Below are 72,089 nucleotides of genomic sequence, written 5' to 3'. Positions count from 1 at the left end.
TACACCCATGTAACCATTTTCTGAGCATCCTGCAGAGCCTGTTTAGGCTATTGCTAAACAAGAAACAAGAACACCATAATGAAGTAACAAACAGGAGTTTCATGACAATTTTTCCATACTATGAAATAGGTTATTATAAGAAACTTACTTATAAATCCCTCAGAATTATCTTGATAGGTGCCAGAAGAAAGGACAGGATATGATTTTAGATTTGGATTTTGATGCTTTGAGGCAATTAGCTTATACAGTCTGCTTGGGAGTCTCCAGAGTACAGATTTGGTGGGATATTGGAAGTTTCTGAGCCGTTATATTCATTTTCTTCTTCCTTATTACTGAAAGCATACGCTGGTATGTGCCTATGCTTGCCTACTTGTTTCAGAAGCCGTTCTTTTGTGCCTGCTTACCTTGGTCCCAGGGCACAGTAAAGAGGAACCTGAGTTGAACGACGAAATTAGAACAGTAAGATCAGGTCTGAAGTAAACATTGTAGACGTAACCCACAATAACAAAAGTTCTTTGAAGTCCTTCGTAGTTTTTAAGAGGGTAAAAGAGTTTTGAAACCAGAAATATGAGATTTGCTACTTTTTAAATTTTATTTTTATTTATTTATTTATTTTTCATTTATTTATTTTTTTTTTGAGAAGTCTCACTTTGTCACCCACACACAGTGGTACAATCTCAGCTCACTGCAACCCCTGCCTCATAGGCTCAAGCAATCCTCCCACCTCAGTCTCCCGAGTAACTGGGACTACAGGCACCACCATTATGCCTGGCTATTTTTTTTTTATTTTTGGCAGAGACAAGGTTTCACCATGTTGGCCAGGCTGGTCTGGAACTCATGGCCTCAAGAGATCTGCCTGCTTCGGCCTCCCAAAGTGTTGAGAATAGAGGTGTGAGCCACCATGCCCAACCCGGAAAACATTTCTATACACTCTCTTTCTCCACAGCAGTGCATAGCTGGTTTCTGGCCTATATCTTAAATGCCTCAAATTATATTCTTTTGTCTATTCCCTGTGCAAGAATGTCTCCTTGAACTAGTATACTCTCATTATAGAAAACTCAGAAAACATTAAGGCATAAAGAAAATAAGAATCACTTCAAACCAAGAAAAATGTATCCCTCCATCAACTTTTTTCATAGTACTTTTTCCATATTGCCATGACAGAAATTATCACTTTTCATAAAACAGTTTAAAATGGTCTCTTTCCTCAACTAGATTCTAACCCTCTAATAAGGACAGGAAGTTCCTCTTCTTGGTATCTCTAGACATTGCCTGCTCAGATTTGTTGAACAATTATCACCAATGTAAATGTAACCCCGCTTTTCAGAGCAAATAATGGCCATGTAATGTACAACAACTGGGCCAAAAATAAATAAATAAATGTTGTCAGTTGAATTGTGTTCTTTTCACCCCCAAAAATATGTTTTAGGTTCTAACTTGCAGTATCTATGGTTATGTTTTTAAGAAATAAGGTCATTGCAAATGTAACTAGCTAAGCTTAGATGAGTTCATACTGCAGTAGGGTGGCCTTCTAATCCAATGTGATCATTGTCCTTATAAGAAGATGGCCATGTGAAGACAATACAGGGAGAATGCCATGTGGTCTCAAAGTTAGAGACTGGAGTTATGCAGTTGTAAGTCAAGGACCACCAAAAGTTGTCAGCAAACCACTGGAAGTTAGGGGAGTTAAGAAAGGATTTATTACAGGTTTCAGAGGGAATGTGGTCCTACTGAGAACTTGATTTCAGACTTGTAACCATCAGAACTGTGAGACAATAAAATTCAGTTATTTCAAGCTTCCCAATTTATGGCAGTTTATTAGTGCAGCCCTAGCAAACTAACATAATAGGCTATTATTATTAATCACTCTTTCTTACAGCTTATGGCCAACATCGGGATTTCCCTCATTTTATCAGCTTACCAGCATCAGAATAAGGAAAGAAACCTATCAGATTTTTTTTTTCTTGTTTCCTTCTTTCTATCCTTCTGTGGTTGATTGAGCTCTAGAAACATGTGTTATTAATGGCAGGTGCACAGAATTTGAAGCTTGCACGTCTCATGTCTGAGTTAGACAAAATTTTATCTTAATATCCACAAGATAGTACTTTCATGAGACTGAGAGAAGGAAACTGGCCAATGGCTTTTACATGCTCATTCATTTCCTAGTACATATTTATAAATACAATGCTCTATGAATAGTATATTTTATCCACATTGCTTCCAACTTCTTTTCAAAGGCAGAAAATTTAAGTGCCTGAAAAGTCCTAGGTGAATCTTTAAAAAGAGGTACAAGTTATTCCCTAAACACCTTGCAAAGAGTTAGAATGAGTTAGAATGGTCCCTAAGCAAAGGAACTCTAATTGAGAGAATCTACAAATATATGTATTCTTTCTTAACGTCTATATGCAAATATCTTATAATAAAAGATAATAAAACCTTTGGCATAATGTACGTAAGAGTTGAGCACAAAAATGTATCAATATTCCCTCTTCCCATAAGAAGGAAAAATATTAGATGGCTAATAAGTAGAGGACTTGAGCTCTCCTCTTCCACACACCTAATTCCAAAGAACACTTAATTTTTGACCTTCTATTTAGGTTTCTGACGTATTAATGATGACTTTGCATCTTTACAGACACACTCCAAACAAGGCAGGATTTAATTTGAGATCTATCCACAGGATGCCACAACATTTCTAATTTTAATAAAACCAAACACAGCAAAAACCTGCTTGGGGGCCAGGTGTGGTGGCTCACGCCTGTAATCCCAGCACTTTGGGAGGCCAAGGGGGTGGACTGCTTGAGCCTGGGAGTTGGAGACCAGTCTGGTTATTATAATTAGTATGGAAAAACCCCATCTCTAAAAAAAAAAAATACAAAAATTAGCTGGGTGTGGTGATGCAACACGTGTGGTCCTAGCTACTTGGGAAGCTGTGACGGAAGAATCACCTGAGTCTGCATGGCAGAGGTTGCAGTGAGCCAAGACAGCGCCACTGCACTCCAACTTTGGTGACAAAGAGAGATCCCGTCTCAAAAAGAAAATCCTAAAAAACAAAACAAAACAAAAAAAGAAAAGAAAACCTGTTGGACTTCTGCAGAAATTATTTTTTAATGTGTAGATATTTTCAAAATCAAGAGCTAATGTTTTATTGATTTTATATTGATGTTGTATATTTAAGTAATATTATTTCCAAGATACTGTAATTAATTAACCTTGAGTACATGATATCTTTTAAAGGTACAAAGTTACCCAGGGTCACAGAAAAAATTTCCCTTTGCTTTCCATGCACTCAAGACACAAGATATTTTTTAACTATTTCTAATGAGAGACTGAAAGAACTGATTTTCATATCCAACAAAAGACATGATATAAAAAGTACATCAATTAATTATTGGAATTTACAAAATAAAACTAAATGGCATGACAAGAATAAGTTTTTAAAAAACTTGTATACAGAACCTTTAAATATTTTTTCTTTTTATTTGTGGACAGTTTTTACTGACTGCATAAGACATCAATATGGATGCAATCTACCTGCTAAAACCGTGGAACTAAAAATATTAGCTGACTTACAAAATAGTGAAATCTTTATTTGCGAAACATTTAAAAAGCAAATGACTTGGAGATAGGGGGATAAAAGTAATGCCACCTAATACATAACCTTTTCTCCCAATTTAATGATTTACTTTTGTAAATCATAAGTTACTACATCATACATTACACTATAGGGCATAACCCAGGTACAAAGTTAGCTTTGAATAGTAATTAACTTCCTTTATTTACAGTTTAAAAATATTTACTTCTGATCCAACTTGTTTATAATTTAAGATCAATTCAAGTGTATTTCTTTAAGAAGCATTCTTCAATGGTTTATTGGGAAACTCAGAAAATAGGGAACAGGGAAACTGGGGACTCAGAACAAAGATATGCAAATGGCTCAGGAACTAAGTTTTCAGTAAATGTTGCTGCTGCTCACTCTTGGGGTTTGCACCGCCTTTGTGAGCTGTAACACTCACCGCGAAGGTCTGCACCTTCACTCCTGAAGTCAGCGAGACCACGAACCTACCAGAAGGAAGAAACTCCAGACAGAAGAAACTCCAGACACGTCTGAACATCTGAAGGAACAAACTCCAGACCCACCATCTTTTTAAGAACTGTAACTCTCAACACGAGGGTCCATGGCTTCGTTCTTGAAATCAGCGAGACCAAGAACCCACCAATTCCCGACACATTACTACTGGTTATAACTCAGTGTTTCCATCACATGAGAGAACCCCATAACAGCTACACTTTTGATTCAGAACAGCACCTAATTACAGCTGAATGCTACTAACTGAAAGGCCCAGAACTGTCTCTACAGTCACTTAGGTCATCCCAAGACCTTTGCAGTTTGCAAGGTCATCCCATAAAAATGTATTTTTGAAAAAGGTTCATAACAAGTGCCAGGATATTGTTTCTCACAGCAGGAATCATGGAAAAATGTCCAGTCTTCTATATCAAGGAAGCTTCTTGCTGGTCAGATTTAGCAATGGGTACATTGATTTCACCTCAAGGTAATTAGTGTCACTTTTTGGATCCCTAAACCTTAGACAAAAAATACATTTATCCACTGGCTAAGTAATTTTTCAAGAGAGTGATTAATGAAGAAATTATGCAAAACACCTGACCAGTATTCCTCAAAAGTGTCCAGGACATAAAAAACAAGGGAAATTTTACATGTTATCACAGCTAAGAGGAGTCTAAATGTGACAACTAAATGTATTACCTTGGATGGGATCTTGGAATAGAAAAAGGACATTAAGTAAAAACTAAGGAAATGTGAATAACATATGAACTTCATTAATAATAGTGGGTGAATACTGGTACAATAATTATAACAAATATATCATACTAATTATAACAAATAAGATGTTAATAGCAGGAAACTGAGTGCCAAGTATGTGGAAACTCTGTTATCATAATCTTTCTGTAAAAAATCTAACACTATTTTTAAAAATTACATTTATTTTTAAAATTGTTCAACTGTTTACATACATATAAAACACTTAGCAAATTATGCACCTGAGATCTTACTTATATGAAGTTTTGTGTCCGTAGTTGGTTCTTTCTGGTGGGTTTGTGGTCTTGCTAATTTCAAGAATGGAGCCGCAGACCTTCGCGGTGAGTTTTACAGCTCTTAAAGATGGCACAGATCCAAAGAGTGAGCAGCAGCAAGATTTATTGTGAAAACCAAAAGAACAAAGCTTCCACAGTGTGGAAGGGGACCCAAGGGGGTTGCCCCTGCTGGCTGGGTTGGCCAACTTTTGTTCCCTTATTTGTACCTGCCCACGTCCTGCTGGTTGGTCCATTTTATAGACTGATGATTGGTCCATTTTACAGAGTGCTGATTGGTGCATTTTACAATCCTCTTGTAAGACAGAAAAGTTCTCCAAGTACCCACTCGACCCAGGAAGTCCAGCTGGCTTCCATTCTCAGTTTCATTAATATCATATACCTGAACACATGCACACACATGCACACATACACACACGAACACAGTCACCCCCATACACACAGGGTTGCTGAGATGCTTGGGTTAAAGCACATCTACTTGTTTTCTGGTGTATGAGATAGGTTGCTTTGAATCCAATACATTTTAGTTAGTGAGTGGCCTGTTATTTCCCTTGAACATACAGTTCTTTGAGACTAGAATTGCTGTTTGTTTTGTAATCACATGAACAGCTGCTACAAGGGCTCACTCTGTCTATCTGTGCTTCATAAAGCTAATATTTCCCATCTAAGAGACACCAAAAAATGCCCCCAGGTCTGGGATGAAATATAATTGAAATATAATAAGACTCTTGCTATAGATATGTCAATGAGAACTAAGGTCATCACAAGTCTTCCTCAATGGTGCAGTTTAGAAAATTTATTTATTTCATGCTCTTTGCATAAAATTTTTGTGCAGGTGCTCAATTCATATGTTTTGGACATAATTCAAAAGAGAAACATGTGTTTTCCCAAAGTAGGCCAATATAATTTTATAGTATCATTCATCCGAAAATGTTGTAAGTTTTGCTTTTCATATATATTTAAGGATTAAAAAAAAAACAATACTAAAGCAAGGCTTTTCATGATTAATGTATGCACTGTGGAATAGCAGATGTTACAATGTACCCTGAGGACAAAAGAGGCTGCCAAATTTGAACACATCAGTTTTAACAACGCTGAAACTCATTTTTGCCAAATGTTTTAAGTACAGGAAATAAGTTGAGACACACTGTGTTTTCTTTTTTCTTTAAAACATGACTAAAGATTGAGTCTTTCAGAAGAGCTGAGGCAAATAGCCAATTAAAGCTATGTCCATGATTTGCAAACTTCTTTGTGAGATTATTATGCACAATAACCCAACTTCAGCTACCTAAAGTAACAGGTTGATGATAAGACCCCTCATGTTTTCTAAATTATTTGTAATGATCCATACTATTGGTCTAATTAGAAGGCGTAAATAAGGAACTATAGACATAAATGTTTGGCAACACTCTGGATATGTTTTAAAAAGGAAATAAATGTGTTCTAAAATACCTCAGTGTGATATTGGGTTTTACATCTTTAATTTCTGCATTATCAGTCCAGTACTTATGCTTTCATCCAACAAATATTGAGTGTTTTCATCCAATTTGCATTCACAATTACAGATACCCAAAATATACTTGGGAGTATAGAAATGTAAAAAACAAAACTTCAAACTATCTATAATCATTTTAAAGTACAAATTGTATCAGAATAAAAATTTACTTAAAGGAAAAATCCAGCAATATTTGTTGAGATATATTGTGTATATATGTGTATATATTCATGTTTGAATAGCAATCTTTAAATCATTTTGGGAGTTTATTCTGACATAAAACTTAAAGTCTTATAGTTAGGTCCAGCATGTAACTACAGATGACTTTCTTTTATAGGCTCTGACAATGCTCTTAATTCCACCCATATTGGTCACAAACCTGTCATCACTGAGAGAAAAACAAGTCAAAGTACAAGCAGATTGGGTCAATAACATCATCATTTGCATATGCAGTGCAAGATTTTTACATTGTATTCCCTTAGTTCTATTTGTCATGTGCCCAGAACATATAGCCAATATATTCACAAAAATGCTGCAATTACTTTTGCACAAACCTAATAATACTAGAACATCAAGACATATTAAAAGGGTTATATTTATGAAATGCATTTAGTGTAAATCGCCCCTGGAAATGTCAAAATACAGAAATTAGAGGATGACACCTCTGTTCTGGCAAAACCATATCTATCTCTCAGAATCCAACTTAGAAATCATTTCATCTGGGAAGGTTAACCAAGAAAAACCACCATTTGCCCCCATCTATAGATAGTTTTCTACTATCTCTTTCTCTATTTTTGTTTTTTTTTTGAAACTGAGTCTTGCTTTGTCATTCAGGCTAGAGTTCAGTGGCGTGATCTCGGCTCACTGCAACCTTGGGCACCTGGGTTCAAGCGATTATTCTGCCTCAACCTCCTCAGTAGCTGGGATTACAGGTACGTGTCACCAAGCCCAGCTAATTTTTGTATTTTTAGTAGAGACAGGTTTCAGCATCTTAGCCAGGCTGATCTTGAACTCCTGACCTCATGATCCACCTGTCTCAGCCTCCCAAAGTGCTGGGATTACAGGCATGAGACATGGTGCCTGGCCTACTATCTCTTTATGTTTTTATTAAGACTCCTATACTTACTTCACTCTGAGAGGTGAAGCCTGCTGGACTTCCTGGGTCAAGTGGGGACTTGGAGAATTTTCTGTCTTACAAGAGGATTGTAAAATGCACCAATCAGTGCTCTGTACGTAGCTAGAGGTTTGTAAAATACACCAATCATTGCTCTGTAAAAATGCACCAATCAGCCCTCTGTGGCTAGCTAGAGGTTTATAAAATGGACCAATCAGCACCCTGTAAAGGGACCAATCAGCACCCTGTAAAGTGGACCAATCAGTGCTCTGTAAAATGGACCAATCAGCAGGACATGGATGGGGACAAATGAGGGAATATAAGCTAGTCACCCCAGCCAGCAGGGTCAACCCGCTCAGTTTCCCTTCCACACTGTGGAAGCTTTGTTCTTTCACTTTTCACAATAAATCTGGCTGCTGCTCACTCTTTGGGTCTGTGCCACCTTTAAGAGCTGTAACACTGTGAAGGTCCGCGGCTTCATTCTTGAAGTGAGCAAGACCACAAACCCACTGGAAGGAACAAACTCTGGACACAACTCTATTGTAATTTATTTTTTTATTTACATATCTGCCAGCCCTATTAAATTACGGACTCCTTAAAGGGGTGAATTCTTATTTCTCCAACTTCTAGCTCACTGCTCTGTACATTTTAAGCGTTCATTAAGTGTTGATACATATGACTAAGTGAAAGAAACCAGTCAAAAAGGCTATATAGTATTTGACTGTTCTGCATTGAGCAGGTCTATGCAAACCTACCCGCAAAGGCCAAGGAAGCTGAGAGGCTGAAGAAATAGGCTGATAAATCCAGTTTCTCAGAAAGAAACATTTAATAGGGACTTAAGAACAGAAGTCATGTCTCAAGCAGCCACAAGATGAGATGGTGGATCGCCACACTGCCCAGGGCTTATATAATATGCCACAGGGAAAGGGTATGTGTGTTACAGAAGGGATGTGTCTGATGATTGCTTAAGAGCAGGATTTGTGGTAAATACGATAACATCAAGCTTGTTTTGACCTAAGGGAGGATTTACAGTAAGTACATGCTCTTACACAAGGAACGGTAGGTAAAATGGAAATCTTAGAGGCATTCCGGAACTGGTGTTATTCAGAAGTCAACACGGCAGATTAGCATCCAAGATGGAGTTGCTTTAGTCTCCACAATGACAGTCTGGAAAAGGCAAAACTATAGGTAGTAAAATAATAATAATTAATAATTAATAAATCAGTGATTCCTAGGATTTGGGCAAAGAGAGGGAGGGATAAATGGGTGGAGCACAGGATATTTTTAAAGCAGTGTTTTAGTCTGTTCTCATGCTGCTAATAAAGACATATCTAAGACTGGGTAATTTATAAAGAAAAAGACGTTTAATGGGCTCCCATTTCCATGTGGCTGGGGAGGTCTCACAGTCAGGCAGAAGGCAAAAGTCACGTCTTACATGGTGGCAGACAAGAGAAAATGAGAGCCAAGCCAAAGGGGTTTCCCCTTATAACACCATCAGATTTCGTGAGGTTTATTTACTACCAATAGAACAATATGGGGGAAACCGACTCAATGATTCAATTACATCCCACCAGGTCCCTCCCACAACACTTGGGAATTATGGGAGCTATAATTTGTAGGGGTTCAGTCAGGATGGTGGGATAAATTGTAAAATAAATACAAACTGTCTTAGAAAGCTGGAAGGTTTCTGAAAAAACCTCAGGATAGAGTTATGACTGAAGGCAGCCCAATCCTCTTTGACTATAGCAAGGGTAATTAACGTAGGAATGTAGAGGAGTCTATCTAAATAGCTTATTTACTCATGTGGTCCTAAAACTAACCTTTGACCATCCACAGTTGCATGATTGCTCTCTACTTGGGGTTTGGCAATGGTAATTACCTTCTAGTGGTGTTTACTTGAGAATTTTATCATTTAATATGTGCTGAATAAATGCCGGGAGGGCTAGCTAGTCGATGCCCAGTTGCAACGCTTTACAGCACTCTCGTTGGAGTATGTAAGCGGCCCAAACCATCAGTCAAACAGATAAGCATAATATCTGTGTCAGTGTACATTATTCATTTGTCATTGGGTCAGGTTCTGTAGGATGGACCCCTGCAACAATTTGAGATGAGATTTTGGGTGGGGACAGAGCCAAATCATATCAAGCAGCGAGACTATTTTGTATGATACTATAATGGTAGATAGACGACATTATGCATTTGTCAAAACTTATAGACCGTGCAACACAATGAATGGGTTCTAGTGTAAACTATGATCCTCAGTTAATAATAGTGTACTAATTTTGGATCATCAACTGTAAAGAATGTGCCATACTGATGTAAGATATTAATAAGGGCAGGAGGAGAGAGAGTAGAAGAGGAGAGGGCCAAAATAACTTTTTGTACTTTCTGCTCAATTTTTCCATAAAACTAAAACTCCTCTAAAAAACTTATTAATTTCAAAAAATGTGTTCAAAAATAAATTATATTTAAGGGCTGTGAGTCTATTTCAAGTTACTGAGCAATGTTAAATTCTTTCACAACCTTTGCAACTGCCATTAGAGTATTAAAAAATTCTGAACATCAGCAGGTTGAGATTAATTTGGCCAAGCTGTAGTTGGAATTTCTTATACTGTTTACATTTCTGACACATTGCCAATATCATTACTTGGCAAGACAAGTATCTTCCTAGGGTATCTTCTCTACTTTCAAACATAGTTTTCTGGTTATCTGCAGCCATACCTCATCTCTGCTAATGTTTAAAGTGTATGCACACAAAGAAAAGGTTTCATATTTACTCATACTACTAGTATTAATTTGATGATTATATGTAAATCTTTACCACATGCATTTATTAATAGATTGTACTCAAGTTAGATTTTTTGACTCATGTATATTATCTAGTCTATTTCCTCAATCAAGGTAAAACTTAGAATATTACCCCAATATATAATTTTAGCCACTGTGTACTCAACACTATTAAACTCAAAAATATTGAAATTATTACATTACTCAAAATTATAATTTATCTCAAATGTCTCACTCAATAAATTGTTTTATTACACACTAACTTCCAAGAAATGTTTGAGGAGCTTGGAATACAAAGACTATCACATACTTTCTACCATTAAGGAGTTTGTACTTTTTTAAGCGAAAGGGACAAATGAACAGATAATTATCATACAGTACTACTATTTCTACTATAATGGGTAAGTTTAAGGTTACTTGTTAGTAGAAACTGTCCATAAAACTATTGGTTTTATTGTCAGTCTGAAAATACTGCAGAGTCAGAATAGACTTGATAAGAAGAATCATCAGGAAGAAAAAGAAAAGATGAAGGAAGAGTGAGAATATCACCATGGTCTCTGACTTGGGAAAGTGGGGATATAGTGCCACAACTCACAGAGATATGGAATACAGGAGTAAGACCTGATTCCATGGACAGCTAGAGATGGGTAGTTAGAGGCCAAAAAGGCAAAGTGATAACTATAGATGGAATGTAGGCATAAGAACTGATGCCATGGGAGTAAATATACTTATTGAGGGAGTGTACATGATGTAGACTGTGAACATAAGAGAGCCTGTGTTAAAGTCCTAAGAGGAATTGACAGAAGTCAACACCAATAGGTTAACAGAAGAGGACCTTGCAAAGAACCCTAAAATGGCTAAAAACTGGGGCAGCAAGAAACAGAATGCAGAAGCATGAAATTCAAGGCAGGAAAATGGTTCAAGAAGAGATAAAGAAGGTCAAATGCTAAAGAGAGTAGAAATGACAAAGGCCACAACGTGTACGTGTATACTTGGACACTGCATGATGAATATTGCTCTTATCTTAAGAGAAAAGCTAAGGTGGTACCATTTCCTCTCCTTCCCTTCAGTGCCTATCATTCATCATCCTTTGATATTCATCATCCATTTATTTATTCAAAAAATTTAAAGGGCCCATAATGTCCTAAGAAGTGGAATGCTTTAGAAATAGAAAGTAAATTCTTTCTAGTGCTTGGGATATATCAAAAAGAAGTGGGGAAAGCAGACAATGAAAAACAAGTGAAGGGAAAAGAAATTTTAATGTATTGAAGAATGAGTAGTGTGTGTATTCATTCTTATTCTGCTAATAAAGACATACCCAAGACTGGGTAACTGATAAAGAAAAAGAGGTTTAATGGTCTCACAGTTCCACATGCTGGAGAGGTCTCAAAATCATGGCAGAAGGCAAAGGAGAGGCAAAAGCATGTCTTACATGGTGGCAAGCAAGAAAAGAGCTTGTGCAGGGGCACTCTCATTTATAAAATCATCAGCTCTCCTAAGAAGTCACTCACTATCATGAGAACCCTATGGGGGAAACTGCCCCCATGATCCAATTATCTCCACCTGGTCCTGCCCTTGACAAATGGGGATTATCACAATTTTAGGTCAGATTTGGATGGACACACAGATCCAAACCACATCCTTCTGACTCTGGCCCCTCCCAAATCACATGTCCTCACATTTCAAAACCAATCATGCCTTCCAAACAGCCCCCAAAGTCTTAACTCATTTCAGCATTAACACAAAAGTCCACAGTCCATAGTTGCATCTGAGACAGGGCAAGTTCCTTCCACCCACGAGCCTGTAAAATCAAAAGCAGGTTAGTTACTTCCCAGATACAATGGGGGTACAAGCATTGGGTAAATACAGCCATTCCAAATGGGAGAAATTGGCCAAAACAAAGGGGCTACTGGCCCCATGCAAGTCCAAAAATCCAGTAAGGCAGTCAAATATTAAAGCTCTTAAATGATCACCTTTAGCTCCATGTCTCAGATCCAGGTCACATGGATGCAAAAGGTGGACTCCCATGGCCTTGGGCAGCTCTGCCCGTGTGGCTTTGCAAGGTACAGTGCCTCCCCTCTTCCCCCAGCTGCTTTCATAGTCTGATGTTGCATCTCTGTGGCTTTTCCAGGCACACAGTGCAAACTGTTGGTGGATCTATCATTCCAGAGTCTGGAAGATGGTGGCTGTCTTCTCACAGCTCCACTAGGCTGTGCCCCATTGGGGACACTGTGTGGGTGCTCCAATCCCATATTTCTCTTTCACTCTCTCCTAGCAGAGGTTCTCCATCAGGGCTTCACCTCTGCAGCAGACTTCTGCCTGAACATCCAGGCCTTTCCCTACATCCTTTGACACCTAGGCAGAGGTTCCCAAACATCAATTATTGATTTATGCACACCAGCAAGCCCAACATCACATGTTAGCTACCAAGGATTGGGGCTTGCACCGTCTGAAGAAATGGCTCTGACCTGTACCTTCAACCCTTATAGTCACAGCTAGAGATGTTGGGATGCAGGACACCAAGTCCTGAGGTGGCAAGCAGCAGGGGGGCTCTGGACAAGGCCCAGGAAACCACTTTTCCCTCATAGGCCTCCAGACCTGTGATGGGAGGGGCTTGCTGTGAAGTTCTCTGGCATGCCCTGGAGACATTTTCCCCATTATCTGGGTAATTAAAATTGGGTTCCTAATTATTTATGCAAATATCTGCTGCCAGCTTGAATTTCTCCCCAGACAATTGACTTTTCTTTTCTACTGCATTATCAGGGTGCAAATTTTTCAAACTTTTATGCTCTGCTTCCTCTTGAACACTTTGCCACTTGAAATTTTGTCTGCCAGATATCCTAAATTATCTCTCTCAAGTTCAAAGTTCCACATATCTCTAGGTCAGAGCCAAATGTCATCAGTCTCTTTGCAAAGAGTGACCTTTGCTTCAGTTCCCAACAAGTTTCTCACCTCCATCTGAAAATACCTCAGCCTGGATTTTATTGTCCATATCACTGTCAGCATTTTTGTCAAAGCCATTCAACAAAGTTCCAAACTTTCCCACATATTCCTTTCTTCTGAGTGTTCTAAACTGTTCCAAACTCTGCCTATTACCCAGTTCCAAAGTCACTTCCACATTTTTTGGGTATCATTACAGGAGTGCCCCATACCCAGCACCAATTTACCATATTAGTCTGTTCTTATGCTGCTAAAAAAGACATACCCAAGACTGGGTAATTGATAAAGTAAAAGAAGTTTGATAGACTCACAGTTCCACATGGCTGAAGAGGCCTCACAATCATGGTGGAAGGCAAAGGATGAGGAAAGGCACATTTTACATGGTGGAAGGCAAGAGAAGTGACAGTCAAGTGAGGGAGGAAGCCCCTTAAGAAACCATTAGATCTCATGAGAACTCACTCACTATCATGAGGATAGTATGGGGGAAACCACCTCCATGATTCAATTATCTCTACTTGGTCCCATCCTTGACATGTGGGGATTATCAAAATTCAAGATGAGACTTGTGTTGGCACACAGAGCCAACCCATGTGATGAATTCGAGATAACAAATATACACCAACATCAAAATGAAATGCCTAATATAAGAACAAGGAATTTCTTTCTTTCATTTTCATTTTTTTTAATTCAAGAGAAAAGAGAATTCAGATATTTACCTGCCTCATATCATTTGACTTTGGGTCTCCACCCAAATCTCATCTCAAATTGCAATTCCCAAGTATCAAGGGAGAGATCTGGTGGGAAGTTGAATCATGGTGAAGATTCCCCCATTTCCCCCATGCTGTTCTCCTGATAGTGGGTGAGTTCTCACAAAATCTGATGGTTTTATAAGTGGTCTTCCTACTTCGCTTGCCCCAATCTCTCACCTTCTGCCAAGTAAGATATACCTCTTCTTCTTCTGACATGATTGTAAGTTTCTTGAGGCCTCCCCAGCCATATAGAACTGTGAGTCAATTAAACCTCTATCCTTTATCAATTAACCAGTCTCGAGTATTTATAGGAGTGTGAGAACAGACTAATACAATGCTATTAGATTGATGCTATTATAGAAAAGGAAAAGATACTGAAAATAATGTAAAAATCAAGCAGATACATTGTGAAGTAGTACTCCAATGAAGAGGAAAAGAACTAGATTTTGAAGTAAAAATAGAAAGATTTATGGTTACAGCAAAGAAGTGACATTGTTAGCATGATCTGGAAGCAAGGAAAAAGGAAATAGTCATAAGTGTGTTAACATTAATTAAAGGAATTTACACTTTATACTTTTCAGTAAAGTAAAAGGTCTCCTACTCACAGTGAAGAAGATAGTTTAGGGACGGGGAGGTTAGAAGAGAGTGGAAATGCTTGAATTTGCTACAGTAGGTCATGACAGTAAATAGAGGGCCACATTTATTTTTGTAGTTTATTATTTGCTCTCATAACTCCCTAATAGCATGAACTTGAAAATACACAAGTTTTATAGAGTTATCCTTGTGGATACAACAATAACATCATCACATTGACATTATTGAGAAGAAAGTGATGCAAATAAAGGGCTGTGAAATCTGGAAAAGAATGAATAGAGAAAAGTCAAGAGAGAGCTGACAGGGAAGAAGTAGAATTGCCAAAGATCTACAGATCTAAAGTTTAAGAGCCTCAAAAAATTACAATAATGTATGTCCAACTAAAGGTAAAAGTTAAAAAATACTAATATCTGAAAATTTATTGAAAAACTAGTTTTAAAACAGAATGCTTTAGACAAATATTGATTTAACTGTTTGGCATCATCTCTTAAATAATTACCAACTGTTTTATCAGGTATACTTAATTAACCAAGAAATTCAATTATGTACAAAGAAGACAGTGGACTTATTTGAAATTAACAGAATATGACAAAGATTTGGAAGTAGACTTTTGATTCATTGCTTAGGGTGAAATCTTACAGAAAAAGCTGGAAGATGACTGGAGGTACAGGTGGCATAGCTTCTCTGTTGTTCATCTGTTAGGGAAAAGAACAGAACTTTGGGAACAAAATCAATAGAACTACAGATACATTCTAGGGTGCTAGGGAGGTATTCACCAGTAAAACTCAGGGAGATAAAACAAGTTGAGGAAATGAGCCTGTTTTAGTTGCTATTTTTTTTAACAGACTATTTTTTGGAGCATAGGTTCACAGCAAAAATAAGACAGAGAGAGAGAGAGAGATTGAGAGATTGAGAGCAGAAGGTACAGATATTTTCTATATACTCACTGCCCTCACACATGCACGGCTTCCCCAACTATCACCATCCCTCACCATTTGTTAAAACTGATTAATCAATATGGCCATGTCATTATTAACCAAAGTCCATAGTTTCTATTAGGGTTTCCTCTTGTTGTACAACATGAGGAAATATATCAAAGCCAATATTTGTGACTTTGAACAAATGTATAATAACAGGTATTCATCGTTATAGTTTTAAGCAAAATAGTTTCACCACCCTAAACATCTCAAGTGCAATTAAAGATCTTTGTTCTGTCTCTACACTTTTATCATTTCCAGAATGCCATATAGTTGGAACCAAGGCACCCTTTTCAGATTGGCTTATTTCACTTAGAAGTACATTTAAGGTTCCCCCCGTCTTTAAATGGCTTCACAGCTCCTTCCTTCCTTCCTTCCTTCCTTCCTTCCTTCCTTCCTTCCTTCCTTCTTTCCTTCCTTCCTTCCTTCCTTCCTTCTTTTTTTAGACGGAATCTTTCTGTCACCAGGCTGGTGTGATCTTGGCTCACTGCAACCCCCAACTCCCTGATTCAAGTGATTCTCCTGCCTCAGCCTCCTCAGTAGTTGGGATTACAGGCACGTGCCACCACGCCCAGCTAATTTTCGTATTTTTAGTAGAGATGGGTTTCCCCATGTTGGCCAAGATGGTCTCAATCTCCTGACCTCCACCAGCCTCAGCCTCCCAAAGTGCTGGGATTACAGGCATGAGCCACTGCACCCAGCCACAGCTCATTTCTTTTTAGCACTGATTAATATTCCATTGTCTGCTGTATCACAGTTTATTCATTCACTGACCTACTGAAAGACATCTTGGTTGTTCCAGGTTTTAGCATTTACATAAAGCTGCTATAAACATCTATATGCAGGCTTTTGTGTGGGCATAAGTTTTCATATTCTTTGGATAAATACCAAAGAGCAAATTGCTAGATGAAATTTCCAATAGAGATTTAGAAGTAATTTGAGTCCACTTTCAAATAACACTATGCCACTTCATGGGTAGTGTAAGTACCTTATAATAAAAAAAAATTCTAATTCCTCTTTCTTATCCATATCATTGCTGGCATTCATTACACTTATACATAACCATACATAAACATATATATATGTATATTCAAATACATTGTCGCTATTGTTTTGAACAAACTGTTACCTGTTACATGAATTAGGAATCAAAAATAGAAGTTTTTATTCTATCTTTATTTTTTTTCATTCTCTTTCTATCTTTATGTAGATTCAACTTTCTGACCTATATAATTGTACTTTTCTCTACAGAGTTTCTTTAACACATCTTGCAAAGCAGGTCTACTAGCAACAAATTCCATTAATTTTTGATTGTCTGAGAAAGTCTTTCTTTCTGCTTCACTTTTAAAGGATAATTTTGTAGGGTACAGAATTCTAGTTTGGTGGGGTTTTTTCCTCAACATTTTAAATACTTCACTCTCTTCTTACTTGCATGGTTTCTGAGAAAAAGTAGTATGTAATTCTTTGCTCCTCTATAGGTAAGAAGTTTTTTCCTCTAGCTCCTTTCCAAATTTTTTCTTTATTTTTGATGTTCTGCAATTTGAATATAATATGCCCACATGTACTTTTTGTTGTGTTATTTTTTTTTGTTTTGTTTTGTTTTTCTTTTTCTTTTTTCTCTATCTTTCTTTGTTTTTTTGCAACTACCTGAGCTTCCTAGATTTGTAGTCTGGTATCTGTCATTAGTCTGGAAAAGATTCTTAGTCACTATTGTTATTGCTTCAAATATTTCTTATCTCCTTTCTCTCTTCTCCTTCTGGTATTCCCATTATGTGTAGTTAAATCTTTGTTGTTGTCTCACAGTTCTTGGGTACTCTGTTTTTGTAGTCTAGTCTTTTATTTTTTTCCTCCGCTTTTCAGTTTTGGAAATTTTTTTTTTATTGAAATATCTCTAAGCTCAGAGATTCTTTCCTCAGCAATGTCTGAGGGAACATTTACAGAGGGCCAGGCACTGGGCACCATGTGCCATGCTAGGCACCAGATCAGCGCTTTCCAGTCCATTTTATTAACTGGATCAGAAATACGTGAAGATCTCTTGATAAGTGTGCAGATGTCCAAGGACTACCATATGTCCATGGGGAAAACAGAGTACAGGTATTTGTATTTTCTCAATTTTAATAATCTTGGATTTATTTTCAATATTTCTTTCTACCCCATAGTAATCCTCACCAACATCAAGACACCATACTCATTTAAAAAATATTTTTGAGTCCTTTATCTAATCATATATATTCCTCATATCTATCTACTTCCTTCCATCATCATTTTTACTATAGTTTAGTGTATGTTTCTGCTAGGCAATTAGAATAACTTTTTAACTGGTATTCCTTTGTCCACTCTTGCCATTTACACCTGTCCTTCCACGGCAGCCAGAGTGATTATTTCAAAACCTAAGGCATATCATGCCATTTCCTTGCTTAGTAACCTCCCAGCATAAAATCCCCATGCTAGTTAATTGATAACCTATTTTAGGAACCATGTCTTCTTATCCCTTGTAAGTCTCTTTCTTTTATTATCATGGGTATGAATTTTCAAACTTAAAAATAAACTTGATTTTCAAAAGGGATAAAATTGTGGTCAATGTGTAATTTGTACTGCAATACTCTCAAACGTTTTTTAAAAATGGAAATAAAGAGAATTTAAGACTATGATCGCATCCAAAGTGTTGTCCAAAAGCACTTATTCAACACTCCTAATAAACCAGAGTACAAAGGCCAGTTCAGGATCCTTAACTGACAATCAGCTTATGTAATTTTTTCTCTAAAAGATTTCCATTTTACCATTGTACTTTTTTTATCTTTTATGGTACATGTGAGCTAGATTTCTTTCAAAGTGAAAGACGATTTAAAACTTTAAAATTTGTTTTTATTTCTTTAGTTTTTATGTTTCTTTAAACACCACCATGTGGTCATGGCTGACTAGGTTAGGCTGAATGAAATAGTGTAGTGAAATATCATGAATTTTGCAGTCAGAAGACAGGTTCAAACCCAAAATACATTTATTAATTTTAGGAACTTAGGCAATTTAATTAAGCTTTGTGAGCCTCAGTTTCCACATTAACATATTATATGGGCATAGTAATAATAATGATGACTGCAAATAATTGTTGTGAGGATTTAATAATATAATACATGTAAATACAGAAAGCCCTACATGTTAAATGCCTTCTTCTTAGGTGAATCAGAATTAAAAACAATTACTCTTTAAATTAAGGAAACTGTAGTATTTACCTTCTAGTTTTTCAGTTCCTTGATCGTCTTTCCAATTTTTATTGTTGTTAAAAACAAGCACACAAGGTATGTAAAGTGGCTTTATTGAAATAAGCTATTCTTTCATTTTCATATCTTTGACAGGTCTACAAACTTGGAGTCCTTACTAGGATTTCTCTACACCTCTAATTTGGGAATTGAAAAAAAAAAATCACTAAAATGTACACATTTTATACACATACTTCAGGTGGCCTCAAGTGTGGTATTATAAAATTTAAGAATTGGAATGGCCTTCAGAAACAATCTCTTTTACTAATAATTCTGCAAGCAACTAATATTTATTGGATGCTTAATGTGTCAAACATCATGCTAACGGCTTTACATGTAGTCCTTCATGTATTAATTACTCCAGTACTCTTGTATACATTATTTTTTATCTTCCTTGTATACATGAGGGAACTGACACTCTGAAAGGTGAAATAACTTGCTTAAATTCACATAGTAAGTAGCAGTGCCAGACTCTGAAACCAAGTTGAGCATCAACTTGGTTTCCACTTCCGGAGAGCCAGGGGAGACGATTCATCCAGAAGGCTCATCATTCATCCAGAAGGCTCATCCCTGTGAGAAGTGTGTTCTGGTCATAAGGGACATTCTGTACCTGGCTGATCACCAAGGAACGCTATCTGGGCAGAAATGGTACACTTGTGAGGTATGTGGGAAACAATTCTGGTTTAGTTAGTGCAAACGTGCACCAGCACTAGAAGGAACACAATGGAATAGAGATGTGGACAATGCTTTCTCTGTAGCTTTCTCTATAGCTTCAAAGCCCATAGATTTACCCACCACATTCTTATAAATCATTAATGAAAACACTCATTAGAAAATGGGCAGGAGATGGTCATATTCACTGGACACCGAGTCTGGCTCAAGGTGATGAGTGTGGCAAGGTGTGTGGGGAGGCTTTCTTCCTACTGCAAAGAAGCGAGTCTGAGGGCTGGCACCAACCAGCAATGACTCCGCTTCCACTTCCGGAGAGCCAGGGGAGACGATTCCGGTTCTCGGATCCCCCTTCTTGGTCACCTGCAAGTCCCGGCTCGCTCCACCTACAGAAAGAGAAGCCATCTCAGTATGATCTTTGTGAACATAGTCGACCTTTAATGACTTCTGAAAGGAATAGAGTTTCCTTGATGAGCCTCAGAGAGAGTTGTGCCACGTGATGCAGAGAACTTTGCGTGTATAACCGTACCAGGTTGTTGGTGTGGAGCAAAGGGAGAGCAGACATCCTCCATGGAGTGTTTCAGTAGAAAGTGTCACAGCTAGGTCTATTCATCCAGAAGGCTCATCCCTGTGAGAAGTGTGTTCTGGTGATAAGGGACATTCTGTACCTGGCTGATCACCAAGGAACGCTATCTGGGCAGAAATGGTACACTTGTGAGGCATGTGGGAAACAATTCTGGTTTAGTGCAAACGTGCACCAGCACTAGAAGGAACACAATGGAATGGAGATGTGGACAACGCTTTCTCTGAGAAAGGCTGCAGATTTTAAGTGTCAGGAAGGCACTTCACCTGTGGGAAAGTTGGGAAGGATTTTCTTGGCAACTGTGCCTTCTCCAACACAGGCTACTCACAACTGGATTGAAGTCACACAGCAGCACCAAATGTAGGGAGGCCTTTCACAGCAGAAAAAGTCATTACAAGTGCAGTGAACCAGGAAAGCTTTCAGGTACAAATACAAACTAGCTCAACATCAGGGAATTCACAATGGAGAAAAGGCCTTAGGAGTGTGGCAAATGTGGGAAATTATTTAGCCAAAACTCCACTCTCATTTGTCACTGGATAATCATGCTGGAGAAAGACTTATGAGTATGTTGAATGTGGAGAATTTCTTTAGCCAAAGCTCTGGCTTCACTGAACACTAGAGAATTCACACTAGAGTTAGGTCTCATGTGTATGGTGAATATAGGATATCCTTTAGCCAGAGCTCCATGCTTAGTTAATCACAGAGAGTTCACACTGGAGCAAAGCCCTATGAATGTGTAAATATGGGAAATCCCTTCAACAAAGTCCTGGACTTATTCAACACTGGATAATTCATACTGGAGAAAGGCTTCCATATTCAGTATAACAACTCAGGGGGAAAACCTCTGTGAATATGAAGGAGGCATCAAATCCCATACATCTGAACATCCACAGCGGAGAAGTTCCCCAAAAATTCCAGGTAAGTGGGAAGCTTTAAGGAGCTACATTGTACTTTCTAACCTGTGCAGGACAGGACTCTTGCCAGATTTAGGTCACTGCCAGTTTCTGTGGCATAAACCATGTCACCTCTACCACCTGACAGGTTCCCCGTAGTGTATATTAGTCACCTCAGTGTAACAAAGGAAAGCAGATGTTTCTGTTCTCTCATTCCCTGGAGAAAATCACGAATAGTCTGTGCCCTTAGGGGAATGTCATTCCTTCCTTTCTGACTAGTTAAGGCATGATCCTGACACAATCTTGTCTAAGAAGATTGATCTAGCCTAAGTATTACCAGCAATTTGCAAATCGTTTTTCCTTCTTCCAATTTTGGTCTAATTTGCTTTGCTGCCAAAGCCCACCCAGGAAAGAGTATTTCACTTTGTGATCCTAATTTGTGGCCTGAATGCCAGCATTTCTTTGTAGGCTCAGAGTTCACCCTGAGGATGGGGAAGTTGTTGTGACATCCTGTAGGACTCTGGGGAGAAGGATGAATCCCTTTTTCTCGGGGATGTCACATAACTCCTAGCACCCCTAAGAAGACTTCAGGCACTGCAGAGGAACCATGTGCCTAGATGTCCAAAACTCAAGTTTGTGGTGTCACTTGTAAGAGGCCAGGCTGAAACCATAACTGGTGCAGAAACACTGAGTGTGATTAATGAGGTCTGGAGGAGACTGCATCAAGGTTGAGAATGGCATCACCTCTGCAGTGTCTCCATAGGTGTTTCAATGGCTGTGGCTATGAGCATGAGTGGGTGCACTCCATGCTGGTGTTTTTCCTGGAACTGACATCACTGTCAGAGCAAATAAGGTTTTGTTTACTCCTGTCATGACCTCAAGGCCATTGCTGCACAGTCAAGAAAATGAAAATAGAGAAATGAGAGATCTCATAGTCCAGCGATGTGGTTTTTGTCACCCTTCTAACATTTCTGTTGACTCATATAGAAATGATGTTTATTGCTCACCAATATTTCCTCCCACTGATGCGGGCTGACTTTCCAAAGGCATGGTGGAGTCCCTATAGGGTTGCAAAACCTTATGTTTTCCTTTAAAAAGTAGATCCAGACTTACAAGTCATTTTTAACTTCTATTGAAACATAATTGGCTTGCTATAAACTACACATATTTAAGGTGTATAGTTGAGTTGATTATCAGCCCGGGTGATATACCAAGACCTTCATCTCTATAAAAATATTTAAGAATATTAGCTCCACTTGGTGGAGCTTGCCCTTAGTCCCAGCTTCAGAGACTTGGATGGAGAATCCCTTGAGCCCAGGAGTTCAACACTGTAGTGAGCTATGATCACAGCCTTGCACTACAGCCTAGGCAACAGAGTGAGACACTGTCTCTTAAAAAAAAAAAACAGAAAAGTGTACAATTTAGGTACTTTCCATGTACCGATAAACTCAGGAAACTGTCAAAATCATGCTAATGAACACATCCAAATATCCATTACTCCTGTACACCTTTCTAAAAATCATTCCCTGCTCTCATTTGCCCTCCAGACAACCCTTGATTTACCTTTTTTCAAAATAAATTAGTTAATGTTTTCTAGAATTTTATATTATTTTAATTGCAAAGTGTTTTTTTATTATTCTTGTTTTCTTCATGTGGCATAACTATTTTAATATTCATTAATGTTGCTTATGTGAATAGTTCATTCTTTTCTTGTGGAGTCACATTCTGTTCTATGGATGTTGTCACTCCATTTATCTGTTAATGGACATTTAGGCTGTTTCTGGTTTTGGATTATTACAAATAAAATGGCATAGTTGAAGTATACAATTTGACATCTGAAACTCTTGAAACTGAAAGTTTCTTCCTACACTTGCAACATATAAAATTACTTTTACAAGGACATAGTCTACCTTTTGTAATGGACATTTTGTATGTAGACAAAATGGAGAGGGATGTATTATGAAACTCTAGAATCCCTTCCCCAATCTTCCATCATTATACCATTTCATAGTCATTCTTGTTTCATCAGCCTCTGCCACATTGCTAGGTGATTTTACTTACAATTCCAGACATCATGTCATTTAATGCATAATTTTTTCAGGATGCACTTCTATAATGTAAGTGTTCTTCCATAGCTCTAATAACTCTCATACAAAATAAAAATATTTTAAAATATTAAAAATGGATAAGCAAATGATTTGATAACCAAATAAAAATACTGTAAGTGAGCACTAAGTATATGAAAAATATTCAACCTTACTAACAATAAAGATACATGCATTTAAATAAGAACAACTATTTAATTTTTTTCTTACCCACATTTGGCAAAGATGTGAGTGACAGTATTTGATAGTTAGAAGGGATATGGTCACCTTCAAATTAATTGGTGGGAGTATACATTGGAATCTCGTTTCTACTTTTTTCTTTTTGATTTTGGAGTCAGGGTCTCACTCTGTTGCCCTGGCTGGAGTGCAGAGGTGTGATCACAGCTCACTGCAGCCGCAAACTCCTGGGCTCAAGCAGATATCCTGTCTCAGCTTCCCAAGTAGCTGGAACTAGAGGTGCACAGTAACATACCCAGTTAATTTTTAAATTTATTTTGTAGAGACAGAGTCTCACTATGTTGCCCGTGGCTGGTCTCTAACTCTAAGCCTCAGAACCATCCTCTCACCTCAGCTTCCCAAAGCACTGAGATTACAAGCATGAGCCAGTGCATCCAGTGATTATCACATTTTTGGAAGGTAATTTGGCATATCCTCATAACTCAGAAATTTTACTTTTAGGAATTTAACCTAAGGACATAACTAGAAAACTTCAAAAAAGTGTAACAAATGCAAATAATCTACATGTCCAAAAACAGATATTGATAAATTAACTTATGAAATTTTGTCATATTGGAATAGATATGGGATACAGTTTTGTCATTTAAAATAATACTATTAATAGGATAACAAATACATTTTAATTTATGTGCTAAATTTTATAATAATAATAACTTCACTTGTCATGGACAGAAATAATAAAATTAGCAAAATATGTATGGTTTATTATGGATCACAATAATTATATAAATACAACTAAGATCAACTTATTTATGTATTTAAATGTGAGCCTTTTTTTCATATGATTAGCAAAGTCATGAATATTTTGGCAGTATCCTGTGAATCCCAATAAACATTTAGTCATTTATGTTTTCTGTGTAGACTACATAATTATATTGTTTTCTATTTTTTAATCGACACATGGATACAATTTGATGTTTTGATACATGTAGATGTTGTATAATAATCAAATTAGGGTAGTTAGCATATTCATCGCCTCATGCATTTTTCATTTCTTTGTAGTGAGAACATTCCAAAACCTCTCTTCAAGGTATTTTATAATATACAATACCTTACTGTTAACTATCTTCACCCTATTATTCAAAAGCACACCAGAACCTTTTCTATCTTCTTGTAACTCTGTACCTGTTGACCAACTTCTCCCCATCCTCTCCAATCTCTCATTTTCTCCCCAGTGTTGGTAACCACTGCTCTACTCTCTACTTCTATAAGATCAACTTTTTGTTTGTTTATATTCCATTTCAAAATGTTAACTTTAAAAAGCAAGTTATTCCACCAGATAGTTTCTTCATATGGCTTACTCAAATCTAGAATTGTTTTGTCTACTTGACTTTAAAGTCTGGAAATAATATCAAAAAAGAGGTTAGTTTAGCATGAGAAATTCTTATTGAACCCATGCTGGCTCCTAGTGGTAACCACCTTGCCTTACTAAGAGCTCAAAAATAATTGGTTCAATATTTAAGCATAGAATTGTGCTGCAGATGGATATCAACGTCACCTCAGTACAATTTCTGGAATTTATATATGATAACCTCTTCCCTAGCCCCACTCCCCCTAACCATCTTGACCTGTCTTTTGAAAACATAGCCATTTGTAAATTTCTGGTCTCTGGTACCCATCACATTCTCCTCCAAGTTTGTTCACAGCAGCTCTTTAATCACAAAAGAAAATGCTTAGACACTGAAGAATGTCATTTGTTGGGATTAATAATTATTACTCATTCTAAAAGTATCCAGATTATCTGTTTCATTCTTCTGAACCCCTTGTGATTTCAGACCACTCTTGCTTTGTTCTTTCTAGTTCAAATAGTGTTCTCCTGGATAAAGAAGATTATAAACAAAATAGCACTGAGAAACAGAGGGTTCATCTGATTAGGTCTGCCAAGTTTAGCATGCCCTGCTTGCTTTTGGTTATCTGCTTTTTTTCTTCTTTTTCTTTTTTCTTTTTTTTTTTCATGAAACTGAAGGCCACAGTAAGTGAAGGCTGCACCACTAAACACTGAAACTTAACCTTCATTAGCTGCATAATAAATTGAACATTTATAAATCGCCATGGTAATGGTCACTTCAGTTATTTTTCAGGAATGTGGGGCAGCTCCTGACCAGTTCAAACTGGTTGACTCTTCAGCTGGGCCTGTGTAAATGCCGGAGAGCATTTTGACATCAGAGGACCAAAAATTCCACCCTCAGATCATAATACCATCATTTTCTGCAAATATGTCCTATGAAATGCCATAAATCCCAACTATGTTTGCATAGATCACTGATTGCTTCATTTTTCCCCCACTTGTATAACCCATAAATATCCCTAAGCCTTATCTTCAGGGAGGTGGAGTTGAGACCTGTTCTTCCACCTCCTCACTGGCTACCTCATGAATAGTCCTTCTCTTTTTCAAAACTCATTATCTCAATGATTGACTTGCTGCTATAGGGCAGAAAGAACCTGGTTGATGGTCATTGTAGAAGCTGTAGATACTCGATTATTCACTCTCATCTGTTGCATCAGCTATTCTGTCTCCTCTCCACCTTCATGTAGACATAGATATAGATATCTTGTTTAACATATTTAAAGAGAATTTTTATTACCCTCCCCATGACGTAGAAATATCAGTTCATGGAAGCCTTCACCTTCATAAACTCTTCTTCAACTCTTATTCATTTCTTTTCATTCTTCTACCAATCTCCAGGTAGCTGGGTCTTTCTTATTCCCTTCTCAACTCCAGTGTTGCTTCCTTAGAAGCCTCCTTTCACAGCTCATCTCATGGAATCCTTCCTTCTCCCCCATTCATATCACTCTACCCCAATCATGTGTTGTTAGTTTTGTTTCACTTATCACTACCTGCAATAATTACTTTTTCTACCTCCTTCAACTGGAAAGTGAGCACGATGAAGATGAAAATAGTACTGTTCCCTTAGGGCCTGTTACTGACCCAGTCACATACTAGATATCAAATAGATATCTGTTGAACACAGCGCTGATATTCCAAGCATTAACTGGTACAGCACAGGCAATAAATAATCAGAAGAGATGCCAGCTGTCAACAATAGGAGCTGCCCTACTGGTGTGGGTAGACTGCATAGTAGCCTTAGTCAAATAATAAGTAAATTTAAGCATATCTCATCTACCACCTGACCAGGCATTATTCCTGTTTTCCCTGTTTGCTTCTTTAGAACATCTTTCAAATTCCTGTTTATAATATTGAACATTTTATTTGGGAAGTAGAACTTTATTGTAAGTCTCACAAATATTTTCATAGATATTTATATTGATCTGTAGTCATGATACAGCTCTCCTACTTTCTGTGAACTTTCCATAATCTCAGGTTGGAAAGGCTAATAATAATCCCAGCATTTCCCTCTTTATTCAATAGGCATACTGAGATGTCAAAATTATTTTACAAATCAGTTCTTCTTTTTGGATTAAAATTCAACACAGAGTCATACCTTTGTTGCCTCATCTATCTTCAGACACTCAAAATCGACAATGTAAATCAGATATTTTTCACATGTTTTGTTCTTTCAGTAGAAAATAGAAAAAATATACCACCCTTATCAGATAAAGCTTTCACTCTGTGCCACATGTCACTCACTCGCTCTACTCACATTCACCAGATAATAAATTGTTTAAAGTCAGGACTTATTTCTCCTTATGTTTCTTTTAATTCCTGCCACCCAGCACCAGACCTTGACTATAAGTGGGATCATTACTTTTAAGTTGAACTAAATTGAGTGTACTGATTTATCCAAGCTAGACTTTTATAGGTACTACAGATAAATAATAATTTCACATTTCTCTTGATCCTTTTGTGTTGACCCACTTTCTCCTTTAGATTTTTGTCTTTCATTTGTGCATATGCTTTCAACTTCCTTGTGCCCACGTTCAGCTACGTTTATTTAATATAATGGATAGACTTACCCTGCCATATTCCAGTTCTGACTGCCATCTCACTAACTCATTAAACATAATGTTGAGATCATGTTTATCTACTTATGGTTCGATCTACATTTCATTTTACTCGTCACTGACACTCATATTGTGTAATCAGTTTTCTTTTGCTTTCATTTAAGAGTTACAAGAAAACCCTTCCAAAGTATCTGGGTTTAAATTTTATCTAGTTATTTCCCCTTTCCTCTAAACATTTTGCTGAAGTCAAGTCTCTCAAAATGAGTCCTATTTTTGCAGGAACTCACTGAGATCAACTAAGATTTGATGATCTTTCTAATACTGTGCTATAAACTTCACATACATCTTAACATTTAACTGTCATGAGAACATTCTATAAAAAACATTATTGCTTATTCTTAAGTTGTATACAACTGATTTGAAAAAGATCAAGAAATTCACTGCTGGTTACAAGTGGTAAGCTGATATCCGTGTTTCCTGCTTTATTTAGGAAGAGCTTTCCTTCCCATTCTTCATTTTAAAACTCAGGGCAGAAAGTCTTGTTACTTAGCACCACCTAAACATATAGTTACATTAAATCCAAGATCTTATTCCTAGTATAAAAATTATAAAATTTGCTTAAATATTGCAAATATTTCTTCTAGAAATATTATTCATTCCACCACAAATCAGAAAATGATAGCAATGGATAATGAGCCTAAGAAAATTTGGCAGATTCTCAAATGTATAGCAGAATAATACTGTGACAAGGCATAGGGTGGCATCAGGTTGGTCAGATCTGACATATACTTACAGAATGAAGTCGGAACAATTTACCAAATGTCTGTAAGCTTCAGTTTCTTCTTCTGTACATTAGAAGAAATAACCTCATTGCAACATTTTAGGAAATAAATGAGATAATGCGTATAAACCTCTAGGTATAATGCCTGTTGCAGAGTAAGCCTTTAAAAAATGCTAACTATCATCATTGTCATCATCACCATTATCATTATTTTGAAGACTCTAGACTAATAATATACATCTGTTTAATTATATCAAGCCACAGTAACCCTGAACATCATAATACATACTTCTTCCTAGACTAATGTGAGATTTCTGGGTAACTTTCAGTACCTATAAATCTTGTTATTTTTCTCTTCACAAAGACAGCTATGTTCAGTACAAAATGTACTCCCTGGGAATACTTGATCTAGCCCCTAAGTATAACCCAATCAATAACAACTGTGTGACATAGGAGAGACACTTAATTGTTTTAATCTACTTATCTATAAAATAAAGGGATCGAAACAGACCACAAAAAGCAAATCCTTTATCCAAACTAAAGTTCTGAGATTTCTTCTTGCGCAGCTCTGTCTTGTGGTAAATAATTAACATCTATGGTAGCAAAGAATAAATTATTCTCTAGTTCTAGTTCGCTAAGTTGATGTCTAGCTCTCTGAGAATATTACACCATTTTAACTCCAAAAATCACAAGACATAGCAGCTCTACTGTCTAGTGGAAATTAATAAGCTAATGACCTGAAACAAAATCAATGTAATGCCAAATAGACATACTATAATAATGCATTCTTGAAATAAGTGTAGTCATCTGTGACTGTCTGTTGCCTCATTAATCCTGACAAAATCCCTACAAAGTATTTAAATAGTTTGTAGCGGAAACATTTTTGTTTTAGTAGGAGAAAGAAAAACCTTATACCAAACAAGAAATTTGCATATTTTGCCTAAAATTACCCACAAGATTGAGGAACAATCTAGAAGAAACTGGATCTGTGAACTTCCAGCTGAGTGTCTGTAAGGAGGATGAGAAATAGTGAGATACGCAGCTGGAGAATAAGGAAGGAGATGTTTTCTTCTTTCCTTTTTTCGTATCTGAACTGCTTACGAAAAACAGATGAGGCCAATTCCCAAAGTGTCTTTTCTTTAAAAGAAGTTTTGCAATAGTGCTGTATTCTCTCCACAGAGTGAAACTGTGCAAAAACTGAATTTTCGTTCACAGTGGGTCACCAGGAACATACCTGGTCTTATCTCACTGTCAAGTCAATCACTTTCTATTATTACCGTTACTTAGAGCTTCCCCTCCTGGACAGTTTCTGTGCTTCTGAGCAGAGGAAGACCTTGATTTTTGGGCGAGACCCTGAGATGTCTATTCTTGGGAAAGTATGCTAACGTTTTCTTTCTTCCTTCCTTTCTTCCCTCCGCGTCCCTTTCTCCGTCTCTCTCCTTCTTCCTCTCCTGATATTGGTCTTGGTCTCTACCTCTTTCTCTGTCTCTCTCTCTCCTACTCTTTGTAAAACAGACTATTGCCTCTAATTCCATAAGATATTTAGGTTACTTGCACGGTTACAGATAAAACTCATAAGGATTATCACTAGGAATTTTTCTAACAATAAGTTGTGCAGTTACTCATACAGCGTATTATATTCTCCCACTGTTGCAGATTCAAAAAGTTGACAGAAATCAGGGAAATTTAATTCCAGAGCAGAGTGCCGGTGATCCAGGATAGTTACACAAAAGTAAGTTTAAAAAGACAATTTCAGTGTCAGGATTCAATTGAAAAGGCTGATAACCAGTTGTCTTGATATGTCCAGATATATTTAAAAACAAAATTCTAAAATTTTTTTTGTTTTTAAAAGAAGGAGTGTTCTAACTCTCAGAACCAAAAATATATTCACTGATTAAAGTTTTGTTGACCTTAGTTCATAAAGGATATTAAATTTTAAAAATCCTAAGAATTTATGAAACATGGAAAAAAAAAAAAAAACATGTTAAGAGCCTCCTCCAAGTCTAGGCAATGGGCTTCTGAAAGTTGTCTTCTCTTGACACCAGGTACTGAGGAATAGGACCTGTTTTGACACCAGCTAAAAAGACACTCAAATCACTAATGACCCATGAGCAACATATTCCCGTTCACGACTCTACATCATTTCTCCACAGAGGACTTCGGTTGTTCACTCGAGTGCTCTGAGGTTTAGGTCAGTTTCGCTAGGACCCTCCAGAGGGTCTCCTGTCTGATAAGACCGCCTATTTGAATAATCACAGAATGAAGAAACTTATTCTCCCCACTATGCATGGGAGGGTCCAAACAGTATGTGGAATCTTTTAAGTGCAGAAAACTTGCATTTCCTTCTCCCCATCATAATGTGAAATTAGGAAAAGCTAATCTGACAACTCGTTCATGACCAGGAGGGTTAAATTTCCAAAAAGTAAAAGGAGTCTGTCCTAAAGAATTTTCTAGAACTGATATGATTTGGCTGTGTCCCCACCCAAATATAATCTTGAATTGCAGTTCCTATAATTCCCACATGTTTTGAGAGGGACCCAGTGGGAGATAACTGAATCATGGGGGCGGTTTCCCCCATACTGTTCTCATGGTAGTGAATAAGTCTCAGGAGATCTGATGATTTTATAAGGGGTTTCCCTTTTCTCTTGGCTCTCATTCTCTCTTTTCTGCCTCTACGTAAGACGTGCCTTTTGCCTTCTGCCGTGATTGCGAGGCTTCCCCAGCCACGTGGAACTGTGAGCCCATTAAACCTCTTTTTCTGTATAAATTACCCCATCTTAGGTATGTCTTTATCAACAGCATGAAAACAGACTAATACAAGGACACTACCCAAAAGTTCAGAAAGAATAAATACATTGCAAAGATGAAACTGCTCGATCAAGTGGAAAGAGGTTTCCTTCCCCAAATTTAAAAGCCAAATGTATAAGCTGACATCCAGTATTATACACAACATACTTGCTTTCATTACTATGAAAAGTATGACAAACGCAAAAATGGAAAATGCAGATATGAGTGGGTGATTGTCACCAGAAGTCTCACTGACGTTCTTTCCCTTGATTCTGTCCTGTCAAGTCAATTCTTGTGATTAGCATCATGATGGAACACTCTACTCCCTTTCTGTTCTCAGGAGGGATGCCTGAATTTCTTTGTTTCTTCCCAACATCCTAGATCCTATAACAATAAAACAGGCAAAATACAGTTGCTGTGGTTCCATTGCCCCTGACTACAATTCATTCTCCGAATTAAACCAAGATAATCTTTCAAACACCCAAAACACAGAGGTCTCTCTAGGTTTTAAAGCCATTCAGTGACTTCCCATTGTCTGAGAGTGAAATATGAAGTCCATTTTATGGCTTAAAATGTTCATAGTGGTGTGCCTCCTTCCTTCTTCTCCAGCCTCATCTTCTGCCATTTCCTCATCCCTCATCAGCATCCCATGTTCTAGCCTTTCTTTTAATTGTTCAGATACACAGTATTCTCCCTTTCTCCTGGACGCTAGAATCTTCAGCTCCCTCTGTTTGCACTACCTCTTCTTCCCTTCTCCTAACTTCTGTTCTACCCATAAACATTTTTCAGACTTCAGGAGAAACAGCACTTCCTACAGGAGACTTGCCTCTTCCACCTCACCATGTTAAGCCCCTCTGACATGGGCTGCCATATATCTGCCTGTGACCAAATTATTGTCTGCACCCCCAACGAGGCTACAAGCTCCATGGAGGTAAGATCATTTGTTTTATTTACTGCATGTACTCATGCCCTAGCACAGGACATATCTGTGGTGGCCAAAAAACATTTGTTGAATAAATTGTACAAAGTATATGAGCACAACATGTTAAGTAGAAGTTACTTTAGAGTAGTCGTTTATGACTGATACCACCCAATATTGGAACACATGTGTAGAAATGCCTCAAAAGTTCTTCTTCCTCAGTCTTCAGGTCCACCTGTAAGTGATGAATTTCTTTTCCTCTTTCTCTGTGTCACAGATTACCACCACGTGACCATTTGGCAACTGAATAACTTTGACCATTAGATTCTTCTCCTGTTACTGAACTGAATGGCCTTTCTGTTCTTGCCGTTTGCAGGAATGTGTGATGTTTTGTTAAGTACATATCACAAGACTGGCTCAATCCTTAATGCATCCATCTGTCAGTTTCCCCAATACAGTTTTGTCAATAAACAGAATTCTGTTTCCAGATTGGAAAATCTATGTGTTGCAGGCTGAATTGTGTGTCCCCCCACAAATCCTTACATTGAAGCCCTACAGCCTAATACCTGAGAATGTGGCTGTATTTGAAATTAGAGCCCTTAAAGAGGTGGCTAAGTTAAAATAATGCCACGTGGACTGTAATCCAATCTGGCTAGTGACTTCATAAGAAGAGGAAATTCGCACACACACATGAACACATATTCACAGAGAAAAAGCCTTGTGAGGACACAGCAAGAAAGTGACCATCTGAAAGCCAACAAGAGAGACCTGAAGAAACCAAACCTGCCAACACCTTGATCTTGGACTTCCAGCCTCAGGAATTGTGAGAAAATAAATTTCTGTTGTTTAAGTCACCAAGTCTATGGTATTTTGTTATAGCAGCCCTAGGAAACTAATACGCCAAGAAAAGTTAGAGATATCTCACCATATTCTGGAGTCGAAAATCTATCTGTATCATCGTTCTTTCTCCATTTTCAACTGAGCATCTCTTAATCCAGAAATAAATATGAATATTAAGGAAGAAACTTAATAAGAATATTTCATTGATCACCAAATTTGTGCCAGGCATTGTCCTGGGTGCTTCAAGGAATGTCAATTTGTTCCCCTTTTGACAGCTCAGGAAACAGGATCAGGGAGGTTACGTAATCACCCAAAGATCATACAGTTAGCAAAGGGGATGAGACAGCATTTGAATATAGATCTAAGAGAATTCCGTGGAGTAGACAAAGCAAAGGCTTTGGAGCCATGTGACTTGGATGCGTACCCAAGTTTGTTGCTAAATTCTGGTATCAGTCACTTGTCTTGCATGAGGCTCATTTTCTTCATCAATAAAATGAGGATAATACTACTTAATCATGCAGGGTTAGCAAAAAAACTAAATGAAATAACTTATAAAAGACCAGAAACACAGTAGCTATTTAAAAATAGTCAGCTCCTCTATTGTAGCTTGTGGTAGCAAAGCTAAGACAAGCCCCCAGACCCCATTACTAGCAGTAACCGTCTTACACCAGCAGTGATTTTTTGTTGTTGTTTGTTTGTTTCAACAAAGAAAAAGCTGATTTTTGTATTGATTTATATGTGATTATTTTAAAATTCAGTAAACATGTCTATCAGGTGAGTGACTGGCCTGCCTAATCTGAGCCTGGGCCTGTGAGTGAGTACTTCTTGGAATGTCTGTGCTCACCACTGTGCATGGGATGATGGAAAAATCAATTTAAGACTAGCCTGGCCTAACAGGTCAGAACTGAGCTGACAGACACTAGGTTATGGGAAAATATATATTTGCTCATGAGTGCTGATTTCAGTCTATTTTCAACTTCTATTTCTTAAATAAATCACCATTCAGACAGGGCTAAATGTACTGCTCAGCTACAGTTATCTCAAAATTAAGAGTTTAATTTTCAAAAAAGAAGTAATACTCAGGAGTCAGCCACACCTTGAGTCAAAGTCTCCTCCTTCATTTTCTAGATAAGTGACCTTGACCAGATTCCCCAAACTCCTTAAACGTGTTTTTCTCATCTGTAAAATGACCATAATAATAACTACCTCACAGCTTGGTTGTAAATAATAAATGCAATTATATATGTATACCGCTTAATGATAATAGCATTTATGTAACATTTGCTATGTGCCACTCACTGGTCTAAGCACTTGACCTGTATCTAACTTAGTACAGTCTTCACAACAACTTTATGAAATAGGTGTTGTTATTATCCTCATTGTACTGATGAGGAAGCTGAGATTCAGAGAAATTAAGTAACTAACTATCCAAAGGTCACAGAGCTAGTAGATGGTAGAGCTGGATTCAAGCCCAAGCAGTCTGATTGCAGAGGCTGTGCGTGTAGACAATAAGAGATGCCTGCTTCTGAGTAAATATTCAACAATCAACACTTCTAATTGTGTTAAAGGAATAATCACCTCTCTTAACTTGGCATCAGTGTGTTGCATTTGTTTTTATTTTAAGAGAACTTTGTTTGAAAAACTAAATCAAATACAGCTCTCTACATGCTAGGAAGCCATGTGTCATTTCAAACATACCCACTCTCCATGCCTTCAGGCCTTTGACATTTGATACTACCTCCTCTAAGTATCTTTGCCCTCCCACTTTCTTCAACTGTTTTCTTATGCAGCTATCAGATCTCTACCATGGAAACACCAATCACAGGATCATAAGGAGCTTACTGTCTCTGGGTGTCTTCAAAGAGGACTGTGTCTTTTTCTCTGGATTCCTTCCAGCTGATGCAGCACAGCGCCACCCAAAGTACATGCGCAATACACGCTGACCAAAGAAAAGTAGAGATAAATATGAGATATGTGTTCAAGAGAAGATGGAAAATTTTAATAGGATGGTGAGATTTCCCATAGGTTGTGATTATCTTTTTATATAACAGAAATATATTGATAATGGGTTTTTGGAGAAGAATGTTCTCATATTTTACATTAAAATTCCATTTTGAATTTAAAATATCTATGGAACATTATATGTGGTGTATTATAAAACCAGAAAAGGGCTGCTTACCCAGTCAACATCTCCCGAATCTTCTGATTTTTATATGCATTTCTCAGCTTCTATGTTCAGGACATTATTTACTCTCACTTACATTAGCTATGTATTTCTGTCATCACAGTGATTTGTGTTATAAAAAACATAATTCTTAGCAAAAAAAGAAGTTAAATTGGAGATAAACCATCATCCATATAATTTTGTAAAAACATTCTTATTTATAGGCTATACATGTGAGTGTCCCTTATCCAAAATGCTTAGGACTAGAAGTATTTTCAGATTTCAGAATTTTGGGGGGATTTCGTAGTATTTGCATGTACATAATGAGATATCTTGGGGCTGGGACCTAAGTCTAACCACAAAATTTATTTGTTTCATATACATATTATACATATAGCCTGAAAATAATCTTATGTGTTTTAATAATTTTGTACACGAAACCAACTTTGTATTAAGTACTTACATGTGGAATTTTCCACTTGTCATGTTTCAGATTTTTGGAGCACTTTTTAACAAAATCTTTCATTTAAAAAAGATTATTGCTTAGGAGTGGGGACCAGGGAGGCAGTGTATAATGACACTATCTTTATTTTGTTAGATAAGTGATTTATGTCTATTTGGAGACTTTATGGCAATAAATGATCTAGTAGGTTAGCCAATTTGGTTGGCCCGACTGCTATCTACCAAAAAGATTTAATTTGCTCAGTGTTCTACATGATTTGGTCATCAGGGACATTAGGGAGGATTTTTTCTATTGGGAGATATATTAGGTTAGGCTGTGACAGCAAATAGAAGCAAACATGCAAAGGCCCAACAGATTAGAAGTTTATATCTTGCTTACATCGCAGTCCAGGAAGGCTCAGATTTTGCAGCACTTTGGATTTCAGATTTTTAGATTAGGGATGATAAACCTGTGACTGACACATGGCTTCCTGGCATGTAAAGAAGGGCCACAAGAAAGACACGGGGCATGGGACACCTCAGATGTGATGCCCAGGAGTTTAGATATTTTAAGGATTTTAAACATGAGAATATCTAAACATGATCAGATCAGTTTTAGAAATTTTCCTAGGAGAAGTGCAGAAGCTAAATTGGATGTAAGAAATGTGGAGCAATTAAATGAAATAAGCCAGGTACAGAAAAATAAATATTGCATGTTCTCAGTCATATGTGAAAGCTAAAAAAAACACAAAACCTTATAGAAGTAGAGAGTAGAATTGTGGCTATCAGATGCTGGGAAGGGTAAGGTGAGGTGTGTATAGGGAGAGGTTGGTTAATGGATATGAAGAAACAGCTAGAGTAGAGGATAAGTTCTAGTGTTTTCTAGAACACATGTAGGGTGAATATGGTTAACAATAGTTTAGTGTATAGGTTCTAAAAGCTAGAAGAGAGGATTTTGAATGCATACAACACAAACAATCCTGATTTTATCACTATACATTGTATACATGTATTGATATATCACTCTGTACATATATATCACTTTGTATATATAGATCACATAAATATGTACAGTTATTACATATCAACTAAAAAGGGAAAAAATCCTTCCTTACAGAGATCACGGTTTGGTAAACAGTTTAATTCACTGTAATAAAGCATCTCACAATGAAAAAAAAGCGGGGGGGAGGGGAATTTGGAGGCAATGAGAAGCTAACTGCTGAGAAAATAAGAATCTGGACAGTGGCAGTGGAAATTGAGAGGAGGGAAAGGGATGAAGGGGTACTAACTTTTCTCTAGACCTCAGTCCTTGCTATCTACTAAAAAAACCTAGTCCTCACACTTTTCTCTATCTCACATTTATTATTCATAAATATTTCAGAAGTAATATGTTGGGACTACTATTAATGTAACATTACTTTGTGGCAAGCTCTGTAATAGTTTTTAATATGTTTTACCTATTTTAATTTTCACCATTTTTTTTTAGAAAAGCTTACTTTATAGTAAGGAATCTGAGACCCGGAGTTGAAGCAAATTGCCCAAGGTTACACAGCTGGTCAGTAGCAGACACAAGATCCAAACCCAGTTTGTCTGAATCCAATGCTGATGCCCTTGTGCCTCACTCACCCACTGCCACACTTCTTCCTGTTCTTCCACTTGTCACTATCCTTGACTCATTGCACTTTGACCTCAATCAATCTTCTTGTCTTTTCTTAAAAGAAAAACATATTTGCTATCTAATCTTTTCAACTACTATCCAGTCCATTTATCTTTCCATGTAACCTTGGTCTTCAGTCCATGACAATATCTGTCTTCTCACAGGTCATTTTCTGCTTTAATTCCAGCTGTTCAGTTTTCGCGCCTTCTAAATTTACTCACACTAAATATTGTCCTGAAAAATTCAAAATATTTCTCCATCCTTTATTCCCTGGTGCTCACCTGAGCGCTTTGCATTATTAACTACTTCTTTCTTCTTGAAACTACTTCTCCCACAAAAACTGCAACCCTGTGTTCTCCCAACATGTTCCCATGTTACCCCAGCAGTTCCTTTTCTGTCTTTTTTGCCAGTTCCTTCATCAGAAACTTCTATGTTCTATGTTCTGTGCAGGCCATTAGAGGAGCTGAAGTTTTGTTCGGTTCCTTGTTTTCTTTTTGTCTTCTACTATTATTTCCTTTCAATATGACCCCTCAGTTTACTCTTCATATTACAATTTGAATTATCATCCTTAAACATCTATCTTCCTGTCTTACTTTCTCAACATTTTGTCAAGACCTAATTTCAAATTAATGTTAAAGACATTTGCTTAGCAGCTTACCAACAACACGACAAGACACATTTTACACAGTCTCCTCATACACTCCTTCCCTGCCCAGCCAGCCACCTTTCTCAGTGTCTCCCTTGGAAACAGGCAAAAAAGATATAAAAATGATTTATTCTGCTGTTAGTTTCAATCTTTTGCTCAACTCCCATTTCCCCCAAGTATTTAGAATTTTTTTTTCTTTAAGAAAATAAATGCCAGCTGGGCACAGTGGCACATGCCTGTAATCTCAGCACTTTTGGGGAGTCCAGGGTAGTAGGATCGCTTGAGCCCTGGAGATTTAGGTTGCAGAGAGCTGAGATTGTGCCACTGCATTCTAGCCAGGGAGACAAAGCAAGATCTTGTCTCAAGATTAAAAAAAGAAAAAAAGAGAAAAAAAAAAGGTCAACCAATTACGTTTACAGAATTAAAATTGCAGCCTGCCTCTGACAACATGAGAAAAAGAGAAAAAGGTCAGTGGAATAGCCCTTGCTGAATGCAAGTCCGCATACAGCTAGTCCTGGAGTTCCTGGAGAGCAAGGAACGTCTGTCCCAAACTTGACTCAGAGCTTCCAAAGTTGGCATATTTCAACAAGTAAACATTCCATTGAGCCAACAATTTGCTAGGCTACCAGCGGGTCTGGAGGGCCTGTTGATGATGGCAGTTCTTGTGGGGATATCTCAATATGACACACAATTGACACTGATCAGAAACACAGCGCCAAGGAGACTCTAGTCCTAGCCTTGAAATGTTATGATTCCAGGTTTTCAGGACAGAGCAGAGTTCACTTCTCATCTCCAGTATGTGTAAAAATTTGTCCAAAATGTAACTAAGAAGAAAACAATGGTATTAGTTACTTCTGCTCCCCGTCACCCTCAACCCCAGTGATTATGACATGGGAACTCACACAAAACTTTGAGACAAAAGAGCAACAAGTCTGCTTTATTGTTTGCTTGTTTGGTTCCCGAGTCGGGGCCGGGAAGGAGTGCAGGAGGAGGAATCCAAGCTTGCAAGCCTCTGCTCCGCTCTCCTTCTATCCAGTTGGTCTTTAGGACACTGAAGGAAACTCTTCTTCAGAAATAACCTTTTAACTTTTCTTCTGTCAGCTGTCTGCCAATCACGGAGCCAGAGGCTGAGGGGAGGCTTTGAGCAGGGCTGGGAGTCCCGAAGGCAAAGATCGCGAAGCTTGGCTCTCCGGAGCGCTCAGGGGGCAGGTGACACAGTCGTGGGTTCCCCGGCGGGGGCTGGCTTGACAGTTTCCTCCCCGCCCACTGGCAGGGGAGCGCCCCGCCGGGCTGCACGCGCGCGCGCGCAGGGGGGACATAAAAGCTGCGGCCGCGCGGAGACGCGGAGCTCGCCCACCGCCCGCCCCAGCAGTGGCTGCATCATGCACGTGAACGGCAAAGTGGCGCTGGTGACCGGCGCGGCTCAGGGCATAGGCAGAGCCTTTGCAGAGGCGCTGCTGCTTAAGGGCGCCAAGGTAAGCCCGGCGCCCAGCCGCGGAAATTTCTCTGCTCACACACTCCGAGACTCGCCCCGCCGCCCGAGGTGCACTGGGGGAGACAGGGAGGCCGCGCCCCGCGTGCCCACTCCACTTCCAAAATTTGCTGAAGCTGAGGCTGTGAGCACACCTCAAAAGTGGCTGGGAGGGAACCCGAACCTAATTGCCACATTTCAGGTCCAGAAGGGGAGCCTCTTGTGTGTTTATTGTTTGTCCGTCTGTTTCGTGAGCTGCGCAGGCCCGCGATTCCTCTCCTCTTGTCTATAGGTAGCGCTGGTGGATTGGAATCTTGAAGCAGGTGTACAGTGTAAAGCTGCCCTGGATGAGAAGTTTGAACCTCAGAAGACTTTGTTCATCCAGTGCGATGTGGCTGACCAGCAACAACTGAGAGGTAAGACAGGGGAATCAATCTGTCAACTGGGAACGGAACGTGCTCTGAGCAAGCAACAACCTGAAGGCAGCGGTGCCAGGGGGCCCTGGGTGCAGCCTCCGCTGCCTCCTCCAGAGCAGCTACCTTGAAACTCCAAAAGACAGTTTGGACTGATAGGTTTCCTTCTGACAGCCTAATTGCTGTAAAACCGAAAGAAAGGCAAGACTGCTGGAGAAATCCTTTTAGTGTAGTCATTTGGCAGCACTTAATGTAATCAAAATTCCTCTATGTATTCAAAGACAGTGCTGCTGCAGTAATTATTAAATGACTGAAATTGCAGACAAAACTTGGAAGATTAAAGTAGGCTAAGGCACTCTTGACAAACAACTTCACCCAGAAAGCTGGCCAATGACAGTCAAATGTGGCAGTATGGTTGTTTTAAACATATCGGAATACAAGTTCAAGGACCATCATCACAGAAGTGCTAGATGCTTTTGACCATATGTTTTCTCCGGCTTTTTCCCCAATGAGACAGTACTTTAAAATAATAATAATAGTAATCATAATAAACTATACAATGTTAGAATTGTAGTAGAAACGTCTCTATCAGCCTTTCCTCAATGCTTTCCTGTTTCCGGCTACTCACTTAAAATAGACCAATCTACTTGTGAAGTATCAGGGACAATATTGGCATACACAATAAACAGCTTTGATTATAAAGCTGTTTTTTTTCTTTCTTTCTTTCTTTTTTTTTTTTTTGTACATCTACTGGAGAACTTAAGAGTGCCCCAATAAACTTACAGGAAAAAAAAATTCTGGAGAAAAACTGGAAAAGTAAAATATTTGTATTTCACAAAGTTTTATTCAAAGAGACTGAGTAAATTGTTAGGCACTTTTTAATCAAGGGGTCCGAAAACTTTTGCAAATCTTATTCCAGTGCTCCAGTTCTTAAAGGGACATCAAGTGTAAATTTATTTTAAAATTTTAAAATATTCTGTAAGAGAAGGAAAATGAACTGATGTGTTAGAAGGAAGTGGTGTACCCACAGTTAAGAGAAATTTTAAAGGAAATGACATAACTGCAATCTGAAAATGCTAGTAAAGACCTATAACACAGATGACAAGCATGAGCAGAACAGATTTGGAAACACAGTACAAGAGGAACATATTGTGTCAGAGGACAATTATGTTGATAGTACATGATATTTTGGATCAAGGATAGAGCCAGGTCAGATCTTAATATTAATGCTGATGGAATAAGGAACAGTATACACAATCTGAAAGCCATTTCTGTCTCAATTTATATAGTTTCATAAATGACATTTAACTACTAATTGTACTAATTGTTTTTTTCCCAGTATTTAAAATTAGTATATTGGCTATAAACACATTCCTTAAGGATAAGTGATGGTGGAGGAGGAAAAAAACTCAGACACATAATGAGTGACCCAGGAAGGCATGTTGGTCATGAGAAATCCACATGTTGTCTGGACATCAGCATTTGTTTGCATCTAAAGAAAACATGACATTGATTTTTCCAATTTCAGGATTTAATGTTGCCTACAACTTTTAGAACTATTTAGACAGTATGGAAATTATAAAAATACGAGGTGAAAAGGTTCTTGGAGATAATCTATACATAACTTATTTTACAAATGAACAAATTGCAGCCAAGAGAGTTTAGATAAATTGCAAAGAGTACCACAGCATATAAATGTCAGCAAGAGCTAGACCGTAGGTTGCTTGAGCCTGAAATTCAATGGGATGTCAGAAAACGAGATGGTATACTATACATTGGGAAGGACAGAGTATAAGGAATACGGTGGAGAACAGAAAGAGGAAAGAAAATTAAAGCGGCAATTAGATATACATATTTAACACGTTCATTTTCCAAAACGTGAAAGTTGTTTCTGTGGAGTTATGAAGAGTTAGAACATATTCAGAATGGAAGAGAAAAAAAAAAAAATACTGGGGGACCTTTTCCGGACCCAATTTGAGATCTTAAGAAACCGTTTCAAAATTCTATGAAAAAGGCCAAGAGCAGTGGCTCACTCTTGTAATCCCAGGACTTTCAGAGGCAGAGGCGGGGCGGATAACGAGGTCAGGAGATCGAGACCATCCTGGCTAACATGGGGAAACCCCGTCTCTACTAAAAATACTAAAAATTAGCCGGGCGTGGTGGCGGGAGCCCCTAGTCCCAGCTATTTGGGAGGCTGAGACAGGAGAATGGCGGGAACCCAGGAGGCGGAGCTTGCAGTGAGCCGAGATCACACCACTGCACTCCAGCCTGGGAGACAGAGCAAGACTCTGACTCAAAAAAAAAAAAAAAAAAAAAAATTCCATGAAAAAGTAAACACTTTGTATTGTATTTTGTTGTTCTTCCATTCCCGTGCAGTGAGTGTAAAAGGTGCATATTAGGAAATCTTGAAAATGTTTTTAGTAAACAACTAGCATAGTAATTTATCCGTATGGGAACTGATTAATCCATGTCTTCCCCAATATGTCTGGTGGTTGGTAATGATTATATGAATTTATTTCAATCAAAATTAAGCTTATGCTGACCTACTGTTTTTAAGGACTTCATATGTTGGCCTGGAGACCTGAGAATATATTTCTGTCATATAGAAAAATAACCACAATTTTTATCCATAGTGTAAAATAATATAAGTAGAATGAATGATCAAAGGCTCAGGGAAACAGTTTAAATCAATTAGAACTATGTCAAAGGCTGCTTTGAGAAACAATAGACATGTGATTGGACAGTGTAATGAAAGACACTCAGGCCTCAGAATCTGTGCCAACTTTATCCTGTTTGAACATAGTTTTATACAAACTAGTAATCTGAAGTAGTAATAGTAGTGAGAAAGAAGAAAAGAAGGAAATAGTGAACATCGAAGTTTCAGTAATCAAATAAAATCAACTGAATGAAAAGTAGACTTTAGCTAAGATATAAAAACTCCCCCAAACATGCATAATAGATCTGAATATACAAGAATACTTGTATTAACATAACACTTTATGAATTTAATGTGGCTTATAGAAAATGATGTTTACCATAGTCTAAGCTGCAGAGCTTCAGTAACTTCTCAGGGACTAAGAGATGTTGCTTGCCCTAACTGACTTCAACGAGTTCTTAGCTTAGGATTTTAGCTCAGCTCTCTAAAATTTACCCCATTAAGTTACTGCTTATAGAACTTCAATGTGCATACAAATCATATATTAATATGTTAAAGTTAAGATTCTTATTCAGTTGGTCTGTGGTGTCTGCAAATTTCTGCATTCTTACCAAGCTGCCAGATTGATGCTTCTAGTCCACAAACCACACGCTGAGAAGCAAGGAATTAATTACAGTCAGCCCATGAGTTTAATAATTTTCAGTATGAGGGTAACTAAACTGAAATCCCTCTCATGGCATAGGACATGATTTAAATGTATACATGGAAAATAAGAATGTATCAATAATGTCTTGTTTTATAATTAGACACTTTTAGAAAAGTTGTAGACCACTTTGGAAGATTGGACATTTTGGTCAATAATGCTGGAGTGAATAATGAGAAAAACTGGGAAAAAACTCTGCAAATCAATTTGGTGAGTTATCTTAGCTATGTTTCTTGTCTATAATTATTTAATAACATGATGTTTATAAAGAAAAAAAGGTTCTTGGAGTCATGGAAACAAAACAATGACCTACAATATAGAAAAAGGGAAGTTACAGAAAGCTAGATAAAAGCATTTTCTTTGATAAAAAGGAAGACATTTAATGATGAAAGTAAGTCTGTCTTAAAACATTAGAAAGAAGCACGAATAAAATATAATTGATTGCTTAACTCAGGGGTTGGCGGACTATGACCCACAGATCAAAATAGCCTGCCAGCTCTTTTGGTATGACCTGCAAGCTAAAAATACCTTTTTACATTTCTAAATGGTTGAGAAATTCAAGAGAAGAATCATATGATTATATGAAATTCAACTTTCAGTGTCTATAAAGTTTTATTGCAACACAGCCACAGTCATTCATTTAAGTATTGTCATTGGCTATTTTCATGATATAGGGGCAAAGTTTAATATTTGTAACACATCCTGTGGCATTCAATGACTAAAATATGTACAATCTGGCACTTTACAGAAAAAGCTGGTCAACCACTGACTTATTTATTTAAAAGTAATCTTAATTAAATGCCAGAATGTAACAGAAAACAAAATTAAAGTGACAATTGAACTTTGTAATTAGTAGGACTTTTTATCCTGAAAGTTCATGGGGTGTGTGTGTGTGTGTGTATGATTTACACAATGTTTAATAATTATTTAGCTCTTAAAAATGGTAGAATTAAGAAATACAATTTTCTCTTTTATCCATTGAGTCATGAGTTTGTGGGTTATCTCATTCTATAAATGCCCTTGACATAAGATATTGGAGTTTAGTAAAAATCAAACGTTGACTAAAACAAAATGTCAAATAGGCTGTGCCTGGGGTCACCCTGCCCTTGCTGAGGTCATTCTCACCAATCTAACAAGCAGGTAATTGTAGAGTACAATTTGGCCACTGTATGTGTATAAAGGTACAGGGAGTGGCCTCCTACTTCATGATATCCTCCTAGTAAATTATAAACTCCATAAAAACAAGAACTGGGTTGTGTTTTTCTTTGTTTCTCCTTCAGTAATCAACGTAATATCTTGAAGATAGTGCTTAGTCAATACATTTTTTACTTAAATTGAAATGCCCATGAGTAATTACCTAACTGCTATAATAACTTGATAGAGGCAATGAGGATGACACTACACCACAAAAGAACTAAATCTGTAAGTCCTACCTTGAGAAGAGTACAGAATTGCTTCCGAAACTTGACAGATACCTAAAATACATTTTTCTTTTAATTTTTTAAATTTTTAAATTATTTTTGTTGGTTATCCTTTTTCAACTTTTATTTTAGGTTCAGGGTATACATGTGCAGATTTGTTACCCAAGTAAATTGTGTGTCACTGGCGTTCGGTGTACAGATAATTTCATCACCTACATAGTGGTCATAGCAACCCACAGATAGTTTTCCCACTTTCACCCTTCTCCCACCCTACATCCTCAAGTAGACCTTGGTGACTGTTGTTCCCACCTTTGTATCCATATGTACTTAATGTTTTGTTCCTATTTGTAAGTGAGAACATGAGGTATTTGATTTTCTGTTCTTGCATTAATTTGCTTAGGGTAATGACCTCCAGCCGCATCCATGTTGTTACAACCAACATGACTTCCTTTTTTATGGGTGTGTAGTGTTTCATGTTGCATATGTACCCATTTTCTTTATCCAGTCCACCATTGATGCACATCAAGGTTGATTCTGTCTTTGCTATTGTGAACAGTGTTGTGATGACCATATGAGTGCTGTGTCTTTTTTGGTAGAATGATTTATGTTCCTTTGGGTGTATACCCAATAATGGGGTTGCTGGGTCGAATGGTAGTTCTGTTTTAAGTTCTTCGAGAAGAGCTCCAAAATGCTTTCCATGGTGTCTTTTACTTTCCTACCAACAGCATACAAGTGTTCTCTTTTCTCTGCAACCTCGCCAAGCCAGCATCCATTATTTACTTTTTTTTTTTTACTTTTTAATGATAGCCGTTCTGACTGCTGTAAAATTGTATTTCATTGTGGTTCTGATTTGCATTTCTCTGATGATTAGTGATACTGAGCACATTTTTTACGTTTGTTGGCCATGTGTCTCTCCTCTTCTGAGAAGCAGTCACAAAAGTCTGTTTATGTCCTTTGCCCTTTTTTTAATGGGGTTGTTTTGGTTTTGCTTGATTTCTTAAAGTTCCTTATATATTCTGTATATTAGAACTTTGTCACATTCATAGTTTGCAAATATTTTCTCCAGTTCTGTAGGTTATCTGTTTACTGCTTTGATAGTTTCTTTTGCTGTGCAGAAGCTCTTTAGTTTAATTAGGTCCTATCTCTCTATTTTTGGTTTTATTGCAATTGCTTTTGGAGACTTCATCATGAGATCTTTGCCATGGCATGTGTTCAGAATGGGGTGTTTTGTGTTTTCTTCTAGGATTTGTATAGTTTTAGGTTTTATATATAAGTCTTTAATTCATCTTCAGTTGATTTTTAAAATGGTGTAAGGAAGGGGTCCAGTTTCAGTCTTCTGCATATGGATACTTGGTTATTCCAGCACCATTTATTGAATAGTGCATTCTTTCCCCATGCTCGTTTTTGTTGATTTTGTGAAAGATCAGATGATTGTAGGTGTACAGCTTTATTTCTGGCTTCTCCATTCTGTTCCATTGGTCTATATATCTGTTTTTGCACCAGTACCATGTTGTTTTGGTTACTGTAGGCTTGTATAGTTTGAAGTCGAGTAGTGTGACGCCTCTAGCTTTGTTCATTTTACTTAGAATTGCTTTGACTATTGTGACTCTTTGGATTCCATATGAATTTGAAAATAGTTTTGTTTTTTTTTTAATTCTGTGGAAATGATGATGGTAGTTTGGTGGGAATAGCGTTGAATCTGTAAATTGCTTTGGGCAGTATGGCCATTTTAACAATATCGATTCTTCCTATCCATGAACATGGAATGTTTTTTCATTTAATAATGACTCTGGGCCGGGCGCGGTGGCTCACGCCTGTAATCCCAGCACTTTGGGAGGCCGAGGCGGGCGGATCACAAGGTCAGGAGATCGAGACCACGGTGAAACCCCGTCTCTACTAAAAATACAAAAAATTAGCCGGGCGCGGTGGCGGGCGCCTGTAGTCCCAGCTACTCAGGAGGCTGAGGCAGGAGAATGGCGTAAACCCAGGAGGCGGAGCTTGCAGTGAGCCGAGATCGCGCCACTGCACTCCAGCCTGGGCGACAGAGCGAGACTCCGTCTCAAAAAAAAAAAAAAAAAAAAAATAATAATAATAATAATAATAACTCTGATTCCTTTCAGTAGTGTTTTACAATTCTCATTGTAGAGATCTTTCACCTCATTGGTCAGCTGTATTCGTAGGTATTTTACTCTTTTTGTGGTTGTTGTAAATGGGATTGCATTCTTGATTTGCCTCTTAGCTTGGATATTATTGGTGTTTGGAAACATTACTGATTTTTGTACATTGGTTTTGTATCCTGAAATGTAACTTAAATTGTTTTTCAGTTCTAGGAACCTTTGGGCAGAGAGTATGCTGTTTTCTATGTATAGAATTATATTGTTGGCAAACAAAGATAGCTTGACTTCCTCTCTTCCTGTTTAGTTGCCCTTATTTCTTTCTCTTGCCAGGTTGCTCTGGCTTGGATTTCCAGTACTATGTTGAATGTGAGTGGTGAGACTGGGCATCCTTGTCTTGTTTCAGCTCTCAAGGGGAATGCTTCCAGCTTTTTCCCACTCAGTATGATGTTCGCTTTATGTTACTTCGATGCCTATGTTGTCGAGAATTTTTTAACATGAAAGGATGTTGAATTTTACCTGAAATCTTTTAATTAAGAAAGAAGATTCTATTTTACAGTATGAGTACCTTCTTTGCAGTTCTTTTCAAACTTTTTCTCCAGTGTACCTGGTTCATTATATGTGAAAATAACTTGAAACTGTCAAGTTTCCCTCAAAATCTTTTTGGGATTCTAATTGCAAATATACATACATGTGTTTGGAGAGAACTGATAGCTGATTTTCCTGAATTGAGACAGTTCTGTGACCTTCTTCTGCTTTAGGGTAGAAATGTATTGAAATGAGATATTCTGACTGTGAATCATACTTACATCTCTTGGCTAAATCTTACATTATTATGGTATATGAATGTTTAATATACCATTGAATTTTTTAAATTCCTAATTTAGTATTTGTGATTCTGTACTTAGAAATTGTATTATTCTTAATTTTCTTTTCTTACAATGTTCTTACTTGGTTTGGGTGTCATCTGTATCTTGGCTTCCTTTTATGTCCTTGATCTGTTCATTTCTCAACAGAGGCATTCTTATCTCAAATGGCAAATGTCAGTTTGCCTACCTCTTTTAGTAATTCTATAAGTTTAGACTCTATATATTATAAATATATAATATTCAGAGGATAAGTTGCTAATTGTTACAATTTATTGATTTTTAAATTTTTTTTAAAGTTAAACTTCTGATTTATACTTTAATGTTTACTGTTTTCTTTTGTTTTTATTCTTTTACTGTTTGTTACCTAAACGCATTATATAGCTTTAATTTTCTTAGGCTGGTTAAAAAAAAAAAAAACTATGCATTTTATATTTACTCTTCGGAGGTTACCCCTGACTTATTAAGAATTGTATTTCATTACATCTTTTAGTAGCCTGATAAAACAAACATTGTGAAAATATAGCTAATTGGGAACTGCAGGGATTTTTAAGAATATAGACTCATGCCACTTTCCAAAACTACATTAAATGATGAGATTTTCTTTGAACCAGGCTATCCCAGGGAAAAAGCACAACCTGCACAACACGTTTATCTCTTTAACATTACTACTGATATTTGTAATAGCTTCATCAGTAATATCTACAGATATTTTTACGGATAAAATTAATAGAGTATATAGTTCCTATATTCGGTGACTTCCTCATGGACCCTTGCTGTGTCTTTTCTCTGAGAAAGCAGCTGTCAGAAACAGTGTGCAATGATTACAGTTAACATAAAGAAACATGGAAATATTGAGGCAATTATTACAAAGTTACAGAATTCCACTGATGTCTTCATCCAGCTGAGAAGGCATGTTTGCTTTAACGTAGCCTGTGTGAATACCTGCTCTGAGCTGGAAAGTGCCAATATCATGGGCAAATTGGAAGTTCTGGAAGACCAGGGGAATTTTATTGTGATCCTTTAGTTAAAACTAACAGTCCTAGTTCCTTCTCCATTGAAATTTATCCAGCCTTTATTTTTCTTTGGACTCTGCTGACGTAGGCCACTTTTTAGCTTAACATCAGGAACTGATGACATAACTTTACATAGAGAAAACATCATGTAAACTTTGTTACCAATGTATTACTTAAAAATATGTTACTTCCTCTCCTACCTAAACCCATTGCAAGAGTAGAATTGGACCAATCATTCTACTTCCAACTTGATTATCTCTGTTATCATAATGCAAATATTTGTGTGTAGTTTATATAACCCTCTTTTGAAACTCTGCTCTGGATTTAATTTGCCTCCTTGGGTCTTCTACAATTCCATGTTTGTTCTTTGGCATGTTTTTCTGTATTACTGCCCCTGTCCGTGAGTAACCTCTTAAAAGACCTTACCATATATCTCTCCCTCTTCTGAAATACTGTACAACATATTTACACCATTCTCATAGGGCTTACTAGTTTTTTAATTTTATTAGAATTATTTTAATATATACATAATTCATGCTATTCATGCTAGTAAACCACAGGTTCTTTCAAGGCAGAAAACTATTGTTTTGTGTCCTTATAGATGTTAGTTAATAGTTACTGGGTCAACTGCCATTACCTGTATATGATATTTTGCATACATGAGAGTATTCACTTTTATGTTTCAGTACATTGCTTTCCAAATAGATTAGTTCTTCCAAACAGTATCATCTGTCCTTCCACTTTTACTCCTTATCAAATTTACTCCTTATTTTTCACTTTGCTGATCTCATCCTTCTTCCCACTAAACCTTTTCCCAGTCTTTTGTTTGCATTAGGCTATTTTATACTTCCTCCTTAGTCTGAAGCCAATAACAGCAGCATTATTTATAGCTGTTCAGAACACAGAAGAAATGTTCAGGAGGCCGGGCGCGGTGGCTCACGCCTGTAATCCCTGCACTTTCGGAGGCTTAGGTGGGTGGATCACGAGGTCAGGAGATCAAGACCATCCTGGCTAACATGGTGAAACCCAGTCTCTACTAAAAATTAGCCGGGCGTAGTGGCGGGCACCTGTAGTCCCAGCTACTCGAGAGGCTGAGGCAGGAGAATGGCGTGAACCCTGGAGGCAGAGCTTGCAGTGAGCCGAGATGGCGACACTGCACTCCAGCCTGGGCAACAGTGCGAGACTCCATATCGTAAAACAAAATAAAATTTTAAAAAAAAAGGAAATGTTCAGGAAAGAATGAGTCTTTGCAAAACTATAAACAGTCATGCTGGCAATTGGGCAGAGGGAAACTTAACTTTGAATATTGGAATGGTAATTCTGTCATGTAGTCTTGTAACTTTCTGAAGTTTCAATAAACTTAAATATGTTCATCCCCACTGATGTGGAACTTATAGTCTAATTTTGGCATTTAACTAATATACATTGAATTCCTTAACCCGTTTATGCCAGAAGTTGCAATATTTTGAATTTTTGCATGAGTTAAAAATTAGACCTTGGCGATGAACTTGAGCAGTAGGATATAAACAACTCTCACATGCTTAGTATTCCAATAATGGAACACTAGGCAAAAGTGGGTCAATATGTTCAAATAAGATTTAAACAAAATAGATGAATATTGATAGTCATTGTTTTTTTCTGAAATGCACTTATTGACTAAAGATTTGCACTGGGAAATATATTTCTTTGGGATTAGTCAAAATTAGAATCCAGTCCTGAATCTATAACTTATAAACTTTAATTTAATTTCTCTCATATTGAACTTCCCATGGAGGAATGTAAACTCCCTATCTCTAAGGACTATTACACTTAAATAAACCACAGTTTATGTGAACATCTAGCACAGTGCCACTGCATAGAATTCATTCAATAAATTACACTTCCCTTCCAGAGCATCAAAATCTACATTTTCTGGCCAGGCACAGTGGCTCATGCCTGTAATCCCAGCACTTCAGGAGGCCGAGGTGGGCCAGGAGTTCGAGACCAGCCTGGCCAACATGGTGAAGCATATATAATATACAGACACACACACACACACGCATGCATATACAGTCTAGAATAAGGAATACATTGTTATAATAAAGGAGGAAAAGTGAAAAATATCATTTCTACATAGCCAAAGCATTAGACCCTGTCTTGTAGATTCATCCTTTGAACTCTTTCATTTGAATAATTGCCCAGTTCTTAACCTGATAATGGATGAGAAAAATAATCCCTTGCCTTCCTCCACCAAAGATCTAAAGATAAATATTGCTTTTTAAAAATAAATCTTAAATATTCCCAAATTTTCTGTCTGGCTTCATCTTGTTCATGTTGAAAACACAATAGTGGGGTGTCATCAAAGCTGTAATACCTGAAAATAAAAGCATAGTGCCAATACGCATGAACAGAAGTTCTGTTCAGACATGCTGGAAACTTCTGCAGAAACTAACAGAATCTAACTGGCTTCAGTAACTTCAGCCATCTACATCTTTTTCTTCTTATATAAACAATTAATGTTTTGGTTTTCCTTTCTAAAGAAAATCATGTGGAGATTTTATTCATTCTCCCTAAGCCTACTTAATATCAAACTGGCACATGACTTAAGTGAATGGAATCTCCAATTTCCTTTCTTGTTCTACAGCTACTATTAGGTAGGAGAAGTATATCTGAATCCTTGTAAAAAAACACTTCAAAGGAAATTTGTAAGAAAAAAGAAGGTAAACACCTGTGTAACCTCAGTTTCAGACTTTTAACCTATTGTATCGTTTTCTTTGCAGTATTGTAAAGCATGAAAAAAATAGGAATTAAGATGTCAAAATAGAATTTTCCTTTTTTAAAAGTCTGAGCTGGAAGGGATAGGACTTCTTAAATCCAAAAGGAAAACTAAGGTCTGAAATATCAATTTGATCTCACAGGTTGTTTTTTTTTTTTTCCTATTTTTTTTTTTTGGTAGTGATTAAAATAAAACAGGAAAAGTGCCTACACTTGGATATAAGTGGCAAAACAGTAAACTATCAAAAGGATAGCTGTAAGCAGTGATTAACAAAATTTAGTGACAGACACTACTAAAGACCAGATGTCCTGCTAACTAAAAATCACCACTTAAACTGGATAAAACATTTATGTGATTTCACACAACACGGAGTTCAGGAATGCTTGATCTTACAGGTCAATGATATCATCAGGGTCCAGATTCCTGTCAGCCCTCCCACTGACCATTCTTATGTCGGTTTCATCTTTAGGATACTAGGAAATACGGGTTGTCCGTTTAAGTTATGACATTCATATAGAGCAGGCAATGTAACCGTTTCTTCTATTTTTTTTAAGAGCAACAAAAAATTTCTCAGTAGCATCCATCCTGTTCCCATCTGTAGCTGATTGCCTTCCAGGTCTCACTGACTGGGTTATTTGTTGGTTCTGAAACCAGCCACTGTCAAGGAGAATGGGATTTCCATGACTGAATTAAATTAATTAATCAGTGTCTACATTACATTTGGGCAGACCACCTTCCTCTGTATTGTGTGGAGAGGAGGTAGATACAGGAGCAAAATAGAATTTTTATTAGAAAGAAAAAGAGAGAAAATTAAATCTCTAGGAAATCAAGGGTAAGCACTATTCTATATTCCAAGATCCAAGAGAATTAAACAGAGTAGATAAGTGTGGAATACTGAGACATGAGAACCATATGCAGAGAAGAAGGGTAAATAAATTTTATGTCCAACATTTAGAAAACAAAAAGAATATATGGAATTATTGAAGATGTTGAGAATTGAGTGAAAGTAACAGACATTTTTGGAATACAACCTGTAGCGTAAAATCTCATATTAGGCAACTAAGTGAAGTTTTGGAGATATATGACAAGCTCCACAATGATTAGGCAAACAAAAAGAATCCAGGTTTAATGACTAACTTTAAAAACAAAGCTCTTTTAAAACCTTTCATTGATAATATTTGCAGAAAATCTCCCTAGGTATCTGGAATAGCTATAAAAACTTTGGTGTGTGAAAATATGGTGAAGGATAATGACTATGTTCCTTTTCTCACTTATGCCCCTGGATTAGGTTTCTGTTATCAGTGGAACCTATCTTGGTTTGGATTACATGAGTAAGCAAAATGGAGGTGAAGGCGGCATCATTATCAATATGTCATCTTTGGCAGGTAAGGGCAATTATTACATTAAGCGTAACATTTTCTTATTGGTAATTTGGACCACTGAAACAAATCTTCACAGCATATTTATTATCAACTCAAGTTTGAAATTAAAAATCTGATTTTTTTGTAGTTCCGTGGAATTTTCTATTGCAAAATATCAAAAGTTTGAAAAATAGGTTTATGTCTCTTAAGTTAACTTGTGGCTTTTCTAGTTATCTTACTGCAGTAATATTTGAAAACAAAATTATGATTTTTTTTAGAGCTACTGTTTTTCGTAGGTTGTTGTGAGACTCCTAAGCAGTAATGCATGTGAAAGCACCTTTGGCAAAGTACAAAGCATGAAAGTGAAGCTACCATGTCTCTGCTCCCATGTGATTTTAGTGAGAGCGTCTAACTTTAAAATATGGCATATATCATAGTTAAGATATGTTAAACTAATAAATAAAGCCAAATATATGTGTGTGTGTGTGTATATATAATGTTAAGATATGTTAAACTAATAAATAAAGCCAAACTTACATATAGTATAAGCATATTCCTTACCCGTACATCAGTCCAAGGCACGATCCTTGTTGCGGGTACCTCTTCTGTATGCAGACATTTGAAAACCTGACTGGCAGAAGTTCTGCCGTCTTCAGCAGGGAGCTCCTACCCTAGAACTGCTGGATTCCTTTTTGTCGAGCAGAAAGAGAAAAAGAACACGGAGCGGGCATGGCTACTCTTTTAAAAACCCCAGCCCAATAACGGCAGACCTTCTGCTCACATTTCAATATAGAACTTGAGCTCATGTTTCACCTAACTAAATGCAGTCTTAGTCTGGGAAATGCAGTCTAGCTGTGTGCCTAAGAGAAGAATGGATTTCAGAGGGCGGCTAATCGTCTTTTCCACAGCATGCAATCCTAAACTATATTATTTTCAGAGCAGTATGATTTAGTATCAGCTGATAGCTTATCCCTCAATACTAGCTTTAAACCTCTGACTGGACTTTTGGGAGCAACTGAGTCAAGTGACTTTACTTTTGAAAACTCTAAGAAAAAAATCATCAATGATTCTTGAATAGTTCAAGTGAAGTTGTGAAGTTTAAAAAGTCTGGTCGATATGGACAGCAAATCTAAGTCATCCATGTCCAAAAAAGTCAGACTTTTAAAAATTATCTGTTTGGTTTTAGTCAATGTGGTGATTTCAGAATAGAAATTTCAGCCCCACGCCCCACCCCAACCTTGGCATCCCAGCTGCAGTGATTTGGGAAGTTGGGTTTGGAGGTACCTGTGATTGAACCACTGTCTAATTCTCAGCATTTTTCTCATCCCACTAGGAATGATTATTTTATATCACTGTAAAGCTGCCGCCAGAGGAGATTTAGAAATCTCCTGTAGAAGTTCTCAAAAATAAACTAGCATCTCATTTTCTGGGTTGCTTAAAGTCAAAATCATGTCCCTAAAGCTATTATGAACCTATTTCTATACATTTTTGGGGGTAATGAGATTCTTTTTCCTAACAGTACAACTACTTATAACTTATAACATTTAATTCTAATGATACTTTAAAACAGCATGGGCAATATTTGAAAGGGATATGTGTTCCAGAGAGGGCCAAATGTTAAGCTGTGGGAGACTGAAACCCTAAAATAAATTGGCAAAGCTAAATCTATACTATTTTGAAATAAAATCATAAGAAAAAAACAAGTGACTGGAGAATTAAAAAGAGATATAGTATTTTCTTAAAAGTTTATTTAAAAACCTGGGGCTGTGATGAAGGTTGATAATTCTGTATATTGTTTCTATAAAGCTAAAAGGGCCAGCAAAGCTTGGAGTACCATGAATATTATACAGGGAGCCCCTGGCCTTTATGTCACCAGAGGCACTGATTTCATTCTTTGGAAGGCTGAAAGCCTCAGGGTTGGATCAATTTAGGACAATCTGGGAGAAATTCTGTACCATATGAGGGTGCTTACTTGCCCCAAAGAGTGTGAATAAAGAAATGCAATGTAGTATTACTGCCTTTTATCTGATTAAAATATTCAAATATATAATATCATTTATTGAGCACTGTTTAACTGATACCATTTTAAACACTATACGTTATCTCATTTAATCCTCACAACAACCCTGTGAGGTAAAATTCGATAATTTCCATTTTGAAAATGAAGAAACTAAGGCAGGAGAAGTATGAAATATCTTGCCTAAGCTTACACATCAAGTAAGCCTCAGAGCTGGAATTCACATGCAAATAGCCTGGTACAAGTCTTAGAATTTTAACCACTAGATTATCTGTCTGTCTCTAATATCTATGAGTTTATTTGTTAATCTACCTGTATTTACCTCAGCCTAACAGAAAAGTAACAGCAACTGAAATCGTTTGACTTGAATAAACCCTTGCAATTTGCTCGTCTCTTCAGGCTTCATGGGCACAGCTCTAATCTCATGGCTGCATTACTAAACCTTCAGTGAAATCTTAAGCTTTTGCTCCATTTGACACTTCCAGTAAAGTCCTAAAAATATTTGGGGAGCTTACCGGTGTCACAAGTCAAAACATGCCATTGAGCAGAGCAGTTTAAGGCTTGCAATTTGATGTCCACTTTGCTTTGTTGGCTAGGAGCTTGCTTTAGCTCACTGCCACCGGCCCCCCACCCCTGTGTGTTAATCCTCTTCTTACCTATGTTAGATACAACATTTGCAATCATGTGTGGGCATTTCTCTGTTTATGCAGATAAAACGATGACTTGATAAAAATTCAGTGGTAACATTGCTTTGGTTTTAAATTACTTTCCTGGCACTGGTACAATTTAATGAATAATATTGCATTACAAACTGCTTCTCCCTCTGATTTTCCTCCACATGCACAAAGCAACACTATGTAAAATGGTTAAATAGCTTAAGTTTATCATTGTTCCCTCTGCTTGGCTTATTACTCTCTCCATTTTCAGAAGTTGTCCTCGGCACCCTCCCTTTGTAATTCCAGCCTCCACCCCTCTTGTGTTTATGCTGTTTCCTCATTGCCGCTGGCCAGTGTGGACAGTCTATTTCCTTTCCCATCCAGGGCTCCCACTAACATGCCTTCATCTCACAAAGTCTTAAAATGAATTGCCTTGTATTTTATCCACCAACGGAGAGCCTCCAGTTCTTCCCATAATGAAACTAGTTTGATAAAACGTCAGGATATTGTAATAATGGGAGAAGGTAAAAGAGGACCCCTCCGTCTTTATCATTCCCTCAGAAATGGTATCAACAATGTTGTGCCCTTGAGTCATAGCATGTAGGAAGAGGTGAGAGGACCAAAATAATCTTGAAGGAGTTATCAGAGTACTTCTAATATTTGACTACTCTGTTTTTCCAAACCTTGCTTCCTTTTTTCTTGTTTTTCTCCTGTTTTTCTCCATACCACTTAGTCTGTTGAAGGAATGGCTGTGGGTAATATTCAATATTCAACTCAACAGGGCCTATCCTCATGATCTCTGGCGTGGGTACAGTGGAGTCCTTCACTGTCACAGTAAAACCTTAAGTTGGCACACTGGTGTGAGTAGAGAAGTTAATGAGTAATGACCACTGACGCAGACAGAGTATCAAATGCAATTAATAGGTTTAATAAACAGGAGCAGTTAAGTAGACAATGATTCCTCAGCAGATTATGGGATGGGTGTGCTTCAGTCTGGAGTTCCACAAGTTGTTCTGAGTGTTGTTAACCCACATGGACTTTTCTACACAAGTTTTTATTTATAAACATAATTTACAAACAGACACTAATTTTGCCGCATCCATCCTGAACTATTAAAACAAAGTTGGAAGGAACAATAGAAGAACAAAGTCTGGTTTAATGCAGATAATCAAACAGCTGTGCTCCATTAAAACATCCCATAAGAGTCAAGTGCACTCCATTTGTTTGTTTGTTTGTTTGTTTTGAGACAGAGTTTCACTCTTGTCACCAAGGCTGGAGTGCAATGGCCACCACCACCCCCCAGATTCAAGCAATTCTCAGTCTCCCCAGTAGCTGGGATTACAGGCGCACGTCACCACGCCTGGCTATTTTGTGTGTGTGTGTGTTTAGTAGAAACGGGGTTTCACCATGTTAGCCAGGCTGGTCTCAAACTCCTGACCTCAGGTGATCCGCCTGCCTCTGCCTCCCGAAATGCTGGGATTACAGGCGCACTTTGTAGGTATTTAATTGCTTCAAACTGTGGGAAAGGAAAAGTAATTGTCACAGGAAAAGGAGCCTACCTAACGACCCTGCTACATACTCAGTTAATGAGGCTGTGGTGTTCATTCAGGACATTCTCTGTCACTCAGTAGCATTTTGTGAGAGATACCATGAGGGTCTTATTTACTCAAAATTGAAAACATTGGAGTCTCCAGAAAATATTTAAAAATCATAGAAAATTTTCAGCATGTCTTAAGTAACAACAGAGTGGCATAGACGCTTGTGCTGTTTTATCTATAATAATATAATTAGCTCATAGTTTGTGTTAAGGTAGAAGTGCTAAAATTACTACCTTAAATAAAAAATTCAAGTTAATCAAACATATGTTGAGCATTTGCAGAAGGGAAATGGAGATATTAAAGGAACTAGGCAAAGTTTCTACCCCAAGAGCTGTATATCAGTGTCTGTTATCAAGATGACAGAACCAAGTCATTTCCATGGCATAAAGTGTTTAAACAGAAGCATGGGCCAGGTGTGATGGCTCACACCTATAATCACAATGCTTTGGGAGGCCGAGGCAGAAGGATCACTTGAGACCAGGAGTTAGAGACCAGCATGGGCAACAGAGTGAGACCTGATCTCTATGAAAAATTTTAAAAATTAGCTGGGTGTGGTGGTGCACACTAGTGGTCCTAGCTACTCAGGAGGCTGAGGTGGGAGGATTTCTTCAGCCCAGGAGTTCAAAGCTGCAGTGAGTTTTCATTGTGCTACTGCACTCCAGTCTGGGCAACATATTGCCACCTTGTCTCTCAAAAAAAAAAATCAAAAAACCCACAAGCATGATATTTAAGTTGCAAGGCCTTGGGACTCCAATAGCCTGAAGAATGGACTAGAATATCCAGAAATTCCAGGTGAAATAAAACATTGATCGTCTTCTTCTATCTCCAGGCCAAAAGTAAGAAAATCGCATGGTACCATCCTCTACTACTGCTCTTGTGATAAGGCAGCGGGTCTAACACATATTTAGCAGTTGCCAAGCTCCAGGCATTGTGGTAAACCTTTGGCTTTATGACATTCACATTTAACTTTGACAAGTCTCTACAACAGAGGTCAATTTATCTCCAACCTATACTTGAACAATGAATCTCAAACAGATCCTGAAAAGTGTGGGAATTAGCAGTGGTAATAAAAGCAATTTTATTTTGCTCCATTTTAGCCTGTGTCATAGAGTGGATGTACTGTTCCTATGCTGTGAATCATAAGTGCTCAGATGCCAACTGTCATGAGTATGGGAGCCACCCTTCCTGCTTAGTGCTGGCAAAGTTCACCCATGTCAGTCTGCAGAGTCCATTTTGCTCTCTTTCGGCTTAAAATAGTTAAAAAGACACATATTAGAAGTCATCAGTAGGAATGATCAAATATTTGTAAATGAGGCATTTTGAAGGATAGATGAGAGATTCGGGGTTTCTTAACATAGGAAGGAGAGGGCTACTGAGAAATGAATAATCTTCTAGAACAGCGCTTCTTAGACTTCATGTGTCTAGGGACTTTGTCAGATGCAGATTCTGATTTCAGGAGGACAGAGATGGGTCCTGAAATCCTGCTCCCCCGTCATACCGCTCCTTGAACCACATTTTAAGAAGCCAGCCACTAGATGCATAGGGATGGATATTCTTTGAATGGCTAAGGGAGCTTCTCTCAGTTTCCTCTGACCACAGCCTAGGCAATGACTGAACACTAGTAGCAGCTGTCTGAATCACTGCGAATTGCTATTAGACCTATCTTTCTGGGAAGATTTTTTGTTATAGAACATGCAGTGGTTTTATGAAAGCATGTGTCACTTTTTTTTTTTTTTTTTTTTTTTTTTGAGACAGAGTCTTGCTCTGTCGTCCAGGCTGGAGTGCAGTGGCGCGATCTCGGCTCACTGCAAGCTCCGCCTCCAGGGTTCACGCCATTCTCCTGCCTCAGCCTCCCGAGTAGCTGGGACTACAGGCACCGGCCACCACGCCCGGCTAATTTTTTTGTATTTTTAATAGAGACAGAGTTTCACTGTGTTAGCCAGGATAGTCTCAATCTCGTGACCTCGTGATCCACCCACCTTGGCCTCCCAAAGTGCTGGGATTACAGGCGTGAGCCACTACGCCCGGCCGCATGTGTCACTTTTTAATGTCGTGTCACACTCTAAAGCATGACTTAGTGACAACCATAAGAATGAAAAAATAAAAATAAAAAAAACAGCCATCAGATAAGGTGTTCCATTATGCGGAAAATCACAAATGAGGAAGTTCACCAGTTACTTTGGTCAGCTGTATGCACGAACCATAGATAAATATTTATCGCTAGTTCTCCCTTTTTTCTTCAAGTTGGAGAAGTGGTGGTTAAAACAAACAGACGGGCACACTTTTTTTGTTGGTGGTGGTTGTAAAGAAAATGTGACAGCTTTAGATTCCTGCTTTTTTAGCATAGTAACAGAACTCCAGCTTATCATATGAGGGTCAGCATCCTTAGATTAACAATATATTTTTCTAAGTTGAATTTTCAGCATTTTTATATAGTCCATTTTACGTGGTTTCTCTCTCCTTAAAAGCAAATCATGTTTGTGGGTTTAGTATGACTGCCCTGTCTGAGATTTCTGTTTTTGCAAAAAAAAAATCTTCTTGAGCTTTTTGCCTTCTGTGAAATGAAGAGATTAAAATTGGCTTTTGTAAATATGGGTAGAAAGATTATGAAGAATAGAAGAACTAATGTAGAGATGGAATTTAAATTTTATTTTTCTAAATGACTTTCTTTGTTCTATCAGTCCACATGTAATTTTCAGATATTTTAAATGCTTTCAGGTATTTTAAATGCTATATATAGTATCTCATCAGTCCAATCATTTAGTGTTATTATCCTGAGTGGTTTTAGAAAATGTTTCTTTGTTTTGTGGGTAGAATTTCTCCCTCTACTGATTTTTTTTTCTGTAACTTTACAGTTATGACAGACATAAATCTGCTACTAATTGTACTTAGTATATTTTAAAAAGAGCCATTTTGTATTTCTATAAATAAACTTGCACGATGGTGGGCCTATCAGAAGTATTGAAAGATACTATTCTTAACTATTTTAATATAAGGTATCCATTTTTAAGCACAAAGACAGGATTTCTCACAATGTTAAACAAAATGCCATTTCTTTAAAAGCAGAGACTGTTCTCATATGGTCACGATCCCTTGTTTTGTTGTTGTTGTTGTTATCTTAAATCCCTTAATATTGTGACAAGATATTTCCATGTGCTCCCTAATTTTGAGAATTATTTTGCAAGATTAAAAAAAAAAACCATATTCATTACAGCAACTGATCCTATAGTCATTTTACTGGTATCTGGCTATTCAACCAGCAGAATTCCACCTTCGCCCTGCAACAGGGGTCCTCCCATTGGTTTTACACATTTCAATTGAGTATATTTAAAATATTACTTCATTAGACTTTACACTTAAAAGGAACTAAACACATAGTACTTATGTGAATTTACTTCTGTAGAGCCTGTTGATTTAGGATTAGAAACAGTCCGGTTTACCAAAGTTCAGAAATCAAACCAAATTAGGACACTATACCAAAATTGTGGCATTTTAGTGCAAAAGATACATTTTCATTAAAAAGTACAATGTGGATGAACTGATAAATAAGTCAATAAAATCATTATTTGAGGTGTTTCATCTGGTTTACTCTTGATGTTGTATAGTCTATAGGTTTGGACAAAGGTATAATAACATATATCCACCACTATAATATCAAACAATGGTTTACTACCCTAAAAACCCTGTTCTCCACCTGTTCATCCCTTCCTCCCAGCAGCTCCTGATAACCACTGATCTTTCAACTGTTTCCACAGTTTTGCCTTTTCCAGATGTCATATGGTTAGAATCATACAGTATGTAGCCTTTTCAGGTTGGCTTCTTTCACTTAGTAATATGCATTTAGGTTTCCTCCACATCTTTTTATGGCTTGATAGCCCTTGGTCAGAGTTGAATATTATTCCATTATCTGAATATAAGACAGTTTATTTGTTCATTCAACGACTAAAGGGCACCTAGATTGCTTCCAAGTTTTGGCAATTATGAATAAAGCTGCTATAAGCATCCACACACAGATTTTTGTGTAAGCATGTTTTCAGTGCTTTGAGTAAATGCCAAGGAACTGAATGTTGGATTGTATTGTAAGAGTATGTTTACTTTTGAAAGAAATTGCCAAATCGTCTCCCAAAGTGGCTGTGCCATTTTGCATTCGCACCAGCAGTGAATTAGAGTTCCTGATGCTTGACATATTCATCAGTATTTGGTGTCTTCAGCATTTAAACTTTAGCCATTCTAATATGTGTAGTAGAATCTCATTGTTGTTTTAATTTGAAATTTTTCTATAACATCTGATATTTATCATGTTTTCTTTTTTGTTTGTTTTTTTTGAGACAGAGTCTCACTGTGTTGCCCAGGCTGAGCACCCACTATAGTTTCAGGAGAGAAAACTGCTAGGAAATATTACAAGAAATAACCCAAGGCTCCCTCTCTAGAGTTCAAGGCAGAGTAAGAGGTCTTGGCTTGAGATAAATAATTTAAATTTGAGATTGTGTGTGTGTGTGTGTGTGTGTGTGTGTGTGTGTGTGTGTGTCATACAGAGATTTAGAGAGACAAATTGAGAGAATTAATTTTTATCCTCAGGAGTGAATATAATCATGTAGGGAAAGAGTGTTCATAGAAAAGCAAAGAGGACTAGGGATATCTCTGGAGTTTTCCAGCATGTTTAGGGGTCTAGTCAAGAAAGAGGAGCCAGCAAAGGACATGAAGAAGGAGCTGCCAGTGAATGTGAGATAGGAGACCAGCCTGGAGAAGGAAATGTTTCAAGGAAAGCGTGACTGTGCTAGTTGCTGCTAAGGAAGGGATCAAGCAAAATGAGACAGAGATTTAGCCTTAGCAAGCCATTGCTCATTGGCAACCTCCATAAGATCTGTTTGACTGCAGTGGTCAGATGAAAGCCGATTGGAATGAATTGGCTACTTGGGAGACTGAGATGGGAGGATTGCTTGAGCCGAGTAGGTCAAGGCTGCAGTAAGCCATGGTCGTGCCACTGCACTGCAGCCTGGACAATAGAGCTAGACCCTGTCTCAAAAGACAGAGAAGGAGGCAGGAAAGAAGGGAGGGAAGGAGGGGGAGAAAGAGAGAGAGAAAGAGAGAGAGAGAGAAAGTGAGGCCAGGCATGGTGGCTCATGCCTGTAATCTCAGCACTTTGGGAGGTCAAGGCTGGTGGATCACGAGGTCAGGAGATCGAGACTTTTAACTTTTAATTTTCTTAAACTTTGGAGGGATTGTTCAAGACAGATTGGTAACAGGAAATTGCATACTAATTTATAGTGAACACTAATAATCTCCAAGACTCTCTGAAGATTCAAATTCCTTCTGCCACTAGGAAGCTTTAAAAATGTAGAATATGTACTTTATATATATATATTCTTATATTCAATTTAAACATTGAAAATTAGATGGTAATTTACTGACTTTAAAGATGATTTTCTTTGTGTTTTATATACCATTTACTTTCCTTGACTTTCCAGAAGGCCTAGGAAGGCAGAAAAACACATATGACTCTTGGCTATATCTCTCAGTGTAACTTAGTTCCTATAAATTCTGGACGGCATGGGTCATGGACCATGACCCATGCCGAGACCTTCCTGGCCAACATGGTGAAACCCTGTCTCTACTAAAAATACAAAAATTAACTGGGCATGGTGACACACACATGTAGTCCCAGCTACTTGGGAGGCTGAGGTAGGCGAATCACTTGAATCCCGGAGGCAGAAGTTGCAGTGAACAGAGATCGGGTCACTGCACTCCAGCCTGGTGACAGAATGAGATACCATCAAAAAAAAAAAAAAAAAAAGAATAAAAGAAAGAAAGTGAAAGCAATGGAAGAGTAAACATTTTGCATAACAGTGAAAATGTGATTAGAATGTTACAAGATTCATAAAACCAACTGCCATTTAAAAACTGCAAGTAATTTCTTTCACATTCCAGTTGCATTTACAAATCTGCCTTTAAGAAAAGTATGTATGTTGTCCTTGCTATTACCAGAACCCACAAAACAGTATATTTCTTTTGCTCTATGATACCTTGAACTAGCTGGGGTTCCAAGGTTCATCCCCTCTGCATATGTAACAAAAATTCATTTCAAATTCATCTTTGACAACCCTTATGAACAAAGTCTTTGTACTTCTTGTGGCTATGTGAACTAGTTTATCTCTGATAAAGGTTCATGCTGCATTTCCTGCTGTATATGAACATTGTCCTACAACCACTGCCTTGTCTCATAAACATTTAAGGAATGGGCAAAGCAGGGACTAACAAGAACCAAAAGCAGCAACTCCTGGTTATACTTTTTTATTCCCTTTATCTTCCACTCCTAGTATACCTATGGAGCCTGTGGAAGCATCATAAATTCTTGTTGACTGACACTGACAAACTTAATTAACTTACACATTTTACTTAACAACAGCAACGACAACAAGACAAGCCACATATTAACAATACTTCGAAATCATTGGGTGGACACACTAGGTGTGATCTACCATCCTCGGGGATTTAAACTGCCCTTGTGCAAACATACTTTATAAATTGAGACCTGGCAGGCACCCAGGGAGTGGTTAAGGTCTACATTTATTGCTGAACTTTGGCCCAACACCCTCAAATGATGGGCGGCATTCTGGGAGTAGTTAGCTGGGTGGAGATGAGCATGTGTCAGCAGAATAATTTGGTATTATTAGCATGACATTTGATATTAAATATAGTATAATAATCGGGGATCACTGTTTCTTGACTCAGAGAAGTCACAAATGTAAAGAGCATGAAAACAAGTTAATCCAAATTAGTTAAAACCAAATACAAGAATGACTCTGGTTCAATTTGACTGCTGATTAGATAATTAACAATTATGAGAAACAAGCTTGATAGTAATAGTTACTACAGTAAAATAGGTTTTTATTGTTGTTGTTTCATGTCTTTTTGGAGAGCTGAGCTAGGCTGGAGTTGGGGGAGAAGAGATGCTCTAGATATATGCTATAATACTGCTTTTTCTCTCCAGACCATGAATTTAATCAGTTACTATTGTGCATATGTGGAAAATTAAAAATTAAAACATTCTGTAATTGATTGAATTTCATAGTTGACTATATAATTATGAAAGAAAATAAAATAGGACCATAATTGTTTATTTCTGTCTTCCTAAGTCATAGGACAAAGATCTAGGCATCTACAACAGATCAAATACAAAGAAGTTAACTTTTAATTTTCTTACACTTTGGAGGCATTGTTCAAGACAGATTGGTAACAGGAAATTGCATACTAATTTATAGTGAACACTAATAATCTCCAAGACTCTCTGAAGATTCAAATTCCTTCTGCCACTAGGAAGCTTTAAAAATGTAGAATATAGGCCGGGCGCGGTGGCTCAAGCCTGTAATCCCAGCACTTTGGGAGGCCGAGACGGGCGGATCACGAGATCAGGAGATCGAGATCATCCTGGCTAACACAGTGAAACCCCGTCTCTACTAAAAAATGCAAAAAAACTAGCCGGGCGGGTTGGCGGGCGCCTGTACTCCCAGCTACTCGGGAGGCTGAGGCAGGAGAATGACGTAAACCCGGGAGGCGGAGCTTGCAGTGAGCCGAGATCCGGCCACTGCACTCCAGCCTGGGCGACAGAGCGAGACTCCGTCTCAAAAAAAAAAAAATGTAGAATATATACTTTATATATATATTCTTATATTCAATTTAAACATTGAAAATTAGATGGTAATTTACTGACTTTAAAGATAATTTTCTTTGTGTTTTACATACCATTTACTTTCCTTGACTTTCCAGAAGGCCTGGGGAGGCAGAAAAACACATGACTCTTGGCTATATCTCTCAGTGTAACTTAGTTCCTATAAATTCTGGACGGCATGGGTCATGGAGCACATAAACTACACTTAGGCTACTGGGTTTTACAAAGCTATCTGGTTTTATGTTACTCTGTTATTCAGATTCATCTGAAATTGAAATTATCACAAAATATTCATTTGCATTGTCATTATTGGGTATAGTCTGCTTATTTTTTAATCAAAGCATTTCAATGTTCTATTCGTTTGTTTCAGGACTCATGCCCGTTGCACAGCAGCCGGTTTATTGTGCTTCCAAGCATGGCATAGTTGGATTCACACGCTCAGCAGCGGTGAGGCTACGACAACCATCATATCTCATTTTCTCTTTGTACACATGCATAAAACATGAATTCTGTAGAGAGGAATCCGTTGAGAAATCAATTCTTTTGGTTAAAAGATGGAAAAATAGCATACCTCCATCTCAATTACAAAAATAGTTATCAGATCACATAAAGGACCAAATAAATAATAGATCATTTTTAAATGAAGTAGTTTCTAAATACAGATGTGTTATTAAAAAATTTATTAAGGATAAGTAATGGGGAGATAGTACTTATTTACAAAAATGACCCCAAATGTAAATATTATTAACTTCAGGTTTTCTGAAATGCAAGATGCAATAGGCCCCAGCCATTATTTGTCGCCAGAGATACAGTGAAAATGACTGAGAACATGGAGCTAGAAGGAGGGGTGGGGCCAGACCTTTATTTGATAGAGTGGTCAAGGATAATATCTCCATGGAGGCCTAGGGTGAAAGGTGTACAGAGCTTAGAAAAATACTTTAGACCTAATTAATCACATGCATTGATAGCATGAAGTAAGAATGCCTGCCTTTTTATAATTCACAAAAGAGCAGCTTGAATGGGGCCTGGCAAGCAAGGGGAACGTAGTTTGAGGTATGACTCAAGACACCAGCACAGGAGCCAGACCAAAAGCAGCTATGGGTCACTGTTGTGAGCTTGGATTTTATTTCAAGGGCAACCATCCATGGGGCTTTTACACACAGGAGTGATAAGATCAGATTTCCTTTGTTTGAAGACCATTCTGCCTGCTTTTGGAAATTGTATTACAAAGGACAAGTGAAAAAGCAGAAAGAACAGTTGTAGGGGGGCTCTGGGTGGTTCATCTAGGTAAGACAAAGAGAGGATCTAGAAAGAGAAAGAGAAAAATATTAGTAATCAAAGAATTAGTAGGAGACAGAAAAAACAGATGCACAAATATTAACTGTTCAGTCGAAATGGAAGGTAAGTAGTTCTCACACTCTTAAATTGATTGGAAATTATTACTTAATTTGAAAAGACATAATCTTCAGACAGACTTCTTATAAACACATAAAGCTCTCTTACAAAGCAAAGTAAACCTTAAAGACCAGAAATTTTATATTTAAAATTACAAGACTGGAAACTTCTACAGTCAATTCTCATTATTCATGGTAGTGATGTTCCACAAAGTCACTTGCAAACACTACGTTAGTGACTACTGAACCATTGTTTTTAGGGGAAATACGGGGTTAAGTTCTGAGAGCCTCTGGTCACAAAATTCCAATCAACCAGTCAATACCTAACCTTATTTTATGTGTATTCCTGTTTAAAGAAACCTTATTTATTATATGTTGTATGAACATTGAACTCATTACTAAAACACTTATTACTCATGCCTGAACAAAGTTTATCTAACACAAATATTTTCTGTACAGGACATCAGTCTTCTTACACTAAAGAACACTACACAGCACTTCTGCAGTGGGTTTAGCAGCCATTTTAAACAGCAGAATCACCAATAAGAAAGCACAAAATTAGAAAAACATGGCACGGCAGAGTATAGTCTTACTTGACCTCAGCAGGAACATGCACATCAGTGACTCAAATTTCTCACTGCCCTGTGCATGTCCACAAATAACCACAAATGCTCCACAAGTATTGGTTTCCAGGGTTACAGGTAAATTTTAGCAAGCAAATTTAACAAATTTGTTTATATGTAATTCATGAATAATGAGAATTGACTAATTTTTTAATAATTGCAAATAAAATCAGTAGTTGATAAATTAAGCCTAATAATGTTAGTCTGAAAATACTTAAATTGTCTTTCAGATAGGGCAGATTATTAAGAGTGTCTTTAGAATCAAAGTTCTAAAGATTTTCACTAAAAGTATTTTTAATTAAGTATTATTTGTTATACAACCACAATATCTGAAAGAAAACTTAGGATATCAATTCTAAGTCTCAGCTGCTTAGCTTCAGGTTCCTGCAGAGTTCAGTAGATAAGAGAAGCTTACATAATTGTTTCCAGGAGTTGTCCAGTAATACTGATTTTTAAAAAATTAATTAGGTGAGACTTTCAGGAATTAATATAATACTTTAGGTATGTGTTATTTTACTATCTACTTACCAGTCATTGTTATATAGCTGGGAGGATATCTAACTAGTATTTTTTACATCAGAGAACTGTAAGATGCTTTAATGATCAGTTTGTCCTGTATTATATGTTTATGAAACTGCTGAAACCTACAACTTTCTAATTGGCAGTTGGCTGCTAATCTTATGAACAGTGGTGTGAGACTGAATGCCATTTGTCCAGGCTTTGTTAACACAGCCATCCTTGAATCAATTGAAAAAGAAGAAAACATGGGACAATATATAGAATATAAGGATCATATCAAGGATATGATTAAATACTATGGAATTTTGGAGTAAGTAAAACTGTATCTATTTTCTTTTAAATAATGAAACAAAGCATTTTTTAGACAAGCTATAAAAAGGAGCAAATAAGCTTATACAGTTGAGAAATGAACGCAACCTTCAAACTTTTGGTTTGGCAAACTCTCTGGGAGAAAATTGTTTTTCTGGATGTGTGAATAGAATGTAAGTTTATACATTATGAATGTTACTTTGAAATATGTAAAATGCTTCATTACTACCTTCAGTTGTAAAGTTGACATTTAGTCACCTTTGAAGGCAATGATACCTTCTCTGCCTAAATTCCAAGCAATATTCAAATATACTCTTTGTGAAATATTGTAAGTTTTCATAACTTCAACCACTTTTATAAGAAATAGTTGATACACACACATACTTTCTCAATGAATTATGTCTGAATTAGAGTAGTTGAGGATTTCACAGCACAGAATCATAGTTATCACGTTGAAGGAATCAGACCTGAGATCAAATCTTGGCTCTAGCACTAATCATGAACTTAGCCATCATACCTCTAGATGCTTCAATTTTCTCACATATAAAATAGAGATAATAGTATAACAAACTTAGAGACTTTGAAAAAATTAAAATGATATATGTAAGGTACTTAAAACAGAAACTGGCAAAAAATAAAATTTTCAGTAAATGCTAGCTGTTTTCAATCATATTACTACACTAATAACATCTATATCTGGTAAGTCTAAGATCTACTGGTATGATAAAGATGAGAAAATGATCATTTGCTCAGTGAAAATAATGAGTATAAATTCCTCCTGCCAAAATGATAGAAGGTTACAGCTAAATTTATCAAATGATTCAGTTAATATCAATAGAAAAAAATCTAATTGAATAAATTAGATAAATAAGATATCTAATATGTAATTAAATAAAAATTGGAAGTAGCAATAGCTTAATGACACACATTTCCTTATAACATGTTCAAATTAATAGATTCTTCAGAAAATAACTTAAAATGAAGTGGTAACGTGCCTCATTCTTTCATCTCAAAATACTGTTCTCTTTATTTTTAGCCCACCATTGATTGCCAATGGATTGATAACACTCATTGAAGATGATGCTTTAAATGGTGCTATTATGAAGATCACAACTTCTAAGGGAATTCACTTTCAAGACTATGATGCAACTCCATTTCAAGCAAAAAGTCAGTGAACAGCTTATGTGTTAGCCGTAGCCGGAAATAAGCACCAATGGCTTATATTCAGACCCTATCTTCATTTGAATATAGCTTTTAAATGAAATGTTACAGTTTTAAGTTTTCCTTCATGCATTTGATGATAAATATTTTCTAAATTTTGAGTGAAGTATATGGATAAAAAGTTATGAACTATTAAAATTGTGACGTGGACCAAAGCTAGGTTGTAATCTCAATAGTCTAAAAAATGATCAAAACAAATGATATTCAAGGAATATTCTGCCTTTCAGAAAGTGTATTTATATCTGTGCTTCATAAATATTAATGCTCTTCAGAACATCATTTTAAAGGAGATACTTGAATTGTTATTTAAATCAAACCAGATGTAAAACACTTACATACGTAAAGTTCATACTTTAAAAGAGGAAGGCTACTTAACAAGGACAAATATTTCATAATAATAATTTCTACTTATATACCATCTTTCAACTGAACATTTCAGTTCTTCCAAGAGCTTCTTAAAGTAGCATATTTTGGGGGCAGTAGTTAAGGAATAAACTACAGTGTAAACATATCCCAGATGAAAACTGATGTATGGAAAAATGACAGAAAGTAACTGATTGACACTGTTGATTCACAGGTCAGTCTCCCATCTGGGAAAGATATTTCTTTCCTCTGCTCACTTTAAGAACTTTAACTGACTCCAAAAATCTCAGGAATTAAACTTTTAACAGTTACAGCAATAAAGAATAGTTAGTACTCCAAAAAATGTTATATTTAAGATATGCTCAACAAGAAAAAAATGCAAATGTAACATTTTTTCAGATTACTTCTTTGTTGACTTGTACAGATTTCAAAAGTGCCTATCTTTCAATACAACTTTTTTGTTCTTATCTCCATAAATTACTTAGTCTTCGATGTATAGGTGTCGAGGAAATGAAACCAATTTTGCCACAGACACAACTGTAAATGTTTTTGTACCTATGCTGAAACTCATAACAACACAGAGGTAAAGATAACTGTGAGGTTTTGCTTTTTTTTGTTGTCAGATATCTTAAGAATCATTAAATACACCTGCTTTGGGTAACACTCTTTACAAGCAGTAATTAATGCTAATAACAATGAAAGCACAAGATTTCCAAATCAGTCGTTTTCTCAAAAAAATGTTGGATAAGTGACTCACCCTGTCTGCTAACTCCAGACCTCCCAGCTTGAGGCAAAATCTATCCATGTGAGATTGATATGGATTTCCTAGAAGTACTGGAATGTTATCATATCTTGCCCTATTTTAATTCTGCTATAGAAAACTATTGCCTTCACTTTTAAGGATTAATTTGAATATGAGTAACTGTAGTCTAGATTTTCATTTAATGTGTTAGAGACAAAGTAGTGAACATCAATGAACATCTGATAGAGATAAATTGTAATCAGGCAAAAGCTTGTTTGTATGTTCTGGCAGTGACCAATCAGAAAATGATGTAGGTATGCCCAGTATCACTTATCTTCTGTATTTTTCTTCTGTCGTGTAAATACTATAAACTTTTATGGATAATTTTTGGACTAGTAGCCTTCAATATACATTCTGCTTTGAATTAATTTTTTCAAATCAATAAACTATGTAGACATTTAAAACCAAATCTCAACTAGAACTGAAAAATGTGAGTTACATAAGTTAAAAACTTACTTTAAATCTTATCTTCTATAGGTAACTCTAAATAAATTCATACTGTTATATCTCTCTGTATACCAGTTGAGAAAATCATTAAATTGAAGTGTGGGGGAGGGGGACCTTGGTTTCTTGTATTTTTCAGTGAATATGCTAATGTAAATGGTATATTTTTGAAATGTGTTTTTCTTAGTAAAATGAAGTTGGTACTCTTAGAACAGCAACACTAGAAACACGTAGACATTGAGAAAAAGGTCGAGACTTCATAATGACATTGAAATGTCCTACAAATTTTATTTTCTCATATAAAAATAAATTTAGACACGTGTAATATCATTTAACATTCAAGTGATTATATGACAATTTCTCCTTACTTTTGCTCTCTTTATAAATTTAGCACACTGAAGAGGTCTGAGAATGCAAATTTTGACAGAAGTTCAAGGTATTTCACATACTAAACATCATCGGATGGTTTTTCTTAAATTAGAATTTCAAAAGGGAAATGTACTGGTGCGTAGGAAAAGGTGATTGGATCCAGGGTCACAGTTGTTGTCATAAGGTCTCCGTCTCCTTTTCTCTTGTTAGCGTCCCTTCTGGGCAGGTCTCTCACATGATGACTTCCCAGATCTACAGGCCTGATTCCCAGCAGCTTCCAGTCCACCAAAACAAGAACTGATTTGGCCTTGCCTAGGTTATATGCCCACTACTGAGACAGGCCTTGTGGTCAGAGAGATAGCCTGCCCAGAAGGAGATGGCATACCTCCCCAGAGCTGGTAGAATTATGGAGTGGGAAGGAGACAGGAGAGGTGGGCAGGACATTGACCTGAGTCCTATGGACTAAGACAAGGAGATGGAAAATTTCCAAAGGGAAAATTACACTGTCATTACCAGAAAGGTGAATGCATGTTGAGGTGACAAAAACAATAGCCGCTGTAGAGAAAGAAAGAGTGAGTAAAAGATGAGTTACCTCTTGATCCTTTGGATAAGTTTGCATACATCTTGGTTCCTGTAACATGCCTAGATCCATGTTTTCAAAGTGTGTGAAAAACTGGATCACTCTGGATAGGGTATGATAAAAGAGGAGATAATGAATGGAAAATATAGGAGGCATCTCATGCATATATGATTCTACTCATTCTTGATATAAAATATGTTTCTCATTGTGAATCACAATGAAAAAGGTTCAAAAGCTACTTGCTTTAATATTGACTGCAAAACTGCAATCACTGCCTCTAGACTTGCTTTGTTTTTGAGATTCTGAATATATGACCATCTTAATTCTACCATTACATTCAAGCTTATTAATATCCTTTCTTTTTTCTTTCCTTTCGTTCCTTTCCTTCTTTCTTAGACAAAGTCTCACTTTGTCACTCAGGCTGGAGTGCAGTGGCATGACGTGGCTCACTGCAGTCTCAACTTCCTGAGCTCAAGTGATCTCTGGCCTCAGCCTCCCAAGTAGCTAGGATCACAGGCATGCGCCAACATGCCTGGCTAGCTTTTGTATATTTTTAAAACTCCTCCTGCCTTGATATTGGCACCATTTCTAATTCTTCTTACTAAAATCTCATTGTCAGCATATAGTTACATTAAATTTTATAAGATTTCTAAGGTTATCTTTAAACTATGAAACTACCTTTTCCCCACAGTTTTTAAGTAACATTTCCACACATAACATTCACTCATTCAACAAATAACAATTGGCTGGGTGTGGTGGCTCCTGTCTGTAATCTCAGCGCTTTGGGAGGCTGAGGCAAGTGGATCACCTGAGGCAAGGAGTTTGAAACCAGTCTGCCCAACATGGTGAAACCTCATCTCTACTGAGAAACAAACAAACAAAAAGATACAGAATTTAGCTGCACGTGGTGGCGGCTGCCTGTCATCCCAGCTTTCCAGGAAGCTGAGGCAGGAGAATTGCTTGAACCCAGGAGGCGGAGGCTGCAGTGAGCCGACATCACACTACTGCACTCCACCCTGGGTGACAAAGCAAGATTGTCTCAAAACAAACAATGAAACAAACAGAAATAATTATTGAGAAACTGTGTTGTTGGAAAATT

At 37.2% G+C, this 72,089-nt stretch overlaps 1 protein-coding gene across 1 annotated transcript; it reads left to right on the top strand.

Moving 5' to 3' along the window:
• The first annotated feature begins 38,994 nt into the window (after positions 1-38,994).
• Positions 38,995-70,113, top strand: HPGD (15-hydroxyprostaglandin dehydrogenase). Its single transcript, XM_045393072.3, has 7 exons — positions 38,995-39,125; positions 39,414-39,537; positions 42,997-43,103; positions 52,354-52,450; positions 64,737-64,813; positions 67,049-67,212; positions 68,248-70,113. The coding sequence occupies exons 1-7, from the start codon at positions 39,033-39,035 to the stop codon at positions 68,384-68,386; spliced, it is 801 nt and encodes a 266-aa protein (XP_045249007.1). The 5' UTR covers positions 38,995-39,032; the 3' UTR covers positions 68,387-70,113.
• Positions 70,114-72,089: the final 1,976 nt, after the last annotated feature.

This window comes from Macaca fascicularis, chromosome 5 (assembly GCF_037993035.2).
Source record: "Macaca fascicularis isolate 582-1 chromosome 5, T2T-MFA8v1.1".
Taxonomy (NCBI): Eukaryota; Metazoa; Chordata; class Mammalia; order Primates; family Cercopithecidae; genus Macaca; species Macaca fascicularis.
This window is presented reverse-complemented; position numbering and strand designations above follow the sequence as displayed.

Excerpts from the sequence above, each read along its gene's own strand:
- HPGD (XM_045393072.3), top strand. The coding sequence starts at position 39,033 with ATGCACGTGAACGGCAAAGTGGCGCTGGTGACCGGCGCGGCTCAGGGC. Across the intron at positions 39,126-39,413 it reads TGCTGCTTAAGGGCGCCAAG|GTAGCGCTGGTGGATTGGAA; the intron begins GTAAGCCCGGCG and ends TCTTGTCTATAG. Across the intron at positions 52,451-64,736 it reads CAATATGTCATCTTTGGCAG|GACTCATGCCCGTTGCACAG; the intron begins GTAAGGGCAATT and ends CGTTTGTTTCAG.